Source organism: Vipera berus, assembly GCF_964194415.1.
Source record: "Vipera berus genome assembly, chromosome: Z".
NCBI classification, from domain to species: Eukaryota; Metazoa; Chordata; class Lepidosauria; order Squamata; family Viperidae; genus Vipera; species Vipera berus.
The window spans coordinates 81,261,623-81,333,711 of NC_138205.1; the positions used below are offsets into that span (position 1 = coordinate 81,261,623).

Sequence of the window (72,089 nt, forward strand, 5' to 3'; positions counted from 1 at the left end):
TCTGTAATGGCAACAATATCATATCTGCCCTCATTTGCCTGAATTTCTAATTCACCCTGTTTTTTGCTCATGTTCTGTGCATTGGTGTATAGACATTTGAGTCCTTTATGACTGATCCTGTGTTTACTTTCTACACAACCTGTGTGGTGCCTGAGTTCCCCTAGTTGTGTGGCACTCGCTATTAAAAGCTTGATTTTGCTTGACAGCAAGGTTGATATTCTTGTCCACACATACATTTACGTTACATGCACTGATAACCCTATAATTTTTAGATTGCCGGGGACAGGGATGTTCTGTATCAATTAACTCACTGTCCCCATTGTTTAGTTTAAATATTTCTCCAGAAAATCTGTGAATTTATTGCCAAGTAACTCAGTTCCTTTCTTGGATGGATGCAAACCATCTCTTTTGTACACTTTTTCATTGGACCAGCTGCAGTCATGGTGACTAACATAACCAAAGCCTCCTTTAGCCATGTATTGAATTCTGCTATACGTTGGCCTTGAATCACAATCTCTACACTCCCCCCAAGAAAGCTTTGAATTAATTTAAAATATATGGTGCCATGGGGAGAGGGGAGGAATCACATTTTAAAGGTGACGTAACAAATTACCAATTGGTCATTTACAAAAGAACAATTCATTCAATGTGTCCATTTATTTTAAGATTGCAAGAGTATTCCTATTTCCTCTTGGTAACAATGATAATGGGTTCACTAAAAACATGTGGTATGCTAAGTCTGTTTGCTTTGACTTGTAAACAGTGGTGTTAATTAAACCATTTCTACGTATCTTTTTAAAAAGTACTGCATATATGAAAGAAAAGATAATGTACAATGTAACCAGAACAAATACAAATCAAGGGAAGCAGAAAATGAAATACTTTAATAAAGAAAATAATTCTTTCAATAAATTGAACCTTGATTGGTGGCATTCCGTCACATCAGAAACAAATTGATATGCAGTTATAATATAAAACTATATATCCATAAAAGTAAAACATTTTTAGCTATAGTCCATGTCCAACAAATGCAAATTCTTCATATATCAAATTAAATTCCAAATTACTTATTGTTCAATCTTTCATATTTTTTTTATTTCTATTTCCAACCCCAATAATGAATTTATCAATACTTGAACAAAAAGATACCACAATGGAGCACCCCCCCCCCGAAACATCTCATTTGTACCATACTTCTCTTCCAACAAATTGAGGCTGAGATTCAGCCCTTATTAAATATCCTCAGATAACCAAAACACTAAACAAAGAATTTTTTTATGAACAAAAGTTATTTAACATTCTGTAACACTAACCCAATCATTTGACTAAATTGATAATTTAAGGACCACTTATGTGAGCATGTTGGATGAATCTCCCCTCTTCTCTCTAAGTTCTAGGAGTAAATTGGCACAAGTTCCAAGTGAGCCAGTAGCAAAACAGGGATGGTTCCTGGCTTCAAAATGGCAAGTTAACTGGTGATCAAACCCTAACCCTGCCCCTTTTAGTACAGTTAACACTGCCTATCTCACTTAGGGCACATAAAAAAGCTTTACCCATGACTTTGAAGCCAGTGACTTTGGATAACTTTGTACAAATTTGCTCTTCAGCACAACCTTTGTGAAATGTAATTCTTCTCAAAACTCCCCATACCCTTAAAAGGGTGGTAGCGCAAAATCAGGTCTAAACCTTAACAACTAATACCTGCAATAGGTCGTGGAGAAATCCATCTTGCCATTTTCCTTTGCACCAGTCAAAAGCATCATAGTTGGCATCAAAGGCAAGACTGGCTGAAGGCAATTTGCTATGTCCCACTAAGAGAAGGGGATTCACTGAAGGATTTAATTCTGTAGCAACCGCAGCATCCAAATATCTTCCTCCCAGCAAAAACAAAAAATATGGGGCAAACATTTGAGGGAGAAGTAAGGGAAAAAGCAGGCAGTAGATTTTTTTTTCAGATGAGCTGCAAATTCCTTTAGTTCTGATCCTCCAGTTTCAGTGTCCTTTAAGGCAGGGGTCCCCAACCCCTGGTCCATGGACCAGCACCAGTCCGTGGCGTACCAGCAACTGATCCGTACAAACAAGTGAAGCCCCATCCGCAGGATGCAGGCAGCACATGAAACCACACGCTTTTCCCCAGTCTGTGGAAAAGCCTTTCTCCCCAGAACCGGTCCCTGGTGCCTAAAAGATTGGGGACCGCTGCTTTAAGGGTTGTCTTCTGAACCAGGTTTCTGCTGATGTATCTCCAAGCCTGCTCCCAACAAAATGTTGTTAGGGTAGAACAGGTTAATTACTAAGCAAAATCCTCCTTTCAAACATCAGTCTCAAGACATGCACACAGGGCCCATCTCTTTGTTCAAGTTTTAGGTCCATTTTGCCCAGGCTTCTGGCATTGCTCTGAGCACTGCCAAAACTATACTTTTTCCTGGCATGACAAATACCATCAAATCTGGAAAACGTTTCTCAGAAGCCAATGAGTCTCTTTTCATTTTCAAAGACTTTGGCCTCTTCTTGACTTATTGGGTTTCCGTTTAAGCTGTTGAAAATGGAAGAGACAAAAAATGGTTTTAAAAACCAGCTGTTTCTGCAGCTGTATCAGTAAGTGTGTTTCCTTTTTTTTCTCCTTAAGCTTCCTTTCTAGCTCTTTCCATTGCCTGTTTCTTCTAGAATAAGCCTGTTTGGATTGGAGGATGTGGAAACACTTCAGAGCACTAACAGCCCTTCAAACATTCCCCAAGCTTAGCCATTGCCAGGGGGATACTGACACTAATGTTTGATCAATTCTTGTGTTTTGAGAAAAATATTAAGGTTCCTCCTCTTCTTCAGCAAGAATTTGCTTTAATTATTGTGAGGTGAGCTCAATTTAACAGAAATGAAATTGGATCTTTTCTGCTTCCATCAGATTTTTATACAGTTAATTGGGGTGGAATTAATTAAGCAACATTAACTAAGTTAATGTAAATCACCATCTAGGGAACTTCTCTCTGTGTGTGTCCTTGTTAACAGGGACAGCAAATCTGTAATCTTCCAGACGCTGATAGCTTACAGCTGTCAGCGTCCTTCACTGTGGGCTAAAAATCTGTAGGATCATCAATTGCATAAAGCATGAAAATGATAAGGAAACAGAAGTATAGGCATCACCTAGGTCAGGGGTAGGCAACCTCGGCTCTTTTATGACTCGTGGACTTCAACTCCCAGAATTCCTGACTCAGGAATTCTGGGAGTTGAAGTCCACGAGTCATAAAAGAGCCGAGGTTGCCTACCCCTGACCTAGGTATATTTACTTTAGCTCAGGGGTGTCAAACTCAATTTCACTGAGGGCCGCATCAGCATTGCGGTTGCCCTCAGGGGGCCGGGTGGATATGGCCAGGGTGGGCGTGGCATACTGGGTGGGCGTGGCTAGAGTGCATATGGCCTACTGGGTGGGCATGGCCAGCTCTACATCGTTCGCATCAAGGGTGCCTATGGGGGCCTGGGCAGGAGTGGGACAGATCTGAGGGTCTCTGGCAGAAGGAGGGTCTCTGGGCCAGGGCCAAGGCAGTGGGGGCCGTTCCCTCACTGTTTCCAGGATGGCTTCGTGGGCCGCATGAAACCATTTCGTGGGCCGGATCCGGCCCCCGGGCCTTGTGTTTGACATGTCTGCTTTAGCTAAAGCACTGAGTCAGAGTATGTTTATATAACTGCCTACAGAAAACACCTACAGGCATGTTTAGTTTATACCTATGATGATCCAAATAAGATAGTCCTTGACTTATGTCCACAATTGAGCCCAAGACCTTTGTTGCTAAGAGAGAGTTAAGTGAGTTTTGCTCCATTTACAACCACTTGTTAAGTGATTCACTGCAGCTGTTAAGTTAGCAACATGGCTATAAAGTGAATCTGGCTCCCCATTAGCTTTATTTGTCATAAGATTGCTAAAGGTGATCACATGACCCTGAGACACTGCAACTGTCATAAATACGAGTCAGTTGCCAATGTCTGAATTTCAATCACATGACCATGGAGATTCTGCAATAGTCGTATATGTGAAAAACACTCATAAGGCACTTTTTTCAGTGTAACTTTGAAAGGTCACTAAATGAACTATTGTTAAGTCGAGGACTATGTGTATTGCTAAATGATTAACTCCTGGCAGGTTTAAGCAATTGGATCAGTGATGAAGGTTTCTGGGAGTTGTAGTTTGCTCCAACAAGAGGCCAAGGGCATCCCCACTCTTGTTTTCCCTCTCTGAGGAGAAATATTCAATTTAGGGGGGGTTCCACAAAGGGCAGGGAGCTGAAGGCTCACTGGTGGGTGTTATTCCTCAGATCTTACCAGATTTCTTTGAGAGTTGTATTATCCTGGAGAGCATCAGCTAAACTCTTGGCTCCTTGAACTGTAATCTGATTCTGGATAAGCCTGGGGGATAGGGGAGGGGAGGAGGAGGGAGAAAACAGGCTGAAGACAAATATTTTGCACTGATCAAATTCTAATGCCTACTTTGTAGCATCCTGCCTGTCATGCACTTGGCCAGAGCTTGGTGCGTCTGATGCAGAAAATCAACCCTCTTCTTAACAAATGAAGCTGGTGGCTAGCCAGGAATTAATGGTTTCTGATTTCCATCTGCATGGCTGGCCTGTTTGGAATCAGACAATCTTGCCATAGATGTGGAGCCAAGAGGCTCCAAGCCTCTTCAATTTAAAGTGTAAGAGCTTCTTTCAAGGTTACTGAGCTTAATTGTACTATTAACTCTACGACTCCTCTGTGATCAGAGCACAGCAGCTGTCTGGGGGGATTATGCCGGCTGATTCCACACAACTGCTTGACAAGGCCATTCCCTGGCCACATTGTGCTAGCTGGGAACCACTTCAGTGAATGCCTCCAAAGACTTGCTCTGGAGAGTTGTCAACTGGGATGACTGTACTAGGAGACTGTTTTCCCTTCTTGCCTCATTTGTGTCTCATCTGACTACTTGCTGCTTGCACCTTTTCTAATGTGAAGCTCAAAAGAATCTGAAAGGGTAAGAGAAGAAGGGCTTTAAAACAAAAATGTGGTGGGAATAAACATATCTTCTCCCAGACTGATTTTCAGGGCTGAGTTGAATGACTATGACCCACAATGTACCTATTTTGAACTCTTGAGTCAGGAGTAACAGCACTCACTAGAAATAGATGAGTCTCTCCCCCCCCCCCGCCCCCATTTGTATGTGCCAGGAAAAAACAGTGAAGCATAATTCTTCTCATCTGATCAGCAAAGATGAAATTCTTGAGGGACACCAGGCTAAATTCTAACCTGATATAGGCAAACATCTTCTTTAGTCATTGGAAAAACCATTGGAACATAATGGTTGACAACTGGCCTGCTTTGCTAAGTGATTTGATTGCAGAGATTCTGCTCAGCTAATTGTGAACTTGTTACTGGAGGGAAAAGAGACTGTGATAGCTAGTTTCTTAGCTTGGTTAGACAATGATGCTTAGAATTTTATATATACAGGTAATCCTTGACTTACAACTATAATTGGAACCAGAATCTTGGTTTATTGTGCGAAGCGGTTGTTAAATGAGATGCCCACATGACTGCTTTTCTCAACAACTGTGATCCTGCCTCTCCCAGTTGCAGTCATTAAGCAACTCTGCAAGTTAAGTGGGCAAAGCAAAGGAACTACCTGTGAAAGAGAGCAGGCAGCTCCTCTATGTGCAGAAGGGAACTCCTGCAGTGGAGGGCAGGAATGGAACTCAGACTTTTGGGATCTGAGCTTAGCTTCTGCAGCCTGATGAAGGACCTCACCTCATCACCACCACCGTGCAGCGAGAGGAAATTCTTTAGCTGGCTACAACAGTCCGCACTCTTCCCTGCTGGCTTCTGGGAAAGCTGGCAGAGAAATTACAGACAGCAATTGCATGATTGTGGAGCTTTAAGCAACCAGTGAAAAACAAATGGACGATGTATTAGAACTGAAAGTAAAACACCCTTTCCAAGCAATCATAACTTCAAACAATTGTTGAAGGACTGGTTGTAAGTCAAGGACTATCTGTATGCCTATGAATACACACAGCCTAATAGTGATGAAGCATCACTGGGTAAATGCTGCTTTTCAGACACAAAGAAATAAAAAGTGGGACAGTCCAAGCAAAGAAGAAATTCTTGGGTGCCGAACAATCTTTAGAGTACATTTTCTGAACAGCAACCTAGTTGCCTGTTTGCATAGCTTTATAAAGTTGGTTGTTGTTGTTAGCTGCGAAGTCGTGTCCGACCCATCGCGACCCTATGGACAATATTCCTCCAGGCCTTCCTGTCCTCTACCATCTTCTGGAGTCCATTTAAGCTCACGCCTACTGCTTCAGTGACTCCATCCAGCCACCTCATTCTCTGTCGTCCCCTTCTTCTATTGCCCTCAATCTTTCCCAGCATGAGGCTCTTCTCCAGTGAGTCCTTCCTTCTCATTAGGTGGCCAAAGTATTTGAGTTTTAGCTTCAGGATCTGGCCTTCTAAAGAGCAGTCAGGGTTGATCTCCTCTAGGACTGACCGGTTTGATCGCCTTGCAGTCCAAGGGACTCGCAGGAGTCTTCTCCAGCACCATAGTTCAAAGGCCTCAATTCTTTGGCGCTCAGCCTTTCTGATGGTCCAACTTTCACTGCCATGCATTGCAACTGGGAAGACCATAGCCTTGACTATACGCACTTTTGTTGGCAGGGTGATGTCTCTGCTTTTTAGTGTGCTGTCTAGATTTGCCATGGCTTTCCTCCCCAGGAGCAAGCGTCTTTTAATTTCTTGGCTACAGTCCCCATCTGCAGTGATCTTGGAGCCCAGGAAAATAAAATCTGTCACTACCTCCATTTCTTCCCTATCTATTTGCCAGGAATTGAGAGGGCCAGATGCCATGATCTTGGTTTTCTTAATGTTAAGTTTCAACCCAAGTTTTGCACTCTCCTTCTTCACCCGCAACAAGAGGCTCTTTAGTTCTTCTTCACTTTCTGCCATTAGAGTGGTATCATCTGCGTATCTTAGGTTGTTGATATTTCTTCCGGCAATCTTAATTCCAACTTTTGATTCATCTAGCCCTGCCTTTCTCATGATGTGCTCTGCATATAAGTTAAATAGGCAGGGCGACAGTATACAGCCTTGCCGGACTCCTTTCCCAATTTTGAACCAATCAGTGGTTCCGTGTCCAGTTCTCACTGTTGCTTCTTGACCCGCATATAGGTTTCTCAAGAGACAAATAAGATGGTCTGGTACTCCCATTTCTTTAAGAACTTGCCACAGTTTGTTATGATCCACACAATCAAAGGCTTTAGCATAGTCAATGAAGCAGAAGTAGATGTTTTTCTGGAACTCCCTAGCTTTCTCCATGATCCAGCGTATGTTGGCAATTTGATCTCTAGTTCCTCTGCCTCTTCGAAATCCTGCCTGTACTTCTGGTAGTTCTCGATCCACATACTGCTGAAGTCTAGCTTGTAGGATTTTAAGCATGACTTTACTAGCATGAGAAATGAGTGCAATGGTGCGATAGTTTGAACATTCTTTGGCACTGCCTTTCTTTGGAATTGGAATGTAAACTGATCTTTTCCAATCCTGTGGCCACTGTTGAGTTTTCCAAATTTGCTGGCAAATTGAGTGTAGCACTTTTACTGCACTTTCTTTTAAGATTTTGAATAGCTCAGCTGGAATACTGTCACCTCCACTAGCTTTGTTGTTGCTCAGCTTTTCTAAGGCCCACTTCACTTCACATTCTAGGATGTCTGGCTCGAGGTCAGTGACCACCTCATTGTGATTATCAGGGACGTTAAGCTCATTCTTGTATAGTTCTTCTGTATAATTTTGCCACCTCTTCTTAATCTCTTCTGCCTCTGTTAGGTCCCTGCCATTTTGGTCCTTTATCATGCCCATTTTTGCATTAAACGTTCCCTTCATCTCTCCAATTTTCTTGAAAAGATCTCTGGTCCTCCCTATTCTATTGTTTTCTTCTATTTCTTTGCACTGTTCATTTAAGAAGGCATTCTTATCTCTTCTAGCTATTCTCTGGAATTCTGCATTCAATTGGGCATATCTATGTTTTTCTCCCTTGCCTTTCGCTTCCCTCCTTTCCTCAGCTATTTGAAAGCTTCCTCAGACAGCCATTTTGCTTTCTTGCATTTCTTTTTCTTTGGGATGGTTTTGGTTGCTACCTGTTGTACAATGTCGCGAACCTCTGTCCATAGTTCTTCAGGCACTCTGTCTATCAGATCTAATTCCTTAAATCTATTTGTCACCTCTACTGTATATTCAACAGGGATATGATTTAATTCATACCTGAGTGGCCTAGTGCTTTTCCCTACTTTCTTCAGTTTAAGCCTAAACTTTGCAAGGAGAAGCTCATGGTCTGAGCCACAGTCAGCTCCTGGTCTTGTTTTTACTGACTGTATAGAGCTTCTCCATCTTTGGCTGCAGAGCATATAGTCAATCTGATTTCTGTGTTGACCGTCTGGTGATGTCCATGTGTAGAGCCGTCTCTTGGGTTGTTGGAAAAGAGTGTTTGCTATGACCATCGTATTCTCTTGACAAAATTCTATCAGCCTGTGCCCTGCTTCATTTTGTACTCCAAGGCCAAACTTGCCTGTTATTCCGGTTATCTTTTGGCTTCCTACTTTAGCATTCCAATCCCCCATGATGATAAGGACATCATTTTTTGGTGTTAGTTCTATAAGGTGCTGTAGGGCTTCATAGAACTGGTCAATTTCATCCTCTTCAGCACTGGTGGTTGGGGCATAGACTTGGACTACTGTGATATTGAATGGTTTGCCTTGGATTCGAACTGAGATCATTCTGTCATTTTGAGGATTGTATCCCAGTATTGCTTTTCCTACTCTTTTATTGACTATGAAGGCTACTCCATTTCTTCTGAGGGATTCTTGCCCGCAGTAGTATACCTGATGGTCATCTGAATTAAATTCACCCATTCCTGTCCATTTTAGTTCGCTGATACCTAAGATGTCGATGTTCAGTCTTGTCATCTCTTGTTTGACCACGTCCAGCTTTCCTTGATTCATGGATCTTACATTCCAGGTTCCTATGGAGAAAAAATCTTTACAGCATCGGACTTTCCTTTCACCACCAGACACATCCACAGCTGAGCGTCCTTTTGGCTTTGGCCCAGTCGCTTCATTCTTTCTGGCGCTACTAGTACTAGCCATCTGCTCTTCCCCAGTAGCATATTGGACGCCTTCCGACCTGAGGGGCTCATCTTCCAGCGTCATATCGTTTTGCCTTTTGGTACTGTCCATAGGGTTTTCATGGCAAAGATACTGGAGTGGGTTGCCATTTCCTTCTCCAGTGGATCACGTTTTGTCAGAACTCTCGGCTATGACCTGTCCGTCTTGGGTGGCCCTGCACGGCATAGCTCATAGCTTCATTGAATTACGCAAGCCCCTTCGCCACGACAAGGCAGTAATCCATGAAGTTGGTTAGGATACAATAAACTGGAGCATCTTTTCTAGCAGAGACAAAATTCTTCTTGTTTAGGTTCTGTCCAGCTTTAACATCCATGTGGCTTTCTAGATGTGTTGGATTTCAATATCCATGATTCTAACCCTCTACTCTGTCAGAAGTCTATGAAAGATGATCTTGAAGAAAAGCTATACTGGGCTATGTTTTAAAAGTAAGTTGACCCTGTAGTTTGTCTTTGCAGCAGCTGAGAACCTTGTCTGTTCCAGTCATATATGTATGCCATGCTCATCCTCCATTTGTGGCCAGATTAATGATCGTGAGGTGCAGGGCTTTGCAGGGGTTATCTTCTCAATGGGATTCTTTCTTACAACACACCTTTAAAAAAATTACATCCTATTTTTGATATTTTAAATGTTGCTGGGTGGGACAATTTTAAGAAGCAGGTGGATCTTCTTCATAAGGCAGGAACCTCCCAAAGTTTTTTTTTCATTGGCTAGACTGAGACACATTGTTCCCTGCCTCTTCCCCTTGAGGTCCACATTCTCCAGTTACCTGAAGTCCCTGGCATCTTGTGTAGAGCTTTGCCATGTAGTTTCTCCCTAGCAGGTTCCAGATTTAATGGCCAAATGAGGAGGTTGCCCTGGCCATATATAGATATGCAGAAGGTCTACCTGTGAGTTGGGATTCTGGATTGTCCAGGTTTTTATACTGGAGGAATTCTGTTGAACCATATTTTTATGCATGTCAGGCACTTTTTCTCGGGGTGGGTGGGTGGGATTTAGTGTGTGTGTGTGTGGGGGGGGAAATGGTTGGAGCATATTAAAGCAGGACAGCTTTCTGTAACATTGCCATATAACACTACAAAATACTACATTGAGTCCGCTTTGTTCTTTGTTTTCTTCATCATTCTTTTTACTTATCCTTTTACTTATCCCTTAAGAGGTGAATCATCTTGATTGAGTGCACTGGCAGAAAGGCAGTACACCTAGATGTAGCTTAATCTAAATTCAGTCATAGGTCCAGCAGACCAAGTGAACCCAGAAATTCTGTTTTATCTTTTCCTGCCCTGCCTTTGGTCATACTGGTGAGAAAGTCACAGAGTTGCTGACTTAAGGCATCTGGGAAACTGAATTATGCCATAACAAACAAAGGATGAGCAGGCAGCCTTTTTCCCCCAATTATTGCTTATGGCCTTGTACAAATCTTTTAATGACTGTTTTTACTGGAACTTGTTTGCCTGGTGTTTGTCTTTTGTTCTGCTTCTTGTTTTTGTAAACAGCCTTGAGGATTGGGTTGAATTAAAAAGCAGACTAGAAATGAAAAAGCAAGCAAAGGGACAGATGTAAAGAAGAAATAACATCTAGGTTACTGAAATTTATTAACCCTGGTGGCCAGTCTGATTTGTAGAAACACCTAATGGTTTGAGTCAACTAGCTCAGAGCCCAAAGGTACTTCAGCCTACAGAACAACAGCTGTTTTATCAGGCAGGAGAAAAGAAGAGAATAAAGAGGAAGCAATGCAGTAGCTCCAGTCTGCTGAGGAATCAACTCAATCAGACTCTCCCCCTTCTTGAACTGGACATTACTTAAGAACTGGAATTAAACTTTTAGAACTGGTGCATAGTTTGGAGAATGTTTCATCTTGCCCCGTCATCCCTTCGTCTTTTCATATGATTTCTTTCAGAGTTAAATGTGTGAAGGAGTGTAGAGCTGGTCATGCGGGTAGGGACAGAGCGAGCCAGCAGTTAAAGCAAAGGGGGGGGGGGGTTGGGTTTACGAAAAGATTATTAAGTCCTGAGAAAGTATGAGAAAGAAACTCAATAGTATAAAATGGGACAGACAGAAACTTGGATGAAGGAAAGAATTGATGAGAGACAGACTCGAGGTCTACAATATTTCAAGTCTATGGGCTGCTCCCAGTGGTGGGATTCAAATATGTGAACAACCGGTTCTCTGTGTGGATGTCACTTCCGGAAGTCTGGGCCTGGGCAACAAAAAATTAGCTACCGGTTCAGCCGAAGTGATGCGAACCGGCTGAATCCCACCACTGGCTGCTCCTCTCTGGCATCAGACTTCCAAACTATCAGTTTACAATAGTCATAAGAAGAATTACTCCTTTGGTAACGTAATCATATGTAAAGTGGTAACACTAATTTATCCCTGGCTTTTAAGAAGATGATGTCAACATGTCTAGCCACCATTTCGGCTGATTATCTAAACCTGGTATCTTATGAGTGCAGAGATAGGCAAGCTGGTGCCTGCCAGGCTCGGTTCTCTGCTCCACCTGATTTTAATTTAAATATAGACAGATGGATAAATAGGAAGCTGTCACACTTCAAAGCAAAGGGCAGCTTATAGTGTCCTATTTATAAGAATGCTTCTTATGCTGGTAATGTGCTCATCTATCCTGAAGGAAGACCAAATGAGCTGGGATGGTGAGAAGCCTAGAAGCCCCAGCACCTCTTTGTCACCACGATGATGCCAAAATGATGAAGCATTATGTCATAATTCAAGCTTCACCTATCTGTAAAAAGGTAAAGGTAAAGGTTCCCCCGCACATGTGTGCTAGTCGTTTCCGACTCTAGGGGCCGGTGCTCATCTCCGTTTCAAAGCCGAAGAGCCAGCGCTTGTCCGAGGACGTCTCCGTGGTCATGTGGCCGGCATGACTAGACGCCAAAGGCGCACAGAACGCTGTTACCTTCCCACCGTAGTGGTCCCTATTTTTCTACTTGCATTTTTTACGTGCTTTCGAACTGCTAGGTTGGCAGAAGCTGGGACGAGTAACAGGTGCTAACTCTGCTACGCGGCACTCGGGATTTGACCCGCCAAACTGCCGACCTTCTGATCGACAAGCTCAGCGTCCTAACCCACTGAGCCACCGCGTCACCTATCTGTACACATGTACAAAGAGCAAGTAAGGGATAGAACTTGATTTGTGATCATTTCTGCTACTCGCCCCTGTCTCCCTTCCCACTGGTTGAGGTCTGTCATTAGAAATAAGGATGGAGAGCCAGCTCAGCTATTTTGCTAGGAAAGTGCTTGGTGATTGCTCATGTGCCTTTTGTGAACATGTATGCTTCTCTGAAGGGGCCATTTTGTGACATGCTTCCGGCATTCCAAATGGGGTGGGCATCCAGAAAGGTTACTTAACACCTGTGTTAACAAGTAACAGTCTTAAAGACCATCAAATGGTCTTCCCTATTTTGCTTCTGCTGAAATGAGGATATTACTGTTTGGTGTTGTTTTTCTGTGTTTGTCATATGTTGTTTTTTATTGATTTTCTCATTTGTAACATGCCCTGATATCCACTGGGATAGTGTGGACTGCAAATAATAAATACAGAAATATGTAACATTAAATGGATCTTTCAGTCAAAATAATTTAAATAACCAACTATGGATCTTCCTACAGAATTTTTAATAGTGCTTAAAATATGGGTTTATTGCCCCCAGCCATGACTAAGAATGTGTCCTTCATAAACCAGTGTAACTCACCACAGATGGCCCAATCTCTTGTTAACCTTTACCATTTCAGCAAAACTCTCAGCTGCTTCATCATCCAACTCATTTTTTGTTAGCCTAGTCAAGAACACAAAACAAAAGGGTTTCAGTCATGTGAATGAATGATAGTTGAGCAGTTAAATACATTGTCATTCTTGTCTTAGTTGCTAATTTTGATGCCATATTATCAAAAATCTTGGCAAGCCAAAATGGATTTAAAGAAAACTCTTTTCAGTCCAATCTGTCTGCCTGCCAAGCACTATGCAATTTCTATTGTGCATAACTGCCTTTGGGGGCATAACTAGATGACACAGTTTCATTTTGTTCACTGTTTGGTTGAGAAAGTAAGAGGTCACTCAGACCAGAGAGCCAACCTACTCCCTCCTTATTCAAAGTCATTTCTATGTGTCCTGAAAACTTTTTGTTTTTGTCCCTGTTATTATACACAGCTATGTAAATCACTCAAAGAAGATTTGGGAAATGCCTGGGGTAAAAATGGGAATGAAGGGGTGTGAGAACTTCCAGGAAACATCAGCAAGTCCAGTTAGCTTTCCCTCAATTACCCTATAGATATATTCCAATGATCAGATGAGGACCCAGATTGTTGGGGGCAATTAAGCTGACTTTGTAATAATGCCGTTTGGGGTGTGTGTGAAAGCCCTAATAAGCAGGCATATACATAGAATGAAGGCTATTGCTAAGCTTGTAAGCCGCCCTGAGTCTTCGGAGAAGGGCGGGATATAAATGGAATTAAAATAAAAAATAAATAAAATGTGGCATTTCCAGGAAAATATTTTCCCCCCAGTAATTCCAGAAAAGCATTACAAATACAGTGTAACTCAGGGACTTATTACCTGTCCTAAGCTATGATCCTATTTCTGTCTATAGACCAGAAAAAAAGGAAGAAAGTGTCTAAATGCAGGGATCCCCTTCAATTATTCATGGGGTGTGAATACTGAGAACATATAAGACTAATAGCAAAAAAAATATGCACTGTATTTTCACTTCAAAAACAATGCTCCCTTGAAGTTCTAGCCAGTTGACCATCCTGACCTACAACAGGTCACTCTCTTCTGCCTCTCATGATTCTGCTCTTGCTTTCATTTCTGATGTACTCTCAACATGTTATTATTGACACATTATTCAGATGAATCAGAAACAGTATCTAGGTACCTGCCTACAGTTTCTAATGACTGCAGCTGCACCAAGGAAAAATATATTCTGCCTCAGCTCTATTCATTTCTTGTTCATATTGTTCAAGTGCTGTAGCCATTGTTCCCTAGAGTCTTGCACCAGATTCTGGCACCACTTAGGATATCTTTAAATGCCATCTGCCCCTTTTGTTAGTGCTAGGACTGGCTGTTCTAGAGATAACTGTTGTTTATTGTACTGGTCACAATCAGCTATGCATTGTTAGAACTCCAGCAGAATAAAGGAGCGGAATGGTCTGGTTTTTATTTATTTACTAAGGCATATCAGACTTAAGTGTTTCATACTTCTGCTGCCCAGATGAGAAGAGTATCATAAGCAGAACTAATGTGCCAACCTCATCCTTTCCAAACAGGTCAGAGTATAACTACCAATAATCTCAGACAACTCCGACTTCAAGAATTCCAATCCTATCACGATTCTATAATCCAACACCAACTATAATTTTCCGATACATACAGCATCTCAAGAATATATGCAGTACAGTATGATATAGTAGAAGATAGTACATCAGATTGTTTCTGCAACCCATCAACAAAGGTTAACAGTTCTTATATAGAAGCAAGCAAGAAATCCTTATATATCATAACGCCCTCAGTTTGCTGTTGATTGTATTGGCTCAGGACTGATCTGAGTGAAATAAAAAAAAATCTAGCAATTGGAAATTGTTCTCTTTCAGTCTGGGTGCACAACTGAAATCATTTGGCGTAATAAAAAGAATCAATTGTTTTAAGATATTTTATACTAACTGCTTCAATGACACTTTTTGGAGAGGATGCTTCTTTTTGCGCCAAGTTCCTTGTTGCTAGGAATGGATTTTTTTTTTAAGGAAAGAACCCTATTTCCTTTATTGTCATTTTTAAAGCTGCCACCAACTTTTACTTCAGGCAAATTTGCTTGTTTTGACAAACCTGAGTAAGTACAGTTTCTTTCTCAGCTGCCAGTTTCTTCCTCTTTTTTAGTACAATGATATTTTTTCTCTTCTTGATTCCAGGTTTGTGAAGAAAGGTTTTTTATTACAAGATCTGGGAATACAGGCTCAACTCTTTCAGTACCCACTATTCTACTCTCTTCAAACTGGGAAAACCTAGCTTATCCCTTTCAAACGACCACATTAACATGTAATTCTAACTTAGAGTGCCTGCACTGTGTGTGACAACAGAAGGTCTGAAACCAGAACCTCCTATTTCATGGCCACTTTGGGATAGGGATTAAGGTGCTGGCCTACAAACCAGAAGACCGTGAGTTCTAGACCTGCCTCAGGGGATGAAAGCCATCTGAAAGGATGATTTGGGGCTAGTGACTCTAGGGTTGTTGTTGTGGGGAAAAAGAGGAGGAGGAAAGGATATTAGGTATATGTTCGCTGTCTTGAGTTACATGTAAAAATAATAAAGGCATGATTTAAAAGTCTAATAAATACAAAACAAATGACTGTACTGAACTACATAAAAGCCTATATAAAAGGAGGTACATTCTGTTTCAAATCTTCTATCCCAATTGTTCGTAGATGTTATCATCCAAGTAGCCCTGTTTCCATTCTCAAGAGACTATAATAACAAAATAGGATCTATAAAACTATAAAAATGTGGCCTGCATATCCTTTTTCATCTTGTGATTTATCTTTTAGATTGGCCAACATTCCTAGCTAGTGTGCCCAGAACTGGGGTACTGTTGTGATCTCATCTCCCTATGATGCTTTGGTCCACAGTTCCCCTTTCCTCTCCTTTGTTGACAGTGAAAGTAAATTGGGCAGTTTACTCTTTCCATATGAATGCCTCCAAACTCAGTCCTTTTGATAGCAGCTTTAAAACATGCTTTAGGGATACAGTCAGTACTACTGTTTGAATGAATTGTGTCTTTTTTTTCTGATAACAACCAGTAAGCAGATGTCAGCAAAGCTTAGATATTGCTTAATCCAAAAATGAGCATAATTGCAGTCTTCTATGTGATTTAGATGACAAATAAAGTAGGGTTCCAAATCATACCAGCAACTGGACTTGCATCAAACAGTCAGGGTACAGTTTCAGGTCACCTGTTTGAATTTGTGGAGATGGACAGAGATGGTGGCAATCTGGGACATGGCCTTTCCAAGCTTGAAATTATCAAGATGTCCAGGTTAACACATAATTGGGGCAGGTTTACACATTATCAGTCACTATCTTTCAAGCTATCCCCTTCTCAAACTGCCAAAGTTTCATAGGTTGTTCAGAGTTAGCCTGTACATCAATCCAGCTTAGTGGGACCTTAGCTTTTCTGGAATCAAACATGCCAGAAAGACATTTGACAATGCTGTGATTTTTAACCTCCCTCCCCAGAAGATTAGGATGCTGTGAAGCAGATTTCTTCCCCCATTTTTGCAGAAAGAGCATGTTCAAGACTCTGTAAAGTTCATCCCCATCTCCTCCAAATTCCTTACCAAAATATATTTACACCATTGTTGTGTTTCATCGCTTCTGCGAGGCTTTTACCTCCTTCTGTGGTGATGCCGTTAAAGGCAAGACTGTGAAGGAAATGATGGAGAAAGAGTTTTAAAAATCCAGAAAGTAGTACCATCCAAAGAGCAATAACTATTTTGATTAGGTTTTAAATCATACTTTTAACAATCTAATTAACTGTAAAATTCTGCAGATGCTATCTTAGGGAGTTACAGGTATCTTAATACAGAAGAAGAAACTGGAAAGATTTCCTAAGTTCTATTTGTACTGCAAATGGATCCTGGTAACCATCAATTAGTTGTTGGCAGAACACATAATTAGCTGTAGACAGCTAACTAAAGAAAGTCTCTCACATTTTCACAATATTTTGAGCATAGCATCTCAAGCTGCATTAATGAAGAAATTCATGACTGCAAGGCAAGCACAGGAGCAAAGTGAAAGGGCAAGCTGTTTGGAAAATATGAAAAGGAATATAGCTCCCAAGTCCCTCAACTTATGTCTTCTAAGCAGTCCAGGAACTATATTCATAAATTCATTTTCTATGCACTTGATGCGAGTTCAAAGAGAGGTCAGTGGGCCTGCTGCCTTCAGGGGCTGCAATGACAAATTCAGGGAAAATGTTTTGTTCTGATTTTCTCCCAAGTTTGGAGCAGTGTTTTCTTTTAAGTCACCTGGCTGGGAAATTCTGGGAGTTGAAGTTCACACATCTTCAAGAAAAAACACTAATTTAGAATCTCTAGGGCTAGGTTGCAGTTAGAAGCAGGAATAAAGGTCTGATAAAGCTATCACAAGATTGTTGCCCTTGAGACAAATAAATAAATCTAATCAAACCTTTCTCTAAAAAAAATAACAATCAGGAAGATGAGAAATCAAAACTGCTTACTAGTGCAGGGGTGTCAAACTCAATTTCATTGAGGGCCGCATCAGCATTGCAGTTGCCCTCAGGGGGCCGGGTGGGTATGGCCAGGGTGGGCGTGGCCTACCGGGTGGGCGTGTCTAGAGTGCATATGGCTTACTGGGTGGGCGTGGCCAGCTCTACATCGTTCGCATCAAGGGTGCCTATGGGGGCCTGGGCAGGAGTGGGACAGATCTGAGGGTCTCTGGTGGAAGGAGGGTCTCAGGGCCAGGGCCCAGGCAGTGGAGGCCCTTCCCTCACTGTTTCCAGGATGGCTTTGCGGGCCGCATGAAACCACTTCGCGGGCCGGATCCGGGCCTTGTGTTTGGCATATCTGTACTAGTGTCATTACGCAGCTGACTAGGAAACCAAAAGACATTAAGTTCTCAGACTAGAAGTTCCATTGTCACTGATAGTAGCTACTGGTCTTGGGAAAATAAGTGCCCTAATGAAATTCATTACCCAATTCCTCATGTCATACTTTTTATAGCCACTACAAACCACCCTAAGAGCTTTGGAAAAATAAAAACCTTTGAATAGCTAGCTGTTTGTGAAAAAACAGACTAAAAACAAACAAATTAGATTAACTATGTGACAAATACACAACAGTCTACCAATGTTTACTGACTTAACATTTACCCCAAATCACATCTGTTTTCTTCCTGAAAACCAAGCACAAAAACTTTTTTTAGGGGGAATTCCCAAGCTTAGAAATAATCAAGATTGTGGAAACAACAATTGAGGGTAGCCTTCCTTCTGGAACATTTTCTTTCCTTCCATAAATATTTGTATGCTGTTTACTCATTGGGCTCTAGGTGGTTTGCACTACACAAAGATCTTTCAAATATTCATAAAATTGAAATAGAACAATTCACTAAAACAGAGTTGTTGGCTCTTATTAGTAAAAAGAATGCTACCATTACTAGATAAAAAAAACTTTCTGCCAATATGTTGTCCAAGAGAGCAGCATCTTTACCATTTTTTTCTGGAGGAAATAAGGGGAGGGTCGTATTGGCTCAGGGCACAAGCGCTTCCAGAAGGACCCTGAACTCTCCTCTGGTTTCTAATCCAAAAATTTCTCTTGGGATGGGCATCTAGAGCATTGCTCCCCCTGCTGGGCTGTACAGGGAGCAAAGATTATTACCTCAAGACCATTCTGAAGGAAATAAGGGGGAAAAATGGATATTTCTTCAGGTCAGGTCAAAGAACTTTTGTCTAAAATTTATCCATTTTTTCACACACACACATAGATACACACACATATACACATACACAACCCACATATATCGGTTGCCAGTTGAACATGCGTGAAGTAGAAATCAATAAGAGTTCTTTCTTCAACAGAGCCCTTGGGCAAAAGTATTTTTATTGGAACCTAGGGGGAAATGTCTTTGCTTACAGAATGTACACCATCATTAATAAGATCATGACTCTTTCTAAAGGTATCTGGTGAGTGACATGACTGAGTACATTCTCACGGCCTAGATTCAGTAATTTTCCTCTCAAGCTGTTTTACAAACTAGCTGGGAATTCTGGAAGTTGTAGTTTCAAAACATCTATAGGGGACAGGACTGCAGAAGGTGACATGAAAAAACAGGCCTGTCCCAATTACTGGGATTTATACTTAGTAAGGAATGGAAGCAATGATAGTTTATTACGTTCTATTGGAGTGACACATTGGGTGTGTCCTAGGATAATCAGATCTGGGCTGCAAAAAGATCTGGATAACGATGATGACAGCAAATATGGTATCTGTGCTGTCATCTAATGGTTAGCTTACTCAATAAGTATTCAAATTGGATGTCATGATCTGTTGCCCTACCTACCTCTGCCACCTTAGAAAAATGCATAGGTTCCTCTGGGGGGATGTTCCTTGGCCTTCAATGAGACCAATTTTATTTTTATATTTTTCCATATGAAAGCCCTCCTGCCGTGAGTGCATTTATGCCACTGAACTTACATGTCTGCCTTTTAAAAAATATGTGCATAGCTACTGTCATTTATCTGAAAGAAATCCAGTAAAGCCTGCCATCTTGTGGAGGAATTAGAAATGCCTACATTTCTTCTTTAAACCAGCAGATGGAATACTATATTTTAAGTCTCCTTGCTAAATTTTGAGAACCAATCCATATTTTTATTGGGTTTTTGTATAGTCCAATGTAGACTGACAATATCATTTTCTAACTGTCACACTGTAAAACATCACTTATATTTGAGGTTTTAAATGGTCGATGCTCTACTTTATTCTTTAAAATTCATTGCCAAATGTTTATCAGCTCCTCTAGACCAGTGCCCCCCCACCTGTGAGACGTGGCCCACTACCATGGCTCACACTCATGCTAGCACCGCCCCAAGCATCCCATTGGTGCTAGCACCCTGTCCCAAGCATCCCAACAACACTAGCACTGCCCGACCCCTAGCGTCCCACCGGCACTAGTGCTGCCCTGAGCATCCTGCCAGCACTAGTGCTGCCCATTTGCAGCACTAGCACCCACACAGCCCCATTTGCATGTGTGCATGCGCTTGTATGGTCATATGCATGTGTGCATGCGCTCACGACAGCTGTTTGTGTGTGCACATGCATTCAAGTGCAGCCCATTTGTGCACATACACATGGGGCTCACTTTTGAGCATGCACGCAGACCATTTGTGCACATGCACGTACCGATGCCTGCCTCCCTTTCCAGGCTGCCAAAATCAAAAAGGTTGGAGACCTCTGCTCTAGACTTCCACAGGTGTACTTATATGTGGGGGGGGGGAATCCCAGAGTGTGATTGTATAATCCATGTTTTGGGCTATCATATCTAGGTTGCAAAAACCTAGACAATTACTTGATGGCAGAAAAGAGATTTTCTGTTGGTAGAAGGATATTTGAGCAACTTTGAGAAATTTTATTTTTTAGCTTTGATATGCCCGTTTAATTTTTCACATGTTTTCTATATCAAAATGGCAGGAAATTCTAATAGCAATTTTGAGTGATCATGATTAGAGTAGAATCCAAGGCCTGCAGAAAGGTGACCCAACTGTCCGAAAAGGTATTTCTCCAAAGAATATTTGGTTGTTCTACCAATATTTGAATTTCTTCCAATACTATAACTATGTAAGTAAGGCTCTGGTGAAGGCATTGTCGGGAATTTAAAGAATGGCTTTGTAATGCTCTGGAGGATAGGATGAAGAAGAAAAGAGAGGTGACATCGACAGTGACACCAGTATATTGAGATTCTGCACAAAAGGCTCATGCTGGTTTTGCAATGCACATCGAACAATTCTGAAATCTAGCGGGCCTTTGGGAGGACATGTGGCATGAATATCAGTCTACTCATAAATATTTTACCTGATATTGGTTAAGGTGGGGTGATTTTTCAGTGCCTCTGCAAAAGCCTTTGCTCCTTCATCCCCAATCGTGTTACCCCACATTCTGCCAAAGACAAAAGACCAGGTACATTAAAGAACATTACCATCATGGGCTTTTAAAAATATTTTTTAAAAATTCTGCCTTTATTATTTTTTATAAATAATTAAATCCAGCAAGCATACTCAATGCTCCTATCCCTATTTTCCCCCCACAATAGCAAGTCCTTAAGATAAATTAAGCTGAGGCAGAGTGATTGGCCCAAAGTCACCCAGCTGGCTTTCATGCCTAAGGCAGGACTAGAACTCACATCTCCTAGTTTCTAACTTTACACATTATAATAATAAGCCATCAGAATCATACTAGTTGAGAATTCAGGATGTTGGAGTGCTCATACAGGGAAAATGCTTAGGATGGGGGTAGTTGGTTGAGGCATAGCATAATATATGAACTAGGTCAACTGTGGCTTTTTCAATAATTATAGGTTAGATAGAGGTAGTCCTTCACTTACAACCATTTTTTTAATGATGGCTTGAATTAATGACAATCTCTGAAAAAGTCAGTTACAGCTTAAATTTGAACTCGTGTCTGTTGCCTCATCCCTGCAATCATGTGATCATATTTTGGGTACTTACCAACTGGTTTACAATCTGTTGCAATACCCTGTGATCATGATTTGCAATGTTTTTTGCTGGTTTCTGACAAAAACAGTTGCTTAGCTGGATTTGCACTAACAACTGCATGGCTTGAATTATAACCACGATAACTTATGAGTGTCACAAAAATGGCAGTAAAATCAGATTCAGTCACAAGATGACTCATCTTATGATGGCAATGACCTACAGTGGAAATTCTGGTCCCAAATTGTGGTCATAAATCAAGGAATACCTGTACCTGATGTCCTAAGGGTACTTTTTCAAGACGCAACTGGACTTTGCTTTTCTTTGAAGACATTTTGCTTCTCGTCGAAGAAGCTTCTTTAGCTCTGACTGGATGGTGGGGAATGGAAGGATTAATATTCCTTGCAAACAGCTGGTCATTTGCATTCTTTTAGAGAGTTGTTGAGGCCACCTGGAAGTTTATGTGTCCTCAAGGTCACCTGAGTGGTATAAATGGGTGTGGAGCCTTCCTGGAATTGCAAAAAGGATTGTGTTGTAGACTGGAGATTGTTCAACAGAGAGGGAGGGATACAAAATCAGTTGCCTCTTGAAAAAGCACCTTTGGGACAATCATGACCTGGATGACTTAGAGCAGGGCTTTTCAACCTTTTCACCCATTGTACCACTTTTAGGATATGGCAACATCCAAGTACCACCAGTCGCCTAGTAAGGTGTCAACTTGATGACCAAAAAAAAAAAAAAAGGAAAAAAGTGATGAAGTACAGATAGTCCTCAACTTACAACAGTTCACTTAGTGACTATTTGAATTTACAGTGGCACTGAAAAAAGTGCCTCTCAAGCCACAGCCAAGCAAGACACCTGTCTGCCTGCCCGGTAGTGCTCTTCCTCCTGTCCGAGGTTTTCATTGTTGTGAGCATTTCTGTTGAGGATTGGCAGTGGGGGTGGGGTGGGGGGTGTTTGGTTTTTATTCCCCCCCCATCTGCTGGATGATTGCAGCAGGTTTGGGTCACTTCACATGACCCTGGGACACTGTGACCGTCATAAATATGAATCAGTTACCAAGCATCTGAATGTAAATCACAAGACTCTGGGGATGATGCAACATTCCAGCTGATCAGCGCTTCTTCTGGGCTCAGAAATGCCAGGATCAGCGCCGAGCTCCAGATGGAGCCTCACACTGATCCTGGCACTTCCGCTCAGCCCTGAGAGCCCTGCAGCTCCAGCCACTCTCGCTCAGGCTTGTGCGGTGCTGCCAGCGGTTCAGTTCATTCCCCTCCCCCGCTACCACTCTTCTAGGATGGTTGCGTACCACCTGGCAGGTGCCAATGTACCACAGGTGGTACCTCTACCACTGGTTAAAAAGCCCTGACTTAAATCTTCATAGACACTGTACATCTGGTTTACATTATATGGAACAGAATGAATTTTAAAAAATCTAAAAGTACATATTTGCAAGTACATATTTTTATATGTTGGATTTCTTTCCTAGTTTTTCTCTGGAAGTTCAAGACTAAAGTCTCGTCTCCCCTTGTTTTATCCCTGCAACATTAACCTGTGAGAGAAAAACTTGCCCAAAGTCAGCTAGTGAGCTCTGTCAACTAACCCTTATATAATTCCAATTAAATTAAAAATTAGTTAAATTTTCATTGTTAACTGCCCTATTTTCTATAACTATATTTAAATGCATGAAAAATAGCTTTGGCTGAAAAGCTAATATAGTAGCAAAACATGTTGAACAACCTTTTAAGTACAGATTGCTTTATTCACATTTAATTTGGATATTTTTTTAGATACATCAACAAACCAATTCCTGAGAGATTCCCCCATCTATGCAAATTTCTCTTTGAGCATATTAATTGACTATGGATATTTATAATTTGTACTTCTTAAGATTGCAAAAGTATATTTAAATGTAAAAAGTTTTTCAATCAAGTTCAGTTCTTAGTGATTCTGTGTGTACACACACCCATAGTTTTCTTGGCAAAAATACAAAAATAGTTTGCCACCCTTCTTCTGAGATGGTTTTTTTTTTTGGACTTCCCAATTTAGCTCGCAAGCCTGAGATTCTATTTGGATATTAGCTTTGGGGAATTTTCATCAAATTTATTTAGGGGTTGCTGCCCATATAGTTCCCAATGATGCAGAATTTAATTTACTTTTGTTTCTGTGTAGTTTGTTTCCTGTTTCTTTTTAATTTCGTTTATATATTATCTTTTACGTCCGGTGGATAAGTTAATAACTAAATTTAGGTATCTTTTTTAAAGTTCTAAAAGACAGGAGACAAAGGAAGTTAACAATGGGATTAGAAAGGAGGGTTAATAAAGCTAGACTTCTTAGCAACATAAGTATTAAAATGAAGCTACAGATGGTCCTTGTTTAATGACTACTTGTTCAGCGATGATTCAAACTTCTGATGGTGCTGAATGAGTGGCAGTTATGATCACACCTCATACCTATGGTCATTGCAGTCTCCCAGAGTCATGATCGCTATTTGCCACCTTCCCTCACAAGCAAACCCAATGGGGAAGTCAGCTGGAAGTAGGAAGTCACAGTCATGTGAAGTCCTCGTTTAGCGACCCATGTGGTCCTTGCTTAAAGACCACAACTGGACTCCTGGAAGTGTCGTCACTAAGCAGCAAGGTCACATAGCCATGACCATATCTCTTAATGGCAAAGCTTCTGGTTCCAACTAGCATCATTAAATGAGGACGACCTGTACTGGTTTCTGACCAGAACATTTTTTTTAAAAATGCCATACTCACCCAATTTCATACATAGTTTTACTTTTCTTGATGGCATGAGCAAGATTTTTCCCTCCCTCGCTTGTTATTTTGTTTGCTCCTATCCTGCAAAGAAATTATTTTCCTGGAAATCAAATCAACCAACATTTTTGTTTCAATGCTGTTTTAGATACCTAACATTGTGTTGGGAAAAACTGGCCCTTTCAACATGACTCAGTTAGCCTTATGCCCCATTCCTACACCAGCATATAATTTGATAATCTCAGTTCCAATCCTTATCCTTCCTTTATTACCTGTATTCTGGCTCGCTGCTCCATGGTGGTTTTCCTGCTTTCAGATGTGTAGGTGTTTTAAGCCATCTGGCTTTGTTGCCCCACTCCTTTCTAACTGACATCAACTTTCAAATATCTGTCAATTATATCTTTGCTGTGACTGGCAGAGAAACATCCAGCAAGAGAAGATATGCCTAAACCAGCTTAGGCTGTTTTTGCTACTTTGCAGTTATGATTAATCACAGTTTCACATTTGTCACATTCTAAGTAGTAGCTGAAGGGACGTGGTGGCTCAGTGGGTTAGGACGCTGAGCTTGTCAATCAGGTGGTCGGCAGTTTGGCAGGTCGAATCCCGAGTGCCGCGTAACAGAGTGAGCGCCTGTTACTCGTCCCAGCTTCTGCCAACCTAGCAGTTCGAAAGCACGTAAAAAGGCAAGTAGAAAAATAGGGACCACTATGGTGGGAAGGTAACAGCGTTCCGTGCGCCTTTGGCGTCTAATCATGCCGGCCACATGACCACGGAGACGTCCTTGGACAAACGCTGGCTCTTCGGCTTTGAAACGGAGATGAGCACCGGCCCCTAGAGTTGGAAACGACTAGCACGCACGTGCGGGGGAACCTTTACCTTTAAGTAGTAGCTAATTTTTAAAAAGTGGAAACTTCCAACATTCTTCAGAGAAAAAGCCAGCACACTAGTCTGTTCTGATATCATTCAACCAAGATTTAGCATTGCATCTAAATAGAACGACTTGCCTTTTACTAGTACAATATGCTTTTAGTTCATACTGCGTACTATTTCTGCTCTTTTATGAATTTTTGAAAGTAGAATGCTTACAGTAATTTATATCAATAGGTAGACTTCTCAGTGAACTAATTCAAGCTTCAGCAGCTCTTTTAATATCCATCCATTCATATGGATCAAATGCAAGATTTTTTTTTCTATTTCTGAAACTGTAGATATTCTGAACTTATGTCATATGACCTATTTTTTAAAATATATATTGAAAGCTGTATTGTTGCAACTATTCTGCTGTATTGTTCTAACAAGAAATATTACTTCATAAATTTTACTATTCATAAAATATAGTTCAAATACTATACAATTAGCTTTCTTAAATTATCCCTATGGAAATTTTTTAAAAAATCATCAACATTTTGGAATGAAAAGTAGATAAGCATCTCTGAACCATTCTTTTTTTTTGAGGGGGAGGGGAGTGGGAAATCTCCCTGGAACTATGATTAATGAATAATTTAGGACTGGAATACTAAGAATTTTTACCTTGGCCATTCATTCATGGGCTTTTACCAACATAAAAACCCATGAAGGAATAGACAAAGGCTGCTTTATCAACTGATTGAAGACTTTTAAATGGGCTTATCATCTATTTTTAATTGATTCATTAAAGCTAAACAGATATTGTACATTACACAAACCATATGCAAATCGAATCTTGGAGGCTTTTTTTTGAAGGATGTGTAAATTAATTTGTAATTTAATTACAAATTAAATTGTAATGTAATGGGTACGAGAAATTGCTTATCCTTCTAAAATAAGACAATTAAAATATTGAACAAGGCCTTTCATTCTTTGCACTAATGTGCTTATATGGAAACAGTTTCTAAAGCTGATGAATCCTAGCCAAAACCAATCTTAAAATAATTTTGGGAAATATTCATATGGGAAGAATATTGTTAAATAAGATACAGGTAGTCTTTGACTTAGAACCATAATGGAGCCTGCTCGTTACAAGTCACAAGTTGTGGTAATTAAGTGAGGTACCCATGTGATTGCCTTGCTTACTAACCCCAGTCTCTGCTCACCCTGTTGTAGTCACTAAGTAACCAGGCAGGTGGTTAAGTGGAGCATAAGGCTCCTTAGGAGTGGGGAGACCCTGGGAGATTCAGTGCAGGCCCAGGCTTGTATTGCAGCACCTCTCTAGCTCAAAGGTGGCCATGGCCTCTACCATTCAGAGGTACCCTGTGCTCTGCTTCCTGCCATACTGGGTCTCCACAGGCTTTGGGCCTGCTTCCTACCCTCTGGGTACCAGTCCCTCCTCCCAACCCCATTCATGTCACAGATTGACCGTATACCTTTTTGGGAAGAAGCCTCTCAGTCACATGGCCTTCCTACATAATGGTCCCATAGGAAATGACTCCCATTTTGGAACCACCCACAATGAATGATACACCCCTCAGCTTTGTAGTGCCATCCCAGAAGTGGGCACCATTTCGGAGGGGGATACATATGGAGTCACTATAGTATCCCTGCAGTAGTTCATAAGGGTGCTAAGTGGCTGAATTTTGTTCACATGACTGCAGAGGCACTGTAGAGGCTATTGACTTTGGACAAAGGATGTAAGTCCCTTCATTCAGTGCCACTGTAACTGAATAGTTGCTGAACAATCAATCATAAGTCAAAGATTACTTGTATATTGAGTGGCTGATTCTGCCATTTACAAAGCCTTGTCAATTCATGACATTCAAAGAGTGGGGCTGCTACAGAAGTCTGCAGGGATACTATTGGTTACTCACATTTACATAATACAATATACTTCACTGATTAGCCAATTGATCAAACATGAGCATCAGCCACAATAAAGTACAATGAGTACAGTGCAGTGATATAAAATGTATACAAATTTATATAAATAATCCTCAAATGTAGGATGACATAAGATAATTGTGCAGCTTGGATTTAAAAGATCCAAAGCCACTCCTTGGTGTCCATCATTTTTTGGGGGGCCTTCTCATGCCAGAAATATCAGCAATTAATGTAAAAAGATTTTTCCCACTAAAGTTGCCAAGGAGTTATACTTACATGCTGGTGGCTCAACACTGGTTGTTGAACATTTCCATTGTCATCCAAATCCTCTCTGGCCAGTGATCTTGGAATAAGAATTACCCTTCAACTTCTACCAGATGTCAGATAAATTTTGATTAACTGGACTCCAATGTGATAATTTAATCTCAGATGAACCCAATGATAACTGCAAGGCTAATAATAGTCAAGCTAAGACCCTCAACATCTTAGGATTTTCAAGACAGAGCATGGATGTTCTCATAAAATGGCTCCTATAGGAAGATTCACCATTTCCTATAACTTTTACCACGATGGGTCTAATCAGAAAAGACTCATTTAACCAAAATTGTTCCCCTTCACTGATCTCCTCACTCCACCCAAATACTTATTATCCATCCCAACAAATGTTTTCTAGAATAGCAGATACTATTCTAAACAAAAGACTGGTATCTACCTACCTACCTACCTACCCTATACACATACATACAGTTGCAAGAAAAAGTATGTGAACCCTTTGGGATTACGTGGAGTTTTGCATGAATTGGCCATAAAATGCGCTCTAAACGTCATGTAAGTCACAACAATAGAAAAACACAGTCTGCTTAAAATAATACTACACAAACATTAGCTGTTGTCATGTTTTAATTGAACATAACATGTAAACATTCACAGTGCAGGGTGGAAAAAGTATGTAAACCCCTAGCCTAATGACTTCTCCAAGAGCTAATTGGAGCCAGGAGTGAGCCAACCTTGTGATGATATTGGATGTGTTGCTGACAGCTGTCCTGCCCTTTAAAAACATACACCTGTTTTGGGTTTACTGGTCTCAAGAAGCACTGTCTGATGTGAACCATGCCTCGCAGAAAAGAGCTCTCAGAAGACCTACGATCAAGAATTGTTGACTTGCATGAAGCTGGAAAGGGTTACAAAAGTATCTCCAAAAGCCTTGATGTTCATGTGTCCACGGTAAGACAGACTGTCTACAAATGGAGAAAGTTTAGTACTGTTGCTACTCTCCCTAGGCGTGGTCGTCCTGTAAAAATGACTGCAAGAGCACAGTGCATAATGCTTAATGAGGTAAAGAAGAATCCTAGAGTGTCAGCTAAAGACCTACAGAAATCTCTGGCACATGCTAACATTTTTGTTGACACATCTACAATAAGGAAAACATTCAACAAGAATGGAGTACATGGGAGGACACCACGGAGGAAGCCATTGCTGTCCAAATAAAATATTGCAGCACGTTTGAAGTTTGCAAAAGAGCACCTGGATGTTCCACAGCACTACTGGCAAAATATACTGTGGACAGATGAAACCAAAATTGAGTTGTTTGGGAAAAACACACAACACTATGTGTGGAGAAAAAAGGAACAGCACACCAACATCAAAACCTCATCCCCACTGTAAAACATGGCAGAGGGAGCATCATGGTTTGGGGCTGCTTTGCTGCCTCAGGTCCTGGACGGATTGTTGTCATTGATGGGAAAATGAATTCCAGAGTTTATCAGGACATTTTGCAGGAAAACGTACGACCATCTGTCCGCCAACTGAAGCTCCGTAGAGGATGGGTGATGCAACAGGACAATGACCCAAAGCATACAAGTAATTCAACGAAACAATGGCTTCAACAGAACAGAATACGCCTTCTGGAATGGCCCAGTCAGAGTCCTGACCTCAACCCGATTGAAATGCTGTGGCATGACCTTAAGAGAGCGATTCACACCAGACATCCCAAGAATATTGCTACACTGAAACAGTTTTGTGAAGAGGAGTGGTCCAAAATTACTCCAGATCGTTGTGCAGGTCTGATCTGCAACTACAGGACATGTTTGGTTGAGGTTATTGCTGCCAAAGGAGGGTCAACCAGTTATTAAGTCCAAAGGTTCACATACTTTTTCCACCCTGCACTGTGAATGTTTCCATCTTATGTTCAATTAAAACATGACAACGGCTAATGTTTGTATAGTATTATTTTAAGCAGACTGTGTTTTTCTATTGTTGTGACTTATATGACATTTAGAGCGCATTTTATGGCCAATTCATGCAAAACTCCATGTAATCCCAAAGGGTTCACATACTTTTTCTTGCAACTGTACATACATAAATATACATGTACACACATTACACTACAAGCCACTAAACCAAACAGAGGAAATAAGTGAACTTTTTGCTAATCAGTTATCTTCTATCAAGAAGACTGCAGCGTGCCATTTCTCATTTATTTCTCATTGCTAATTGAGAGACAAAATCACAAAACTGAGTCTCACTTATTTTGGCCTTGTCATGTGAGAGAATTCACTGGAGAAAGCAATTATTTTGGAAGTAGTAGTGTTAAAAGGAAACCAGGCTGCCAAACAACACAGTGGCTGGATACCCATCAAAGGTGACACTAGCTAGAGGTTAGAACAACTCACAGGAGCAATGCAAGATTGGAAGATGTAGAGAAACCTGGTCCATAGAATTGTCAAGAGTCAGACATGATTGAATGGATAACATCATCATCATCATCAATTAAAAGAATCTAAATATTTATTTTTAAAGTCAGATGGGGTGAGGCAGCAGGAGGGTTGCAAGGCTAATATTTATCGGCATATTGGTGTTCATGAGAATCTCACTGGGTAACTCAAAAGTACTTTTTTGCTATACAAGCAGTCACCCCTGCCTATTCTTCTCCCACTCCATCATGGCAGCTGCTGGTAGAGTAATGCAAACGAGATTCACCATGTAAGGGACTCTGGATACTGCACAGTTGTATTGCTCCAAAGCTCAGAGATACTTAACTTTTGTATCCAGCAACATGGAAAAATATTGGAGTGATTTAAGAGGCAGAGTTCATTTTTGAAGGCTTAATCACTTGACGGCTAGGATGGTATAGGGATGGGAGAAATACTTACTTAACATAGATGAGGCTTGGACATTCCTCAATGAGTTTTGCCACATATTTTGCTCCAATATCAGTAATCTGGTTGTTATATAAGCTTTGGAAGGAATAATAGCAGTTAGGATATTAACTAATAAAGTTAATTATATCAAGTATATATTTTCAAAAAAGTACAAATACAGTTTCCCAATTATAAGCTAATTGAGACATAAGCTTATTTACTGTGCACAAGAATCAATAAAAATTAAAGAAGCAGTTCCATAAAGTTTCAGACCTCTTTTGTTATGGATTGTTGCTCATTCAGTAGCTTTGATGCATAAACAGGTAATCCCCGAGTTACAGGCGTTCACTTAACGCTTGTTCAAAGTTACGTGATGAGCGCCCCCTAGTACTTACGAGCAAGTCCTGAAGTTACGAATATTACAGCACCATGGCAGTTGTTTGCCCTTATGAGCAACCACAGTGGCTCTGCAACATTCACTCTAGTTATTCCTTCCCTCCCCACCCCTGCCCTGGGTCTCCCTAGGCACCAGGCCTTCAATACTCACCCTGTGAAGATCGAGATCCTTCGCTTTCTTGGCTACTCCAGGCTTTCAGTGCGTTCGCAGAGAATGGAGGCCTAAAGTAATGCAACATCACGCAAGATCAGTGGGGTGAGATCTCACACTACTGATCTCGCATGATCTCATGGTACTTTAGGCCTCCGTTCTCTGCAACAGAGAACGGAACTGAAGCTGGGGGAAGCTTCCACGTGCCTCTGGAGGCTGGATCGGGGCTTTGGAGGCCTTTTCCAGGCTGCTGCAGCCTGGATCTAAGGCTGGGGGAGGCTTCTGCGCCCCTCTGGAGATGTTTTCCAGGCCGCTGCTGCCCAGATTTGAGGCCAGGGAATGCTTTTGTGACCCCCCCTGCGGCCCGATCCAGGCTCCATAGGCCTTTTTCAGGCCACTGCTGCCCGGTTTGAGGCCATGGAACGCTTCTGCAGCCCTCAAGCAGCCCAATCAGGCCTGGAAAAGGCCTCTGGAGCCCAGATCAGGCCACGGGTGCACGGAAGTGTTCCTGGGCCTCAAATCCAGGTGGCAGCAGCCTGGAAAAGGCCTCTTGAGCTGTGATCGGACTGTGGGGGGGTTGTGGAAGAGTTCCACGGCCTCAAATCCGGGCGGCAGCAGGAACCGCGGCAGAGAGGAAATGGATCTTTTCCAGGTGAGTCCGGCGCGGCAGGAAGGGAGGAGGAAGCATGCGGTATCTTAGTGGGTCGAGGAGGCCTTTGGGGCCTGTTCAAGCACTAGGCCCTCCATGGCCTTTCCCACCCTGAGATACCTCATGTTCACTTAATGAGCCGCGTGCGTTTTAATGAGCAAGGGAATGATCTTGTACCTCGAATGAGATTTACTCTATGAGTTTTCAAGTTACAAGTGGAATAGGCAGGCTCCATTCCACTCGTAACTCGAGGACTACCTGTACTGCTTTTTGGATTGATGTTAGAATAAAACCCATTAAATTTAAGGCAATTTTTTCTAAGTGGACAAGTATAGGTTTGCCCCATTAAAACAGAAATTACCAGATAGGTGGTACATAGGTGTCAAACAATCGCATCACATGACATATCGTGATGTTTCATGATGTTTTTTGCCTTAGCGGAGCCAGGGGAGTGTAGCTTGCGTATGACGCATCCGGCCTGTGGGCTGCCAGTTTGACACCTCCGTTTTAAAACATTTCCTCTTAAGACAATTGTATTTACTTCTTTGACCAAGGAAAATCACTACACACACACACAGTATCAGCAACTTCATTATCACCACCAACTCCACTGGCAGGGCAAGCTATAATATATAAACAGGGACCAAATCTCACACACACTAGCAGTGATAATGTTACCTAGTTGAGTAATGAAATAGCTGCAAGCAAATAACTAAGCTCAGAGAGGACCAAAGTTTCCAGTTAAATCCTGAGCTACATATATTCTTTTTTATCAGTTTGATATGCTGGATGATGTTTGTGGACACTGAAATTCAACCTCTGCAAATAAAAGTCGAATGGGTCTATTAGCATGTAGTGAATCGGGCACTGCACCTTCACCGCACCTCAGCCTAGTTTTGCAAGTGCTCTTCAATTCATCTATTCAATAACCTTCCAATTGTTATTCTGTTACTTCATATGCTGCACTAAATATAAAAATACTAAAGGTAGAATATAAATAAATGTGTGTTGATAGCAATCAAGTAATGGATCAAATGATCTGGTAATAATCTAGAAATATGTGAGTCATTACTCAGTCTTTCACATTATTCCCCTTGATAATTGGAACAGGCCCTTCACATAATGAGCATCTGAGCTCATCCTTTGTACATACCCCAAATAAGACACAATTTTGAATTTGGAGAGTTCCTCGTAAAGCACTCTCACACCTTGATCTGTGATTTGGTTCACACTCACCCTGAAATAAAAGGAAGACATGTGATAAAGTAGTTGGTTCACAGCACCATATAAGGGGGTGGGTTGAAGTATGATCCTTTTAATTTGAAGAGGCACCAGCAGATTTAGCTTTTTTTGCAATACCATTAATCAGTGTTTGAATACAGAACAAAATGGCCTCTTTTCTCTTAAACTAACTGAAGCAGTTTATTCATAAATAAGTAAACCAATCTCTAAAAGAAGCTATTATAATTCCTACAAGTAATATTTTAAGAAATCCTAGAGTCACTCAAAGGACAATTTTACCAGCACTGTGTAGATTGGAAGGGGGGGAAAAAAGGAAGGATAAAGAGATTAGCTTCAAATGCTTCTCTTCTATGTCAAACTTACCCATGATATTTACTCATGATATTTGGAAACAAGTCTGCTCCCCGATTCTTTCAAGGAGAAGTAGCTTCTTTCCTTATATCAGTTCCTATTAAATCATTGTGTTACTGTACCTGAGTACTGCCAGATGGCTAAAGCAAGGTTCCAGTTGCTTAATCCCATAATCATTGATGTTGTTATTGTCCAGATCAAGGGCCAAGCGTTTCTGGAAATGATGCATAACAAAGGCAATGGCACTACAGTCAGCAGAGTAGGCATTGCAGTAAGTCAGCTTGATGTAATTAGCACGCATGCATTTGGCAACTCCTTTACCAACTTTCTCACTCTGAGTTTCATAGATGCATCTCAGCATCCAAATAAAGTTTGGCATTACTTGCACCTGTTTGTATTCTTTCAGCCTTGCCCGAGAGAGACCCTTTAGATGAGACTTCATGCTTTCAAAAAAATAGGCCAGAAGAATCCTCCGTTTCTTCTTGACTGTGCTCAGAGGAATCAGATGCCTCAAGAGTTTCTGCCTTGCCTTGGAAAGCAAGCCACACAAGAAGAGATTAGTAAAATGAAAATGTTCTTTATTTCGGAAAGGATCTCCTCCTGTTGGGCGGTAATGTTTTGACCAGGAAAGAGGCAAGCATGAAGACAGAGTAGTGTCTTGCATGGAGCATTCAGCAAAGAACTGCAGCAAATCCCTGGCCCCCACTTTCTCATCTGTTATCAGATAAAAAGCTGCAAAAAATGACTGCAAAGTCAAGTGCAGGAATTCATAGGAAGATTGGTCTACATTATCTTCATAATTAGGAACTGCCCTGAGAAATCCTAAATGTAAATCCTGCTCAAGGAGGTTGCTGAGGACTTCCTCTTGCTCAAAGACAAAAAGAGATTTCTGCATCCCCACGTAGGCTATTTTACTCAGTGCAAACAATTTCTCTTTATTGGACTTGTACGTTTCTTCTTGGCTTCTGTTGTTCTTCTTTAGCAAATTTGTCTTCTGAATGCGATTCAGGTGGACTTCAGTCATGAGCAAGAAAATGTCCGTAAGAGTGACAGTAAAGTCTGGGAGCTCATGGCTATCAAACGCAGAGTGGAAATGTTCAAAACATTTGAAGATAATCCAGCAAAACAATGGCACCGAACACAAACTGCTTAGATTTGGGTTAGCTTCCAGTTGATTCAGAACTAAAGTTTGACATCCTTCATCTTTGAAGAACATTTTAGTATAGTCTTTCAGGTTACTATTGGAAAACCCTCGGAGATGTACTTTCTTCCGAACAATGTTTTTATCAATTTCTGTCCCTGTCCTGGCTGTCAGAATTTTTCTAGATCCCTTCAAAAGTTTTCCACTGAGGAGGCCCACCAGAAGAGCAAGTGGGTGAATAGATTCAGTGGGAGAGCAGATTTCAGGAGTACTGCTGAGATCAAAATCAGAGTGAATTTCATCAAAACCATCAAATGTAAACAAGACAGTATGAGGGAATTTTACAATGAAGTCAAAAACCTCCTCTTGATCCTGATCTGGGAAACAGTTATACTTGAAGAGAAGATCCTTTAAACAAAAGGCTTCTTCTTGCTTAAAGCAGCTGAACATTCGGCATCGGAAACGGAAGAAGAATTTGGCCCCTATGTCAAAGGCATTCTTGGACCAGAGATTTTGCATCTTTTGCAGTAACATGGACTTTCCAATCCCAGCATCCCCAAAGACATATATGGTCTCTCCATTTTCATTGATCAGCCCAAAACTGTCAGTAAGTAGATCTTCTAAGGCATGCACATTACTAAGTTTCTCATTTTTGTGACTGAGAAACTCCATAACGTTGGCAGAATATATTTCTTCAAGCAACATGTCCTCCTTTTGGGCATATGACATGACGAACTTTGTTTCTCGACCCAATTCATCCTTAAGTTTCTGCTGGTATCTGCTGACTAAAGATAAAGCTGAATATTATTAAATGAAAATTTAATGCAGTTCATCTAACAGAAAGATTACTAGGAGCCAAACTGTATTCTACTCTTTCATGTTTCTCTGGAACATGTGAGAATTTTCAAAGCAGTTATGTAATCTTTTAAGGGACTGGCACTCAAAAAATAATAGTAAAAAACACACACACACTCATAAATACCAAGTATTTAGATCATAAACTTCTCTTTACACACATAGACTTCCTCCACATAAGTAAATTGCTGTAAATGTGTGCCAGGAAATTGAGGTTACCCCCCTGCAAACATACAAAGTGTAATTTCACATGCATGACACTGTCACTCATTACATCTCCTAAATGCACATTAATTTTTATTGCCCTCTTTTTAAAGAGTTTATAAACTGTTTTTGGAAAGCTATATTGCATATGTGCATTTGTGTACATACATATTATTGTATTTGTATTCATACACAGATTGATTGATTGCAATATTTAGATTTGCTTTTAGTAGCATTCAATTTTATTCCAACATTCTAAAGTTTTATCTTTGGTTAACAATTCTTTTGATGATATTTTATGTAGGTGTATTAGGTTTAAACATCATTTTCCATAGGCTAGCATATTTCCACCTTGCAAATTGCCACAGGATTACTTTACTCTGAACCCAATTGCAATAATAAATATTAAAATAATGATTATATAAAATTATATACATCTTTCACTTACCTTGCCCAGTGGGCTGTCTCCCAAATGTGATGGTTATAATGCCTATCATTTTGTTTTGTGTCAAGTAGTCATAAGGAATTCAATACAGGCACTCCTCAATTTGCAATAATTTGTTTAGTAACTGTTTGAAGTTACAATGGCACTGAAAAAAGTGACTAATGACCATTTTTTTACACCTACAACCATTGTAGTAATCCATTAGTAATGTGATTAAAATTCGGATGCTTGGAAACTGGTTCATATTTATGACAGTTACATTGTTAAGTGAATCATGAAGTTGCTAAGTCAATCTTCTTCCCCCATTGACTTTGCTTATCTGAAACCAGCTGGAAAAGTTACAAGCAGTGATCACAAGATCCCAGGAAAGTACAACTGTCATAAATATATGCCAGTTGCCAAGTGCCAGTATTTGATCATGTGTCCATGGGGAGGTTTTAACAGTTGTAAATGTGAAAACCAGTCATAAGTCATTTTTATCAGCGCGGTTGCAGTTTGAAACAGTCACTAAACAAATGGTTTTAAGTTGAGGACTACCTGTCTATCCTACCTTTTTAACTAGTTTTGGTTTTATCCGGCTATTTTCTATATTATTACCACTACCACCATCATCATCACGCTTTGGTTTCCACATTGAAAAAGCTAATTTTAAAAATTAAAAGAAAAAGAGCAACTGGAACTTCTCACCTGGGTCAGTATTTTCCACAGCTTTGCTACAAATGACTTCTGATGGGTGGAAGCCAATCTCCTCCAACCAGGGATGTAAGTCATAATAAGCATCACCAGCTTGTTGCAGGACATACAGGCAATACTCTGCAACTTCCTCACCTTTACTCTGGGCTAGATCCAGAATTTTACGGACCTTAAGAAAAGATCAGATAAAGTCTCAAGCATATTTAGGCTAGATAAAACTATTCACTGGATCACCATCATACATGGTACAATTGCTTGATGCTACAAATGGCTATAACAGTAAAGAAATTTAAATTCATTCTACATAAATGTTAATATAATTACAATTAATTAAATTACAATTAGTGTGCTTGCTCCCTGCATATTTAGCAATCTCCTAACATCCAATATAATTCGGTGATAAGTTTTGGAGAATTCCAGAAGTTACACTAAGGCAAGCAAGACAGGAAATACAAGTGGCATACCTCAATTTCTGGAGGAATCCTATTTTATTACACACACACACACACACACACACACACACACACATAATGGGACATGAGAATCTTTATAGAAACTTCCACGGAATATGACTGAAAACGTTTCTAGAATTAAAGGAAGCTTCCATATTACATTTGAAGAAATCTCCATTTCAGATGCCTACACAAGTGCAGAATTCAGGAAAGGGAGAAGCTGGCAACCAGGCCAGTCTGCTTATTTCTATATATTTTATGTCCTTAAGCAACTAACAATACAAAGAGCTACGTAAAATAAAATAAAAATTCAGGAACATTAATAGGAAAAAGAAAAAGACCACTATCAAGTTAGCCAACTTTGGTAATATAAGTGCATTTTCACAAAAACAAAAGTAATCAGAAGCCAGGAAAATCTATAATGAAGGACTCCTGTGTATCAGTTTCTTGATAGACAACAGCAAAAGTTTTGAAGCTTCAGATGCTGCTTAACTGGTTCATCAAGCAGATCAGCCAGAACCTTCTGGAAACTAATAATTATTAACTACAGAAACAGCTCAAAGATTATCAGACTCTGAAGAAATTAATTCTTAAGAGGTAGGGAAAAGCATTTAAAAGGACACTTTTATCCAGAAGTTCATTTTTTCTCTTTTGTTGTTTGAATAACTATAGATATTCTCTTTCCATCCAGATTTTTTGTTTATTGGAATGCTGAGTGAAGGGAAAAATTATTCATGTGTATGATGATGCAAGAAACTACACACTCTCTTTGTCTATAAAATTGTTTCCAAAACAAGTCAAGATTATAAGGAAAAGGAATTTTAGCTTTGGATCCTCTCTATATGAACAACAGCAATTTATGTTAAGCTAGTAGCATACAAACATATATACTGTTAGTCCATCAAGTTAAGGAAATGCCTTCTATCAAACATGCTGAGACAGGAATAAAAAAATAAAGATTAGGTAGAATTCCTTTTATCTATTGCCAGCACTAATCCCTAATTTTCCCTGTACACCGCCCTGAGTCCTTCGGGAGAAGGGCGGTATAAAAATTTAATAAATATAAATATTTTAATAAATATATAATTTGGTGGAAGACAAATGAAAAATTCAGTTCTAGTTCCTCCAGCCAGCCTTTTTCACTTGCCCATATGAATAATTGTGAGTAAAGACAGTTTATAGAGTATCCTAAGCCATGATTTATTACTAAACCACCCTGGTTTATTGATTAAACTACCCTTAAGCCAAAGACTGAAATAAAATATATACTGTACCTTGTCTGCTTGTGTACGATACTGTACAGCAATCTCTGCATCTTCTACGGAGAAATAGTCATTCTTAATCAAGTTGTCAATCAAACACTGGGTGTTGCGGATTCGATTGACTAGCAATTCTCTGTGGACTTTCAGTAAGTTTACAAAGGATAGTGAATCTCCTCCCGCTGTAGCTTTGTGTATAATTTTTGTTTTACCAGCTAGTTGCTCTGCCATTATGATAATAAGAGGCTGTGCTTTCCAAACTCATACTTGGGCAGCTGCATACGTGAAGGGCCGATTTCAACAAGACAGACAATCAATGCCTCACCTTGGTGAATCTGCAAAGATAAGAGTGTATTATAACATTCAGCTTTTTAAAACCTGGCAGTGCTAGGTGGTTATGGTTGTTATACAACCAAAACTAAAAAGAAACATTTGGACGTATCTAACAGACATATTGGCTAATATATTTTGCAAGAATGTTCTAAACTTCATCATTATCTTAGCTCCAAATTCCTATGAAAAAAGGGCTTGGCACATCTCCTGCAGGATAAATAGGGAGCTGGTTTCATTCACTGCTAAATCATGATCTGTTGAACAAGTAAGGCCTAGGTTCATATACAAAGTTAGGCAATAAAGTATAGCTTACAAGCCATAACACTGAAGATTTAAGTAGGCGCAGAGACTGGGGAGGCGGGAAGATAACATCCAACTTACTGTATACGTTGTTTGTATTGGCTGTGGCTTTAACACCTACCGGTATTACCCATTTACTTATTTTCATTTCACTAAATTTATTATAGCCAACTCCAGCAGGACACCTAATGATTTAGACATTAGACATCTCTCTTTCTCCCCCTCCCTCTCTTATAAATTTATAGTTACTTTCTTTACTTTGTCTTGCTGCTTTATTTTGCTTACTTTCCATCTATATAAAGTTTAACTGGCATGTGCTTAGAGCTTTATTGCTTTTACTTGAGCTTGCTTTTAGGTGTTGTTTTAGTCTTGTACCATATTGGAGGTAGGGACGCGGTGGCTCAGTGGGTTAGGACGCTGAGCTTGTCGATCAGAAGGTCGGCAGTTTGGCGGGTCGAATCCCGAGTGCCGCGTAGCAGAGTGAGCGCCTGTTACTCGTCCCAGCTTCTGCCAACCTAGCAGTTCGAAAGCACGTAAAAATGCAAGTAGAAAAATAGGGACCACTCCGGTGGGAAGGTAACAGCGTTCCGTGCGCCTTTGGCGTCTAGTCATGCCGGCCACATGACCACGGAGACGTCCTCGGACAAGCGCTGGCTCTTCGGCTTTGAAACGGAGATGAGCACCGGCCCCTAGAGTCGGAAACGACTAGCACGCATGTGCGGGGGAACCTTTACCTTTACCTTTATATTGGAGGTCCCTGGCTGTAAATAAAATTGCAATTTCTGATATTATAGACGAAGGTTAGAGAATCAACGGTCATCTTGCTAGAGCTATGTCCTCCTCTAAAACATTTCTGCTGAAATCAATTCTGATTTGTCCCACTGTTTTCATTGGTATCACTACCCCAATTATGATTAAATCTAGATTCAGCTATCTGGAAACAAATTATTCATACTTATTTGGAAATAAGTCTACTACTGATAACATTGTACAATGGCTAATTTAAACTATAATTAATTTACCAAATAAGCCATAATGGCTGGGTTCACATGTAGGGCTTAATATGTTTCACTGAGACATAGACATGTTTTTTTTAAACCACAGTGGCTGAACTGATAGAACATGGTAGGCCAAAACCAAAAAAAAGTTCCAGTTGTTTTACATTGGTTTACTCTTTAAGGGACAGAAATTTTAAATACTCACATTTCAGTTTTTATGAGCATAGGACAAGTGGAACTACTTTAATTTTATAACATCTTTCACACCAGCTGCCTGCAATTAGTGCATGTTCGAGTCCCACCAGGCTCAAGGTTGACTCAGCCTTCCATCCTTCCGAGGTAGGTAAAATGAGGACCCAGATTGTTGGGGGCAATTAAGCTGACTTTGTAATAATGCCACTGGGGTGTGTGTGTGTGTGTGAAAGCCCTAATAAGCAGGCATATACATAGAATGAAGGCTACTGCTAAGCTTGTAAGCCGCCCTGAGTGTTCGGAGAAGGGCGGGATATAAATGGAATTAAAATAAAATAAATAAATACTTCTTGTCAGAAAAAGATTCTGGTCATTTTAGAAAAATATATCAGTTTCTTGATATACTCACACCCTGCTTCCACTTAGCTAGCCTTTTTTCAGAACAGAGGAGGAAGAAAAAAAAGGGGGAACAAACGCAACTGTTGTGACAATAACCATGTTGCATTTATACAGAGAGGAGTTCATTCAAGCAACATCTCCCACTATATACATATTAGTAAATCAACATCTCCCACTATATACATATTAGTAAATGAGTGAGAAGTCTAAGGGGGAAAAAAATCCTGAGAATAGAGATTACAATGGGCACATTCAAAGTATTTAATTATTTAATCACAGGTAGTTCTTGACCTCCAACCAGTCACTTAGCAACCTTTTGACATTAGGATGGTTTTCCCTGGGGTTACTTACAATCTGGATTCAAAATTCCAATGGTTGCCCTCCCTCAGTCACATGATCACACTTACGGATGACTGTGGTGCCTTGCAGTCACACAGTCAGCCACGGCCACATGATCATGATTTTCAGTGCTCCCTGCTAGCTTCCCACAAGCAAAGTTTTTGAGGAAGCCAGTAGAAAGTTGCTCTCACTGCTTTTTTGGCCTCCCGTGGTCATTCATGATCTAGTTATTGAACTGCAGTCTTCTTTTCCCTATTTTATTTTTATAGCAAATATGTGACATAGGAAGAGTTGAAAGACGGTGCCTGCTCCAAGTACAGCTTTAGAATAAGTATCTGAATCACTGAATGTATTACATCTAGTTAACAATCTGATTACTAAAGTCTACTGCAGACATGTCAAACACAAGGCCCGGGGGCCGGATCCGGCCCGCAAAGTGGTTTCATGTGGCCCGTGAAGCCATCCTGGAAACAGTGAGGAAACGGCCCCCACTGCCTTGGCCCTGGCCCAGAGACCCTCCTTCTGCCAGAGACCCCCAGATCTGTCCCACTCCTGCCCAGGCCCCCATAGGCACCCTTGATGCCAATGATGTAGAGCTGGCCATGCCCACCCAGTAGGCCATACGCACTCTAGCCACACCCACCCAGTAGGCCACACCCACCCTGGCCATACCCACCCGGCCCCTTGAGGGCAACTGCAAAGCTTATGCGGCCCTCGATGAAACTGAGTTTGACACCCCTGGTCTACTGGCTCTCCTAGGTCACGGGTCGGCAACCCGCGGCTCCGGAGCCGCATGCGGCTCTTTGAGCCGTCTCTTGCGGCTCCCAGCCGCCCGGTGCGCGCGCACCTCTTCGAACGGGCAGTGGTGCGCGCGCACCTCTCCAAATGGAGAGTGGCACCGCCCGTTTGGAGAGGTGCGTGCGCACCTCCCCGAATGGGCGGAGGTGCGCGCGCACCTCCCCAAACCTTTGGAGAGGTGCGCGCGTACCTCCACGCGAACGGGCCGCGGCGTCGTTCTTTGAGGAAGCTGCCACGGCCCGTCTGCAAAGCTGCCGAAAGCGGCAGCTTTGCAGATGGGCCACGGCAGCTTCCTGAAAGAGCGACGCCGCGGCCCGTTCCAAGAGGTGCGCGCGCACCTCCCCGAATGGGCGGAGCTGCGCGCGCACCTCCCCAAACCTTTGGAGAGGTGCGCGCGTACCTCCGCGCGAACGGGCCGCGGCGTCGTTCTTTGAGGAAGCTGCCACGGCCCGTCTGCAAAGCTGCCGAAAGCGGCAGATTTGCAGATGGGCCACGGCAGCTTCCTGAAAGAGCGACGCCGCGGCCCGTTCCGAGAGGTGCGCGCGCACCTCCCCGAATGGGCGGAGCTGCGCGCGCACCTCCCCAAACCTTTGGAGAGGTGCGCGCGTACCTCCGCGCGAACGGGCCGCGGCGTCGTTCTTTGAGGAAGCTGCCACGGCCCGTCTGCAAAGCTGCCGAAAGCGGCAGATTTGCAGATGGGCCACGGCAGCTTCCTGAAAGAGCGACGCCGCGGCCCGTTCCGAGAGGTGCGCGCGCACCTCCCCGAATGGGCGGAGCTGCGCGCGCACCTCCCCAAACCTTTGGAGAGGTGCGTGCGTACCTCCGCGCGAACGGGCCGCGGCGTCGCTCTTTCAGGAAGCTGCCGTGGCCCATCTGCAAAGCGGCAGCTTTGCAGACGGGCCGTCGCCGTCGGGCAACCGGGAACCGGTTCCATCTGACTTTTTTAAAAAAATGGTGACTGCGTGCGTCCGCGCATGCGCAAAACATTTTTTGCGCGTGCGCGTGCATGGACACACGCATGCGGCTCCCAGTTTTTTTAATTTGTGATGGAACCGGTTCCCGGTGGCTCTTTTACTTTTTTAGGTTGCCGACCCCTGTCCTAGGTTAATTCTTCCACTTGTTGTGTGGGGGAAAGCCCTCCAGTTAGAAAAGCTCTAATGAACTGCTACATGTTAAAATGTAACATTAAGAAAAAGTTTACAAATTCAGACTGCTAAACAAATCATAGGCTCCTAACTTTTAGAAACTCAGTATTTTCATTCCATTATTAAAACTGGGGGCTTCCATCCTTTAGGCAATTCAAATATAAGCTTGCTAAAAACAAGATATCCATCATCTTTGAACTGGCATCCATCATATACCAAGCTATGCCAGCTGGAAATCCTGAGAATTGTCATTCTTATATCTACATAGCAACAACAGAAGGAAAGTTGTTTCAATTCTCATTCAATATTGTTTTTCCATTGCTGATATTTTTACACAAAGAGAAAGATGGATAAGAAGAAAATAAAGTATTTTTTTAATTATAGGACCAGTTTTCTTGGAAATCTTTTCTACACTGAAAGCTCTCGAATAAAATTATTTAGCAGTGAGAATCACTTGTGTGAACTGAGTCTTTGGGATGAGCTGTATTTTTTCAATACAGACACAGTGCTTCTCACAGTTGATGCTCAAGAAAATTAAATCAGTTAAGACCAATTTGGGTTTCCTCTTAACTCAGAGCTTTAAACCCATTCCATGTACATCCTAGCCAATAAGAAACTCTACTTAGCCTTTTGCTCAACTTTTATTCTTGCTGAATTGCTTAACCATAATTTATAGCTTAAAGACATTTATTCTAGAACAGAGGTCCCACACCTTTTGGGCACCATGGAAAGGTTTTCCACAGACCAGAGCGTGTGTGGTTTTGTGTGCTGCCTGCATCCCATGAATGGGGCTTTGCTTGTTTGTGTGGACCAGTTGCTGGCATGCCACGGCCCAGTACCAGTTGAGGGCCCGGCGGTTGGGGAACCGTTCTAGAAAACAGGCAGCTGACAGAAAGATAAAAGCTAACACCTGTGATTGCTGTTGTGGTGCTGAAATCATTGTTAGCTGAGAGAGACAGTGATTAGTCCAAACTCAGTCTGACAACCATGACTAAATAGAGTTTCATTCTGGGTCTGTCTTGTCCAATTGTCTAACTACTAGACTAACCTACGGCATGTCTTGAATTTCCTCTCCAATTGGCCTCAGTTAACACAAGCAATGGCAGGGGATTGTTTCTCAAGTATCTGCTAAGTACTACGTTGCCTATCCCTAAAGTACATTAGGTTAGTAGTTCTGCAGTCTTCTGCTATAGTCTCTCTGCCTTGTCCCCTTGTTAAGTCTTCAGCTTGCACTTAGCTCCTTCAGCACAACTGTGTCATACCTTGCAGCAACAATAGCTTGTAATTTTGAGTCACTTGGTAGATCATCAACCACCACCTGTCAAGTCACCCATAAAATTCATGCAACTTTCCATGGTTGTGTGGCTATGATCCTGTGCTAAGAATTAAAGTTAAAATCTGGTTCTGCCACTGGAATTATACTCCTAGACTCTAGAGAGTTCCCTTCTATTTCCTTGATGCCTTATAGCAGTGATGGCGAATCTTTTAGAGGCAGAGTGCCCAAACTGCAACCCAGTTGCAGTTGTATTGTCGGGTGCGGGGTGGGTGTGGTCCATTGGGTGGGTGTGGTCCATTGGGTGGGCGTGACCCATTGGGTGGCCATGGTTGCGGTGGTCATGGCAGACTGGGTGGGCGTGACCGGGGTGGGCAGGGCCACCTTGATGTTGCTTGTGGGGAGGGATGCCTGTGGGGGCCAGGCAGTGTTGGGGGAGATCCAGGGGGTCTCTGAAGGGTGGAATGGTGGGTAGGAGTCTCATCCTGCAGGGAGAGGCAAGGTGAAGCAGGGGTGCCATTGCCGCAGGGCAAGGTGAGGCGAGGCAGGGGCCAGGGCAGCTGCTGCCTGACACCCTCAGCTCCAGCATACAGCAAGCGCATGGGGGCCAACTGTGTCCATCAGCAGCCACAGCCTGCTTTCCCCTCGGTTTCGGCACGATGTGGCTGTTTGCCGCCTTGCGTGTCGCACCCAATGCAGCTGCCATGGGACCACGGAAAAAGCCAAGTGGAGGTAAGGAACTGGAATGCGCCGGTGCCCTTCTCCTTCTCAATCTGCTGCCGCTGCCTTGTGCAAAAAAACAAAGGAAGGTTTTTTGGGGAAAAAAGGTTAGTCAATTCCAACTTGGCGATTTTTCACGAGAAGTTGGAATTGATTGACCTTTTTCCCCCAAAAAAACACTTCATTTGTTTCCTTTCACATGGCAGCGGATCACAAAAGAGAAATGGCACAGGACTGGGAGTCAGGTAAGGAAAGAAAAGCAGTTTCTGGTGGGAGCGATGATTTCTTTCCTTACCTGCCTCACTTGTTCCGAGGCTGCTTTCCGCTCAACCGCATTGCTCTTGCCAATGGCCTGACCGCCCACTTCAGCGCCCTCCCTCCCCAAGCCTCCAATGCTCCACCTGCTGCTTTGGTCAACCTGCGGCCCCCACCTCAACACCCTGCCCACCACTACCCAGCACGGCCGCCCTGGGGCTTCAGGATCTGGCCTGGCATGGGAAGAGCATGCGCCCCACCCTCCCGCCACCATGCAGGGTAAGGTTGCTGCACCCCTGCCTGCCCAGATGCCCTCATCTCCCCCAAGCGTTTTTTACTAATCTGCCTTTCAGCTGCATTCTGTTTCTCCGTTTGCTTCTCAGCCTTCGCCATGAGTTTGTGGGACTATGGATAAAAAAAAAAAGTTCCATCACTTTCTAACTTCTTGTGAGATCTCGTGAGAATTTAGAAAGTCTGATGAAACTTTTTTTTTTTACCGATAGTCACACAAACACGCGGCGAGGGCTGAGAAGCGAAGAGAGAATCGGAATGCAGCTGAAAGGCAGATTAGTAAAAAAACCACTTGGGGGAGGCGAGGGCATCTGGGCAATGGCGCACTCAGCAACCTTACCCTGTGTGACTTTGGCAGGTGTTTGGCAGGGGGAGGGAAGCAACTGGTCTACCACCATGCTAGTGCTGCCGCATTGCTTCTCTACCCCATGCACAGGCCCCGCCCCACCCCTTGCATGGAGCGCCCTGCTCCTGCCGCTCCGCTCCACCCCCATGCGGCACCTTCTTTCCAGCTCCGATGTGTCACTTCCTCTGCCGCTGTGTGGGACTAAAAATAAAGTTCAATCAATCAATTCCAACTTTGCAAGATCTCCCCCCCCCCCGCAAGAAGTTGAAATTGATTGATTGATGGAACTTTTTTTTTGCACATGGTGACAGAGGCCTAAAGTGAAAAGGTTTTATAAAGCCCAGCTTAAGGCCTAGGACTGGGGAGATGGCACGCGTGCTCACAGAGAGGGCTCTGCGTACCACCTGTGGCACGCATGCCATAGGTTTGCCACCACAGCCTTATAGAATTTGACTTATTATCAGCAATAAGTCCACCACTGCTTCACAATGCTGGCTTCCGATCACATATCTTGCTACCGCCTGCATCTGACAATAGTTTCAGCCCAACACATTTTCAGAGCTCTCATTTAGAGAAGGCTGGCACATGTTTTTAAGTATCATTTTTATCTACACCCCACATTTTGATCAAAACAGGCAAGATTTTAAAGCACTGCAGTTTGTTAGCATCTGATGTCAGGTGAAACTTAGCCAATATTATGCAAACCTGACTTAAATAAACTGTGGCTCTCTGAGAAAAGGAAATAGCTCACCACTGATTTGGGGAAAGGCTGTTTCCCCTCTCCTTTTTATTATCAGCTGCTCTCAGAAAAAGCTTCTCAAGAATTTTCTCTTGGGTCTTCATTGCCTCCTGCTCATGTTCACTGATAGCTGAAATTGACATTACCCCCCCCCCCACACACACACACACTAATATCTTCTATTCCCTGTTTCCATGAAGGGTTCATTCACATTTCTTTCCTGCCAGGCGTTCCAAAGTAGGAATCGCACTTTCGCTTTTAACAGCCTCCCTTTTACAACTAACTACCCAAGAGACAGAACAGATGCCTTCACTGTCAGACTCTGAGACCATCAACAATTTCGTCGTTTTGAACTTTTAAGGCACATACATTAACTCGCGCGCTTCTCCAGTGCCAGTTACCAATTCGAACGGCAACTTTCTTCCCAAGACGCTCAGAACTATTCGAGGATCTGTAGGAAAGGGCTTAAGCCGTGCCGAAAAGAGCACCGACCTCTCCTTTTCCGAGTTGCATTTGGGCTGTTTGCAAGATGCTTAACGCTGCCCTCGTCGCCTCGCCTCGCCTCGCCCAACGAGGGTGGAAGCAAGGCAACTACAATGAAGCGAAAGTCATTTGAGCCCTACTCACGCTTCTTTGCCAGGCCTCAGGTCCAACTTCCTAGCGTCCCCGCAACCCCAGGGACCTCCTTTCCTGTTTACCCGTCTGATTTCACACGTTCTGTACACTTCCACCAACCTCGGGACGCACTTCAAGCGTACCTGCATGTGGATAGGCAGGGCTGGCGAAGGAAAAAGTAGCAGAGGCGGGGCCCATCAATCGGGCTTCCTGCGGGCGCGGCGGGAACTTGAGCGTCAAAGGAGGAGCGGGGGATTCCACGCCCTGCCTTTCCTCTTTCCAAACTCCCGCCCCTGAGATCAGTGCCAGGACAGCCCGCCGAGTCTTCCCAACTGGCGTGGGTCAGCCTCGCCAGGCCCACCGCGGGACTAGAAGGAAGTCGGTAGAGGTCCTCGCACCCGAAATTTTATGGATTTCATTTCATAGTATATAGTTCTTGTTCTTAAGACCAGCAACGTTGCCTAAAAACAAGTAGCCTATTTCTCTCTTATCAAATATAAACCTTACCTGTAGGTCATACGATCACAATATGTAGCTACCCTACAGGATTTCTTAGCGCAATTAATACTTAGCCCTAGGTTTCATGAAAGCTCACATTAACAGCCTCTTACAAGATCAAAAGTATTTTCCTTTCTTTCCTTTTGCAAAACTAGGGTGGGGCCCCTTCTGAGACAAAAGCCATGTCCTCCCTCCTGTGGGCTGAGACATTTTTTACAAACCACTGCCTAGTCTGGGGTTCTCCCTCCTGTCCCAATGTCAGTCAGAATATCATTATAAGGCTGTTCTTTGAACGCTTCCACTACTAAGTTTTAAAATAAAACTGTTTTGAAAGGCTCACTGGTCAAGGTGAAGGGGTGAGAATTAGTTAATCCTTTTGTTTACAAAGATCCATGTTGTTGGACACTCATACAATATGCTGCACAAGACTTCCCGCATCTATAAAAAAAGATAGTTTTATCTTATTAGGTACTGCAGCTGTATTAAATATCTTTTTTATAGTTTCTTCTAAGAATTCTAAACCCTAGAATTATTGTCCAACATAGGGACATCTCTAATATGAAAATGGAATTTCATGGAATTATAAATAGTATATATATATTTTACAAGGCAAGAAACAATTCCCAGTTCAGTAATATATATTTAATGCAGAAAAAGTTTGATTTTAAAAGATTGTTTAAAAAGATTGATTACTGGAGAACTGGGATAATAACAGTCCATCACAGCAAAGTTAACATACATTTGGTCCCTGCTTAACCACCCTAATTGGGTTCTTAAGATTGGGATGGCATTTCCATTGCTAAGTAAATGAAACATCATTTGGCAGCTAAGCTTTGCAATGGGAGATAGGCAAGTGGAGTGGGTTGAAGCTCACGCTGTAATCATAAATATGGGTGGGCTGCCTAATGCCCAAATTTTAATCACATGATTATAGGAATGCTGCAACGGCCATAACTAGCATTTGTTCAGTGCTGTTGTAACTTTGAATGGTTGCTCAACTAGCAATTGTTAAACAAGGGCTACTTGTAATATCCAAGATTGCCTGTAATATCCTTTCAACAGTTGGATTGAACCGGTGCTGAAACTTTCAGATTAAAGTACAATTTGGAAACCATTCCCAATCTCAATTTATTGCAGAATACAGAAACACAAAAGCTTAAAGGAAAACAATGGATTTTATATTAGTGAATTAATAATCAAGGATCATCTTACACCTTATGGTATATATGATACCCCCTAGTCATTTTGACTTTAAATATATTTAGGTTATGGTAATAAGAAATAGACACACAAGATGCCAAGACAGTAAAAGCAAGTTATACTAAAATTGATCTTCATTATTTTGTTTCCCTGATGCACTGAGAGCAGCTTTAATTTCTTCAAAAACTGGTACAGGTCCTGCATAGTTGTTAGTCTCTATAGAATTTAATTTCTTTTGATAATCCATTGGCAATTCATTCTGTTTTGCACCCAAACAGATGACCTATAAGAACAAAAATAGAAAGGTTCCATCATTAGATTTCTATTACTTACACAAATAAATAGAAGAAGGATGAAGAAATATATTATAGCTGCTTCAAACAAACCTCACTTGAAGATTAAACAGTGAGCAAGAGACAGCTGGCTGCATTCATTATCTCCATCAAGAAGTCAATCTAAACCATTCTTGGTATTGGTGTAGGTAGGTTGAGTAACAGAGATACAAAAGCACTTGCAATTCATTCCACAGAATCCAATGAATTCCAAATTAAAGAAGTATTATAAAAATAATAAAAATAACTCCAATTTTATGAGATAGCCACATCGGCATCTCGGGATATTCAGGATATCCCATCTCTTTCTATGGGGGGTGAGTTATTACCCCCCGTAGATAGGGCTCACAACTTGGGAGTCCTCCTAGATTCACAGCTTTCTTTAGAAGACCATATAGTAGCTGTGACTAGGGGGGCCTTCGCCCAGGTTCGCCTGGTGCGCCAGTTGCGGCCCTATTTAGACCGGGATGCCTTATGTACGGTCACTCATGCGCTCGTGACCTCTCGTTTAGACTACTGCAACGCTCTCTACATGGGGCTGCCCTTGAAGACCACTCAGAGGCTCCAACTGGTACAGAATGCAGCTGCGAGAGTTGTGCTGGGAGTTTCCCGATACTCCCATGTTACACCTCTGCTCCGTGAGCTGCATTGGCTTCCAGTTGTCTTCCGGGTGAGATTCAAGGTGCTGGTATTGACCTACAAAGCCCTACATGGCATGGGTCCGGAATACCTTGGGCAGCACCTACGGCCATCATCAACTTCCCTCCGCCCAGTACGCTCCCACAGAGAGGGCCTCCTCAGGGTGCCACCGGTCAAAGAATGCCGACTGGTGGCCCCCAGGGGGAGGGCGTTCTCTGTGGGCACGCCAGATTTATGGAACCGTCTTCCGGTTGAGCTCCGGATGGCGCCCGACCTGCGCTCCTTCTGGCGCGATCTAAAGACTTATCTCTTCGAACAAGCTGGCCTGGCCTGATGGGATGGGGTTGGGTTTTACTACTTTTAATGTGTTTTAACCTATTGTAAGAGTTGTGGGCATTTTGTTTAATCTCTTTTAATTTTTGTATTTTGTCTTTTAACATGTACTGCCCTGTTCACCACCCTGAGTCCTTCGGGAGAAGGGCAGGATACAAATAAAATTAATAATAATAATAATTTACTGTCATTACAATCACCTGTTTTCTAAAAGGTTAAGGTAGTGTAAGCGAGGATCACTATTAGCAAGAATCTGATGAGGCAGCACTTTCATCAAATGATGAGTGGCCCATGTGTAAGACAGAGTTTAATGATAGATTCCACAAGGACCATGCCAGGGGACCTCTAGGCAAACCTTGAGTGTGGCATTCATTAACTGCCTTCACACAGATGTTTGGCAACAACACTGTAATATATCTTAGGCCTTTTTTAAAAAAGCTTTGTCTGATCTTAAAAGAGGGCAGGGTTTAGATGGGGAGGGACTTGTGTAAATCAAAATTTAGGTATATACTTTGGAAAAAAATTCAGAAATATCAGCTTGGCAAGGGAACGCTTGCTGACCTTGAGTAACATAAATAATTTCTATTTTATATATTTTACAGTTCAGTAGCTGAATGATGGGGAAAAGGACAGAAATTGTAGTTATATACTGGAATGTAAAAGAATGTTTCTGTTGGTCCAATATTATGGGAAGCACATATAATGAAGAGGAATAGACTCGTGCGTGTTTCAGGATAAGAGAACAGCCTGTTAGTATCATGTGAAAAGATTCAAAATGCAAGGATCAGGGCATAACTGTCTTGGCATGAAACTAATCTGTAATTACCATATTGGAGTTTGCAATTAGTTGCCAGCAGGACTATTCCAGACATGCAGTAACATTATTAAATTTCATAGCAGGTTATACAAGTTCAACTGTTTACACTAGAACACACACATATAAATATTGGCAGAAACGTTTGGACATAGCCTCTTTGTCACCATTCCTCTGGGTAAAAGAAAACAGGAATAGAGAAAAGAGATAAAAGATTGGTAGATTTTTTTTCATCTTTTGCTTTGCAGATTAGAATCCAGAAAGACCTACCTTTCCATTCCCCATGGACAAGAGTGTTAAGTGTAGGCTGGAAGGAATTACAGGGTCAGCTTACTTGAAAATATAGAGTTCTCAACCATCCCATTCATTTTCTTACTACCACACATATACAGGTAATCCTCGACTTACGATCACAATCGAGCCTAAAATTTCTGCTAAGCAAAACCTTTGTTTAGTGAATTTTATCCCATTTTATGACCTTTCTTGCCACAGTTGTTAAGAGAATCACTGCAGTTGTTAAGTTAAGGGTTGTTAAGTGAATTTGTCTTCCCCATTGATTTTGCTTGTCAGAAGGTCGCAAAAGGTGATCAATGATCCCAGGACACTGCAACGGTCATAAATATGAGTCAGTTGCCAAGTATCTGAATTTTTTTCACACGACCTTGGGGATGCTGCAATGAAAAATAGTCATGTCACTTTTTTCAGTGCTGTTTTAACTTTGAACAGTCACTAAATGAACTGTTGTAAGTCGAGGACTACCTATATTCAATCCTGCAACCAATTCTACATCAAAATCCTTTACAGTCCAAACATCTTATCAGCTATGTGCTGGACAAAAATATGAATGTAAGATGGAGATTGCAATCTAAGATGGCTCTGCAATGGATTCAAGTCAATAGGATTATTAAAATCCTGGGGGATCAGTAAAAAGCACAAAGCTTCAGAAAATCCCTCCTTTACAGCCATGGCTACAATAATGGAAAGCAGTTTTTGAAAATCCATTAACCCAACATGATGGAAGATGCATGTTGACTCCATATGTCTGACCAGTTCTTGCCAGTTTTCAGGAACGAAAAATAAGAAGTTTGGCTAGACCACTGTACCAAGCAGTAAAGCCCAGTGTAAAATGCAAACAGAAACACCTTATTTCAATGCAGCAAATCTTTTGTAGATATGTACCAACGAGAGAAAAAGAGAGAAAGACAGGGGATTAAGAGAACCCATAGTAAACATGGAGTAGCCTTTTATAATTTATTCTGAGTAAAAGTCCTATACAAAAAAGAAACTGAGTTATGGTGCCAAAGGAAACTATTGCAAAGCTTTATTGCTTGCAATAAAATTTATTATTAATCAATATGTACATATAATTATTAATCTACCCTTGATAATAATGTCATAAATCAAATATACTCACATATTAGTTAACTGCAACAGTATTCAAATTAGTTTAATCTTTTACATGAAACTAACTACTTTTTTTTAGGTTCCTTCTATTACATTTATATTATGCACGTTGTTCTAGAATAGATGATGAACTGCTGGAGGAAAATGAGTCCTTAGTCCATAGAATTGCAAAAGGCAATACAGTACCCTCTTATATTGTGGAGAAGGAAGATCTTCGACATAGTCATTCATCTGATAACTACGACATTTAACTATTTTCCCATCCCGAGTCCGAACTGTTACTTCAATTGGAATATAAATGCCATTTTCTACTCCTTCTTGTCTGAAATGGAAAAAGAAATGCCATGCCAAGTAAATAACTAAGAGCAAACATATATCCCCTGGAAACAGCTATTTATTCAGTAAAGTATTACATAACACTTCTTTGTAAGTGACTTAAAAGATTTCTCAATCATTCTTGAAACAATAGGCAAACAATGCCCAATTTTGGATAGTTAAGGCTGCATCCAGAAAATAGCTATCTCAGCTTCTCAATGAAAACTTAGTACTAAAGGTAAAGGTTCCCCCGCACATGCATGCTAGTCGTTTCCGACTCTAGGGGCCGGTGCTCATCTCCGTTTCAAAGCCGAAGAGCCAGCGCTTGTCCGAGGATGTCTCCGTGGTCATGTGGCCAGCATGACTAGATGCCAAAGGCGCATGAAACGCTGTTACTTTCCCACCGTAGTGGTCCCTATTTTTCTACTTGCCTTTTTACGTGCTTTCGAACTGCTAGGTTGGCAGAAGCTAGGAGGAGTAACAGGCACTCACTCTGTTACGTGGCACTTGGGATTCGACCCGCCAAACTGCTGACCTTCTGATCGACAAGCTCAGCGTCCTAACCCACTGAGCCACCGCATTCCTTAAACTTAGTACTACATGTACATAAAAGAACAAAAGAAACAAAACATCTTTAATACCATTTTTTTTAGAATTGCTCCTTGGAATCCTGTGACATAATAGTCCACTAACACTAACTTTTGTTCAAATGCAGATGTGATCAGCACTATCTTTGTGTAGTCTATGTGGGTCTAAAACAGAGTTAGACCACTAGATTCTCCACAGGCACCTTGTACTACAATTCCCAGGACTTAGAAACCATGGCCAACTTCAGAAATTGTGGAAATTATACTCAAAACCAACCTGACGTTTTCTTCTAGAAGCTTGAAAAGTTTAATATAACCCAATTCCAGTTAAGATGAAAGTTCACATAAGTTAATTTCAATATGTCACAAGGCAGTATGAACAATACCAACTTGAGTAAAGGACAGCAATATTTTCTCCTTTCATTTTCTGTTATTTGTGGTCCAGCCAAGCATACATCTTAGCATGCTTTCAAAATGAATTAAACAGAGTTAGGGCTAGAACTAGAAAGATCTACATGCACTTCTATCGCTATCCTTACCTCTGCCACAGAAGCTCATCAGATGACAATTTCTCAACTCCACTGACATTACAGTACTAGTTGTGCAGATAAAATTGGGTATCATCTGGAAATCTGGGAGGGATGGTGGGATATAAATAAACCAAGCCCTAGATTTTTTTTTCAAAATATGTGGCAAGCACTGGAAGTCCATTTCGAAGTTCAATTATACTGGTCAAATTGTAATAAGCATTTGACTTTGATACCAATATAGGTAGTCCTCAACTTACAACAATTGAGCCCAAAATTTCTGTTAATAAGTGAAACATTTGTTAAAGCAATTTTGTCCCATTTTATGACTTTTCTTGCCACAGTTGTTAAGTGAATCATTGCAGTTTTTAAGTAAGCAACATGGTTGTTACGTGAATTTGGCTTTCCCACTGACTTTGCTTCTTAGAAGGTCACAAAAGGGGATCACATGTCCCTGAGATACCCTGAGTCATAAATATGAGTCAGTTCCCAAGCATCTGAATTTTGATCACATGGCTATGGGGATGCTGCAATGGTCATAAGCCACTTTTTCACTTCTAATGGTCACTACATGAACTGTTGTAAGTTGAGGACTATCTATACTGGGAACCTCTGTAATTAGAGGGTTTTTTTTAGCTTGGACAATTCTTGAGAGGTATACAACAAACATTCAGAATAAAATCTTAACAATATAAACTGTGCATACGTTGATAGGCAGTGGAAGAACTCTTATGTAACGCACCTATCCAGAGAACATAAGTCACTAGTATTCATTTTCCATATTATCCCCCATACTTCTTCACCAGGGCTATAGACAATAGTAGCTGTACCTCCTTTCCACTGAAGACTTTGTCTCCCTTGATGAGAGCTAAAAGCAAGTTTATAATCCTGTGGATTAAAACAGGAAGGTCACTCATCTCCAGTTTTAAGTTTCTTGTTTTTCTATAATGTAGTGAATGAAACAACATTTAGAAAGACAAAAGAAGCAGACAGGAAAAATTGTTTCTTAGACTTAGGACACATACCGAATTAAAATTCCATCTATAGAAAAATTTAATTAGAAATGAGATCATAAAGGGAAAAAAAGTCACAATGAGCCATATTTCCGTAGTTAGAAATTGATCTGAAATCTATTTGGAATGCTTGCAACAAAAAAACATAATTGGGCAACTAACTGGCTTTCAAACATTAAGGGTAAACATTGTTAAACCTTTTTTCTTCCTGTAAAAATAATCACAGAAACAAACTCAACAGAGGCAGAGGTGAATATTCAATATACATCCCTTACATTATATAGTTACAACTTTAAATATTAATTTCTTACTGATATTGGTTTCTAGGACAAAAAGGAGTCAAAGACAGTACAAACCAGTAGTTGTGCTATGGTAAGAAAAACCACAGAAGGGTTTCTTAACATTATTCTTTCCCGCAACAAGTTACTACCATAGGCAAAATAGAAGAAATCTTCACTTTCGTAGTTTTGCTGTTCCAAATCCCCACCTGGTCCAGTACGATTGTTAAAGGCTTCCATCTTTTGAAATTGAACCAAAGAAAGCATTAATTAGACATTTACTCTATACAAATTAATTAATCATAGAAACAGCATGGAATATCATAGAATTCTCTTACATTTAAACCTGTAAATAATACATTTATTTTCTCCACCATTCTACAGTATAGCTGTTTATAAAGCCTATAATCTTTAGTCTGAGAACTATGAGATAGTGTCAGCCCTCTAAAGTATAACAAATGTGGAAATCAAAGACATTCAAGCTCATACTAATTTTGTTGTAAGGCTATAATAACATAATCTTGAAAATCTGAAAGCACCTCGCTCCATCCCTTTATCTTAATAAGAACAAAGCAGCATGTCTGACACTCTTTTTCAAAATTACATTTCTGCTCTGACTCGGATTTTTTAATCTGATCAATATCTTGACTATGGCTTTTTATCTTAATCCTCAAGGTTATTTCTTTTGCCCATTGCAAACATAATGGTCCTACACTTATTTAGAGAGACTTCCAGGAACAAGCTTTTATCCCATCTGTAAGCACCACATCTTTCCATCCCTCCAGAGAAAAAATTATATTTCTTGCTCCTGTATTTTCCCTTTTGGAAAAGTTAACTCAGAGTGGATCTTTGAAAGAACTCCCACTTGTGAGCACAGTTTCCAGATTTATTTATTCCAAGTGTTTCTCCAAAACAAAAAGCACAGGAAAATCAAGTAATCTTTGGAGCAAGCACATCTAAGTGGCTAGCACAGGGGTGTCAAACTGGTGCCCCACCCCAGGCCAGAAAAGTCACATAACCTATCGAGTTTGACATCTGTGGGCTAGCATATGCAAGCAGTTGTGTCACAGCATGTTTGTGATGCAAAATAATAGTGACACTAGCTCTGATAAATAGTGCTTCAATACACTCTCAGTGGGGAATGTCTTCAACAGCGGCACACAAGGATGCATCACTTCAAGATACTCCAGACACCTGAAGCAATTCCTCCTTAATAGCTATATGACATCTGTGAATGGAAACCAAGGATTTACCCTCACCATGACATCATTCAGGAAAGAGGGAGGAAAACAGCCCTTGACACAGATATTGCTTTCACTGGAATTGAAATTGTTTACCAGGATGCGTGCATTGGATAGTAATTCATGATTAGCTTGTAAGAAGGAAACATCACCTAGTTTTACACTGTTCAGCCATTATACACATACATCATACACGCTGTTCAGCCATCATTCACCTGTGATTTGCTCAACAATGATTTATTAAAACTAAAGAAACTACATAATGGTTTAGCATATTTTACGAACTTCAGGAAGTTTGTCTCTTCAGAAAAAAGACCTGAATGCTGCAAAATATAACCAATCCCTAAAGAAGATGTAAGCATACAATACCAAACAAATCCGTTTATATCCTGGCAATGAGCTACAGCTCTTTAAAAGTAGCACACATTTTTTACTACTGAAGTATAACTATATCTCATCCTAGAATATGTGGTCAGTTTATTATTTTGTGATATTCTACTGTCATGTTTCAAAGTGAAATTTAGCCCAACAAAGAATGAATTCTTTTTGGCTATGCATTTCTAAACCCAGTAACCGATTCATATCAAAGTGCTAGTTCAGCTAGCAAAACTGCTAATATGACAAAAGCACATCCAGAAACATTCCTACAGGCTGCACAATAAAACTACAATGTAAACAAGAGTTATCTAAAAGGCAGACAGGAAGGGGAAAGCCATGCTCCTCTGGATGCTTCTAGCTGCAACTTCTAGCCAGCAAGCCTAAAGGTGAGGATGTTTGGAGGCTGTACTTCTGAAGCATCCAGAGGACCATCAGTTACCTTAAAAAGTAGAATTGTATCCGATTTCCTTAGTTGCATTTTGCCATCTTAAGGGAAAGCCAAGTAATTGTGCAGACATGTTCAAACAAGTGCTTCCATGATACTTCTCTCTTAACTAATTTCAGGCCCCTGAATGAGACAGCCTGATTGCCATATATCAAAGCAATATATTCCCCTTATTCTGGCACTGTCCAAGTGCAATTTTGGGCATATAAAATCTGTTAGGACTTATTGTGCATTACCTTGGAGAGAAGCCACTTGACTGCTTTGGCCTGAAAGAGAGGTAATAGAGATAGCGCAAAGGTTAGTAAAAGGGATAACCCATTTGCTGCAAGTGTAATGTTCTGTTGAGGCTGAGTGGCTGTAATATAGAAGTGCAGAAAAGCCATTAATTCATTTAACCATCTTTCCCTATTTTTTGTCACCTTTCAGATTCAAGAGGATGAGAGACCAAGTTGCTAAAATATTCCTTCCTTTTTAAAGAAGACCCACACTGGATTAGCCCATTCCTCACAGTGAGAACTGAAATTAAGATATCCCTGTCGTGCTTTATTTCCGGCCCTTGCAGATTTCAATATTAAGCACATACTGGTCACTAATTCGGAGCAGAAGGAATTCAATTCAACTCTACGACCCTCGTCTTCTTGATTCCCGGTTCCTCACTTAACACACGTATTCCCCACCACAGATCACTTGATCCAAGAAACCGCCGGTGGAAAGCCTCCTTCGTTTCACCTGGTCGGGGCTTCCTCTGCGACACAAACACCACTAACTACCCATCAGGTCCCCAAACAACCCTGAATTCCACCTCTTTCCCGGCTCTAGATTGCTACCATCCCACTCCGTCCTCACCACTTCCTCATTCAGTTCCGGACTGAAACAAACAATCACGATGACTCTGCCCATTGGCTAAGCACACGACAGTCTCTACCCTCCACCGCCTCTTATTGGTTCCAAAGAGCTGGACCTACCTTTTTATGCTTGTTACGATGAGAGACAGGCCGTGCTGTGCTTCAAAGCATGTTTTGCTTATCTGTATTTTTAAGATAAAATTAAATAATCTTCTCCTATTCCCCCCCCACCTGATCTAAAACTACTTCGTGTGGTGGAGTGTTTGCTATTTCTAGCGTTCAATTTCCTCCCCCCTAACGATGACAATAAAAAATAGGCTTTGGGGAGGGATATATATTTCATATGACATAACATTGAGGCAAACCGTTTTTCTGAAACTGTTTAAGCTTCTATCTGCCATCGTTTCAAAGTACACATGGCTGCCTGTGAATAAGAACTCTGAAATTCTATCAGCCTGATATCTCAATAGAAGACCAGTGGGAACCGTGAAGAGCAACGACGGGGGGGGGAGGAATCTATTGTATTGATTTTAACGGCTTGCTGTCAAGAAAGCAATGTATTTTTTCCAGCATTTTGCTGAAATGCTAGACCTGATCTGAGAGATTTTCCTGATGTAATACCTTACAGTTCAACCGTTAATTTAGGAAGAATCCACCACAACTTTTATTTGAATATCATTTGTTCCTGGAACACACTAAAGGATAGCACTTACGTCTTCCTTGTCCACTTTGATAATGGGTGCAATTAGTATTGGAAATTAAAATGTGGAATGTTTTCAGCCTATATTGTAATTGTCAGCCTGAAATCTTACCTTGAGAACATTGCTTGAATTCCTGTCCATTTTTAACATTTGATTAGTATTACAACTTGAAGGGCAATATTGTGCCTTGAATGTATGTACCATGCTTGATACCTTAATAAGCAAAGAAGTTTCTATATTCTACATATGCAAAAGGCTAATTGGCAAATTAAAGGCTTATATCATTCTAGCCAATACACCAGCACTGGGCAGTGTGGTTATATAGTATTTGCAAAAAAACCAGTAACCACAAACAAGCCACCCATGCTTTTATCTAGCAAGTTGTATGAATGTAATCTGTAATACACTATTGTTAGATCATTGATCTGTTGCTATTCAAGGATTCAGCTGTGTCTCTAGCCAGACTAAGGCTTGGTGGGCCAATGTGAGACATAGATGCATATCCTAATTTAAAATTGTTCCACCTGTCTGTTTGATGCATTCCTGAAATGTTCTGCAGGGCCCATAGCACAGGCATGTAACATGATAAAGATGGACTCCCAATTGAAAAGTAAGATGGGAACATTTTATATAAGATATTAGATTATGTGCAGAATTCCATTGCTGAATGTATACAAGTATTTTAAGACTAATTGTACTAGAGAATTGCTCCAATAAGAGAGTGATTGTTAATCTGGGACCAACTGTATTTAAGTACTTCCCAGTTGACAATGAACTTTGTTACATAAGGCTTGGTTTTAAGAACAATTTATTTCTTCAAGCTGACAGTACTATAGTCACTTAAATAGTTTGAAGTCTCAATCAATTACTAAATATACGGTCTATTATATGACCATGGAGTAGTGCTTTAACTTAACACACGAATAATTAACCCATTATACAGTACTTATTGGTGTATGCTTACTAGAGATACAATAAGCCACTTAGATATGTTAGAAATAACAGAAAAATAAAGAAAATGTTTGTATGAACACTTTGACAAATTGAGAGACTATTTCTGAAGTTGACATCTTAGAATTAGGAATAGTCTTTAGGGATTATTCTGCAGGAATTCTTCAGCATAATCTGAACTTTTAGGAATTTCTGTGGATTAATTTCTTACTAATTAGATTTCAACTACGCCAAGTCTCGAGTCTGCTATGTTCTTTAGATAAGAAACACAAATATTCCCTTTTTCTCAAAGTGTGAAGTTTTGATCATTGTGCTATTTTGACTTTTTTGACACGTGACTATGAATATCCATATCATGAATGTAGAATTATAACCCTTAAAATAGCACTATTTTTCTTTGAATACAGTATGAGTGATAACTGTCTTGAAGAGATGTATTTATACACCAGAGTAGATCTATATGCAACTGAATGCGCATAGACAGCAAAGTAGGGAATATGATTGTTGAATCGGAACATCAACTTGGTCTTGAGTTTGTGTCCATTCCTATTTCTGCTGTGGGAGAGTGTTTCTATTTTGAAATAGTTCATAACCGTAAGATGTTTATGTTTTTTTCTGTCCAGACTACATATGGACCCAGATAGCTCAAAGAAACAGTGGCCAATGGCAGTGTTTCCCAACCTCATATAGCCAATGAGAGCTATAATTTTGACATATCTGAGTAGTTAAACTTGAGAAAGGCTGATTTATGAAGATGTCCAGTAGCAATTTTCAGGAAGAAATATCCAATTTAAATAATGATTAACAAAGTCTAGTAGAAAAGTGATATAACAATATAAACCATCTCCATGGTGGTATACAAGACAGCAAAAGCAAAATCACATTCATTTATATACGAACATTCATTTGTCTCCTTTTTTCCAAGTAACTAATGCAGAGGATATCTTCCTTTCGTTTTTACTATTGTAACAATCATATGAACTAAGCTGGGCTGAGAGATTCTGAATGATTCAAGGTTATTCCCCAGTTGCTAACTCATCTCTTCAGAACAATACCATCAGCAATTTTTATTTAGACAAGAATATTTGGTGTATTGTTTTCAAAAGTAATATTTGAATACATTGTTTGATACAGAAGACTTAGTCCAATCTTGGAATAGTTGCTTTATGCCACATTGGTTTTTCATATTATTATATACATCACTGCTTCTTACTATTGTCCCTGCAAAAGCTCTATTATATTTTTACCATTACAGATTGAAATAATATTTGCCACTACCAATTCCAAGTATATATTGTCACTGTACTCTTTTATTCTTGTATTCTTTTTATTTTTTATTAAAAACATGTTGGGAGAATGACATTTTTCCTAGTGCAAAATGCAGTTGATGGAAGGGGTATTTTTAATTTAAACTCATGCCCAATGGAACATGCCGCAAACACCTGTTATTTTTCTAGGCCAATATCAGTGATTATTTTATATAAACTGATATAAACTCTATATAAATTGAATCATATGGTTCAATAAGGCTCAATTCCTTCCATTTTTTTCTTAAATTTTGCTAGAAGGCTGGTAATTAGTTTTTATAACCATTAGGGGCCAGCCTGACTCTACACAGAACAACAAACTAAAGCTTGCTGTTCCCAATTAAATGTTAGCAAAGACATGTTGATAATGCATCTGAGAATATATTTACTGTTCCTTTAATTTCTGATGGCATTAGTTCAAGATCTTTGAATCCCTGTTGAATAATTTCTCTTCCCTCTCTTTTGCTTCCCTATAATTGCTTTTCCTTCCTGAAGATTAACTGGAATTCAAATGTATTGCTTAAAATATAAATTATTCAGAGATAGTCATGTATTACAAGTGAAGGAAGGAGAGAATAATTTCTTAGATTTTTAGAAACCTCTTCTGGACATGATGGGACAGATAAATATTACCAGGGAGAGGCAATCTCTTAAATAACCTGGTCTCATGCCCTGTAGGGCTTTATGTAATAACCAGGACCTTGAATTGCACCTGTAATTCAACTGAAAATCAGTATAGCTCACTGAGCAGAGTTGTAACATGTACTGATGTAGGTGTTAACATAACTACACTTGGTGCTACATTTTGCACCAACTGAACCCCCATGAAGAGCATATTACAGTACTATACAAGGAGGATGACAAGGACATGAGTGAGAATAGTGTTTCCCAATCTGGGAACAGATGCAACTGTTGTGCAATCTGAAATTATGCCAAGGCACTCCTAGTTGTAACTGTTTATGCTCTTTGAGCAGGAGTTATGAGTCTAAAAGGACTCCAGATTGTGCACAAGGGCTGTTTATGGCATACCAGGGTCAAAAATGGTAAGTTCCAGGACTTTGAACTTACTCTTTCATTACCATATTGTTCTGTTCCAGCCTACGACCGGCCCTGTTTGTGTGTCAGAGACAACCCCTTTTTTCTTTTAACAATCAATAGGCTGGAAAAAACCCAACCCAAATTTATTTACAGTTCCAAATAATAAAGTCTTTCAAACAAAAAAGTAGCACAATATTTTCTTCAACCAAAAATACATGATTCAAAACATCCAACAAGAGTCAAACAAGAGTCAAACAGATTATTAAGAATAGACCAGGTTTCTCTTTAAATGTCTCCAAACGGTTGCCTTCAGCAACCAGCACTGCCCACACCTTCCCCTTTTATTATCTGTCCCAAGGCATGGCTTCTCAATACCTTCTCCTTTCACTGAGTTGCCTCATAGATTTTCTCTGCTCTGCTCTGCTGGATTGCCTTCTGCTTCTAGTGTCTCTGAACAGATTCAGCTGTGATTCTTCTGAGTCCGACACCTCCTCCTCACACAGCTGAGCCTCATGAGGAACACGACTGGAGGGGCCAGGCTGACAGTCCTGCAGTGCATCAGAGCCTCCTTCTGACACCGAAGGCTCTCCAAACCCCTCCTCCTCCTCAGATTCCTCAGACTCAGCTGCTCGGACACAAGCTGACGCTGAATCACAACACATATCCTGCTTACACTCCCTATTTCTGCCATAGCAATTTCCAAATAATTACCATGTTTCTCCAAAAGTAAGACCCGGTCTTATTTTCTTTTGGGCTCTGAAGTAAGCATTAGGATTTACTTTTGCGGAGGGCTTAATTTTTGCCAGTACCAGTAGGCTGTGAGTGTGTGGGGCTGGAGCACGGCCTGTGCATACAGTGGAGAAGCAACACAGCAGTGAAAGCATGGTGGCAGACCAGGTACGGTACCAGGGCAGGTGGGGCACGTGCCCTTCCTGTGCCAGGCCAGCCCCTGCATGGCTATGATGGGAGCGGCGGGAACGGCACCGAGGTGGCAGGTGGAGTGCTAGAGGGAGGCAGGGTGGTGAAGCGGGTGGGTGTCCTGCCGTCAGCACCCATGCCTTTCCTTGTCTGACTCCCAGCCCTGTGCCATTTCTCCTTCGCTGCCACATGCAGGGAAACGAAGTTTGTGGGGGGGGGGGAAATGTCAATCAATTCCAACTTCGTGACAAGCTGCAGGGAACCTTGTGCATCCTTTTTGCACTGCTGTTTTTGGCGCTGCATCTGGCAAACAGTGTTTGCCTCGCTGTTTTCGGCAGTGTTTTGGGGGGAGGATCTATCCCCATTCACAGTGTGGCCGTTGTCCAATTGCCATGCCACCTCTCAGGAGGGCAGCGTTAGCTGCCAATGCAGCAGTGGGGAAGATGGAAGGCAATCCCGCCCACCAGATCAGCCTGGCAGGGGTGGGGTGGGAAACCAAGTGGCGTGAAAAGCAACGCTTGGAGTCTCCGGGAGCTGCAGGGATCTGGGCGTGCCCTTTGCAGTCTTCCTACAATATGCAGCCTCTCCCTGTAAGCAATCTAGCTTGCCCAAGGTCAGGTTGGCCATCATGGGAGGCTTGTCCCACATGTGTGGCAAAGCTGGAGGATGGGGACAGGTCACACCTCCTGCGATGGCCAACCTGACCCTGGACGACCCTGGATTGCTTCAGCTGTGAGGAGCCTGGTCTAAGGTTTCCTGAAGCTGATGGGAGCTGAACAATTTGGCCAAGCCACAAAATTGAACTCGCAGTGGTGGCAGCAGGTAAGGCAGGGGGAGGCAAGCGATCCAACCTGCTGAAAAAACTCGGTGGGACAGAGTGGGTGGGGTTAAGTAGGGATTACTTTTTGGAGTAGAGCTTATATTAGCCCAAACCCCCCAAAATAAGCTAAGTCTTATTTTATGGCTAGGTTGTATTTTTGGGGAAACATAGCAGGTAATCATTGAAATCTTATTGGGGGTAATCATATATCCTATCCCATGCTGACTCCCCTCAAGTTCTACAAAAATAGAATCCAGTTCTGCATTTAATTCTCATGATAGTTCCTAGAATGGAATTTGAAGCCTTGCTTGGATAGCTCATGTATTCTCCATGCATGTTATTCTTGTGCTCTTCCCCCTGGCAGATGTCAGGCTGTTTGACTAGTAAAGTGGTGGTTTTCATTGCCAGGGTGTTGAATTTCCCATCTGCAGGGAGCCATGACCATTGTAACTCGACATAGTAATTGCTACCTCTACATGATAGTGGTCTACTGGAGAGTTAGTGAAAGCCTCTTACTAAATCTTCCTTATTTATGGAAGATGCCAAGTAGTGTGACCATTGCCAAGAAAATCACCAGTAGGCAGTTTCATAACTGGTGGATAGCGATGGTATGCCTATCATAGAAGCTATAGAAATGATTGTGGGTTTTCTATTTTTGACATTTGTAAGAAATGTCTTGCTCTTGATGTTATTGCTTTTAGGCAATTACAATATGAGAGACTCTAACCTGCATGGAAGCCAACAGTTTAGCGTATCTGTTGGAAGACCCACTTCTTTGGCTGGGTAATAAGATGTTATACTGCCGTCACATTCCTGCTCCCACTCCTTGTATATATTTAAGTGTAAACACTGGTGTGATGAAGTAGGTGAAAATTTCTTTCTTTTTTTTAAGCTAAATATATAATTCCCCTGAAATGAAACTTCTAAACACATTAGTCCATGAAAGGTCAGCTGTGTGGTGGATTGTAGGTTAAATGGAAAATAATTGGATTAACTTGCATTCTCCCCACTTCTAATAAAATAAACTAGGCATTACTACAGTGGCGTAGCGTGGGGGGTGCAGGGGGGGCCGGCCGCACCGGGCGCAACATCTGGGGGGGCGCCCATTAAGCTCGCCGGAGGGGGACGATTCTGCTTCACCGAGGGTCGGAGGAGCGAGCGAGTGGGCGGAGCATAGAAAGCAACCGCATTCGCTGCGCCCAGCCAGAGCGGGATCCCGTCCTCTCGCGGCTGCGGATCGCCTCCTTTCTCGGGTGGGGGTGGGGAGGCTTGGCGGCGTCTCGCCTCCCTCTCTTTCTCCCGCCGCGGCTCTCCTCCGCTTGGCTCTCAACCTGCAAGCCCGGCCCCCCCGACCCAGCTCCCGCCCCCGTCTCCTTTCCCGGAGGTAAAGGTAACAACTGCAGCCGCCGCACCTGCGGCTGCTTGCTGCTCCTCCTCCTCCTCCTTCTCCTCCTCCTCCTGCCGTATTGACTCTCTGTGGCCACTCGGTTGCCCCTGCAGGAGGCGATCAGGACGCCCCCCCAACACACGTCGCCAGCAGCGAGAGTTTCCAGCCAGTCCGGCGAATCTTTGGGGCGAGGTGCCAAAGAGAAGGAGGCGGCTTGGCTTGGATAAGCAGCGTCTGGGCAGAAAATAGGTCAGGCGCCACAGCAAGTATGAACTCCTGGGGTTCAGCCTAAGCAGGCAAAGCTGCAGGGTGGGTTGGTTGGCTTTTCCGGCTTTGGAATAACCTTGGGAAGCTGAGGCATTGTAAGTTGGAAGTCATTGTTTGTTGCCTAACATGTTGGGTCACCCCACACCACATGCTAAGCCATAAACCGTGGTTGGTATCCAGGGTTTAGGACAAGATGGAGAAAACTAGCCAATTGTGGGATCATAAATCTTGATGAAGCCCATCATCGCTCCATGTGATGTATGCACTCAATCTACAAACGTAGTCCAAGCCTATTCACATCTGTTGTAAGGTCATTCTCTCGTGGGGTTTATCTTGACATCCACTAAGAGTGGAACAAACATGCCCCATTAACCATTTTCAACGCCATGTCCTCTCTTTGTCTCATCCTAAATCACAGCTGAGGCACCTTAAAGTTGCCTTGTTTCAGTTTTAAACTAGCATTTTCCCTCTTCTCCAGAGACCCTTTTTTGCCTTGAACCTAACTCAAGGGTAGGCAACCTTGGCTCTTTTAGGACTCATGGACTTCAACTCCCAGAATTCCTGAGCTAGTGGAAGAGACTCGAGTGCTAAAATCCACGGGTTAGGGGGCGCAAATTACTTGCCTTGCCCCGGGTGCTGACAACCCACGCTACGCCACTGCATTACTATAATTAAATGAACAAATAAAGGTAAAGGTAAAGGTAAATGCTGATCTGACTGCTCACTCAGATCAGCATTCAGGTTAATTCTTTTCACATTTAACAAATGTTAAAAAATGTACCTGCTTGTGCACCAAACATTTCTTCATAGATGCATAAATTTGATTTTTGTTTTAGAAACCTGCATCCTCAGAGATGTTTGCAGAGTGTGGTAAAAGATGTCACATTAAAAGAAAGAGCAAAGTCATTTCATACGGTCATCTTTACACTTTGATCTGTGGATGCCCTTTTACATTCTGCAGTTTACTTTGATAGTGACAGATTCAGTTCTGTGAATACAAAGAATACCCCACTTACCATTGCTTTAACTGCTTAGATGAAAAAGAGTGTTCTGTGCATGTTAAAGATGGGTGTGAAGCACTTATATTTTTTATTTATTAAATTTATATGAAATGAATATGCTGCCCATCTTGCTCTTGCCAATGGAGAAATGAATATAAGATATTTACGATCCCCTGAGTCAAGAGATGGATGCAAGATTGGATTGGAGGGCAAGCCAATTAAGTTTTAATCCATTGACTGCTAGTGACAATACATGATTTATTTTTAGTTCATATGCAAGAGTTTCACCTGTAAGGGCAATCTATTCTGTTTTCTACAGTATTTTTAATACACAACTTTGATTTGATTTAATTGATTTGATTTGAAAAATTGCTTTTTTAAATTATGTATCTTCTCCTAAAATATTTTTTGTATGCATTTCCCCCATAAAATATTGGTTTTTGTTGTTTTAATGTTCAGATTGCTGAAAATTTGAGAAGGGTTATAGTCCAATTTTCAATTCACATTTTAGTATGAGAAGTTCACACTAGATTATTGTGCTTCAAACCATAGACCAAAAATCCTTATAAAGCATATACTGATATCATTATAACTCTTGGGGGGTGCTAGAAGGCTGAGAAGATAAATTGTTCATATATTTCAATATAGGGAAATGATCCTGAATGTTTTTTTAATCCATTAAATAACTTTCCCTTTATATAAGGGCAGTGCTTTTTTTGTAAAAGAAAAAGGTGCCGGAACTCACACATGTCATACAGCCCGCCTTGCCCTACCCTACAAGGTTCCATCCAAAAAAGGTGCCGGAATTACGTTCTGAGCGTTCTATGAGAAAAAAAGCCCTGTATAAGGGTAAAGACTTCTAGCTTTGTTGCTTCTTGGAAGATCTTGGAAGAGCCTTGGTGGAGCAGTGGGCTAATGCCTCCTTAAGTAACACCAGCTGCCTGCAATTAGTGCAGGTTCGCATCCCACCAGGCTCAAGGTTGACTCAGCCTTCCATCCTTCTGAGGCACCGTATTTTCCGGTGTATAAGACGACTGGGCGTATAAGACGACCCCCTACATTTCCTGTTAAATTATAGGGTTTGGGCTATACTCGACGTATAAGAATACCCCTCTTCCAACGCAAACCAAATAAAAATTTAAAAACATCAGATTTGATTTTAATATGGTAATTTTAATTCAAATGCTTATGACATGCAGGTACTTAGTAGGAAAACTGTCACTTATAAACATAAGGCTGTTTGTCATCAAACATGTAAACATAAAACAGTGCAAGTGGATTAAACATAATAATAATAATAATAATAATAATAATAATAATAATAATAATAATAATAATAATAATAATAATAATAAGTTGGAAGGGACCTTGGAGGTCATCTTGTCCAACCCCCTGCTAAGGCAGGAAACCCTATACCATTTCAGACAAATGGCTGTCCAGTCTCTTCTTAAAAACTTCCAGTGTTGGAGCATTCACCACTTCTGGAGGCAGGTTGTTCCACTGGTTAATTGTTCTAACTGTCAGGAAGTTTCTCCTTAGTTCTAGGTTGCTTCTCTCCTTGACTAGTTTCCATCCGTTGCTTCTTGTCCTGCTTTCAGGTGCTTTGGAGAATAGCTTGGCTCCCTCTTCTTTGTGGCAGCCCCTGAGATATTGGATCACTGCTATCATGTCACCCCTCACCCTTCTCTTTGTTAAACTACACATACTCAATTCCAGCAACCGTTTCCTATTTTCCTAATTCACTTTTTCACTTTTCCTAATTCACTCTAAAGCTTTCCCTGCGCAGAGCCTTAAGTAACACCAGCTGCCTGCAATTAGTGCAGGTTCGCATCCCACCAGGCTCAAGGTTGAGTCAGCCTTCCATCCTTCCGAGGTAGGTAAAATGAGGACTCAGATTGTTGGGAGCAATAAGCTGACTTTGTAATAATGCTGCTTGTGGAGGGGGGGTGAAAGCTCTAATAAGCAGGCATATACATAGAATGAAGGCTATTGCTAGGCACATTGATTTGTGCTTTAAATTGTAAGCCGCCCTGAGTCTTCGGAGAAGGGCGGGATATAAATGGGATTAAAAAAAAAGACCAAATGGGAGATCCGCTCCAGGTTTTCCAGCCAGCCCGCCCAGTTCCTGAGTCAAATGTGTCCTTAGAGCTAAGCAGCTGCTCTGGCTATGGCATTCCCCACCTGCCTTTCAAGTTGCTCTTGCATTCCCCACCTGCCTACAGCTGCTCTTCAACTTTAGAAGGAAAGACGCCCAGACCCCAGCCTGTAAAAAATTACAGACTGCAGCTTCTACTCCAATTGGTCCCGCTTTCCTTGCGCAGACTAAATGGAAGATCCGCTCCAGGTTTTCCAGCCAGCCCTGTCCCTAAAGTTTCAGCACCCGGCAAGACGACCCCTGACTTTTGAGAAGATTTTCATGGGTTAAAAAGTCGTCTTATATGCCGGAAAGTACAGTAGGTAAAATGAGGACCCAGATTGTTGGGGGCAATAAGCTGACTTTGTAATAATGCCGCTTGGGGGGGCAAAAGCCCTAATAAGCAGGCATATACATAGAATGAAGGCTATTGCTAAGCACATTGATTTGTGCTTATAGTGTAAGCCACCCTGAGTCTTCGGAGAAGGGCGGGATATAAATGGGATTAAAATTAAAAAACAAATCTTGATCGAGGTTGTTCCACAAGTAATCAGTTTAGATTTCTTAAAGTGTAAAGAAGAAAAGGTATTGTCAAGATAAGAAACATTGGATAGACTTTTCTCTGTTCGAGCAAATGTGATACTTTTTTTAAAAAAGATCCTCATAGAAACGTACAAAATTGATAGCAGAGAAAGACCTAGTGGTCCATTGAGTCTGCCCTTTGAGTTTATTTGTTTTCTTTTTAATTAATCAATTTTATTTTATTATTATTTTGATTTTTTGCTTATTTTTTAATTTTTAATTAATTTAATGATGAACATATGTTTACCCCAAGCAAGTTTAAATTCAGTTACTGATGATCATCTCCACTGGATGTTGGTTCCAAACTTCCACTACTCTTTCTGTGACATCATACATTCTAACATTTTGAACTTCCCTTCCCCTGACACTTTGTTCTTGATTTTTGCTTAATATTGAATATACTGCCTTCTAGAACCTTATTTACACCCTTAATATATTTAAAGGGTTCAATCATGTCACTCCTCTCTCTTCTGTCCTCCAGGCTGCACATACTCAGTTCCTTTTCCACCATTTTCCAACTTTTAAACAAGCAACACTATTTTTAGCTAAATATTAATTGGTTCTGAATTATTTAGGAGCCTGAACAGTGAGCATCTACAAAACCTGCAGATGACCAAGCCAAATATTCCTGAATTTAATTCCCATGGGCTAAAATCCCTGTTGTTGTACCTACCCAATCACTTTTCAAAGCAAAGCAAACTGACAAATTGTGACAGGTTAAAAGAATTTATATACTTAATAGTTATTTTATAGCACACCTCACTTCTTTTGTGAATTGGGCCTGCCTGATTTCTGCCTCTGTTAGCTAACTAGATCTAGCCCTTTTTCAGTCTGGTGGTCCAAAGTTTCTAACTAAAAAACAATAGATTTAGCCATAATGCCCTCTTTTTCACTTGCATTTGGATTTTATTACTGCATGTTGACTGTATTCAGGCTCTACTGAAGGCAGTAAGATTTCAATTGTCTTTAGTCTTCCATTCCTTATTCATATAAATAGTCATATTTGAGGGCTCAGTAAAACATGGTTTGGTTCTGTCTTTTGATTCTGTTTATATGTCCAATGGAAAAAAAATTCTGGGTAGAAATAAATCGTTCAAGAGGAATGGTTTAGTAATTTCCAACCTTGACAACTTAAAGATGTGTAAACTTCAACTCCCAGAATTCCATACATTTTCAAGCTGCCAAGATTGTGAAACACTGGTTTAGTATATTTTGATTACAAACTCTGTTTGCTGCTAACCGAGGTTCTCTCTTCACATATATTTGCATTTAAATGAATAGATATTTGCAGTAGAATTCCACATATTTCTATTTAGATGTCTCATTGAGTTCAGTGGAACTTATCCTAAATTAAAGTAGAATTTTAGTTTGGTTCTCAGCTGGCAAGCTCTTTATATATACATCTGTCACTTATTTTTAAACATATTATTTTTATGGCCAGCATGAGGTTAGCAGGAACCCTTGGGAGTTGGTGAAAAAATCTTTGAAACAGGATTTCCTTCCTAAATATGGTATTATGTGAATCAGAAATCACTGTGTACAAAAGCCTGTGATGCATGCTTCAGAACAAGATGTAAAAGAAACAAATATAGAATGTTCAGCTGCTCCTAATTTTACCATGGTCTCCTGTATGCAACAAAATTACATTTTGATGTATGTCGATTGGTGTACATTCAAAGTGACAATAAAGTTATTATAAAACTTTTATTCATTAAACATGAATCTCAGTCAACTGAACATTCAAATTGACTGGCACTAATGGTTGACAAGGGTTGCTGCCAGCATCCTAGGTATCAGTCAGGTATCTCCTTAAAATGTAACATGTTCCGAGTAGCACAGTGTTTTGTAGCTTTCCTGGAGTTATTGCAGGAAGCTGCAATTTCTTGATGTATTTTGCAAAGTTTTTGGACATAATTCCCAATGTCCCGATGACAGTGGGTATCACTGTTACACGTTTCATCCATAATCACACATTTTCGATGGCCAGGTCGCAGTATTTTGTATTTTTTTCCAGTTCTTTTTCTTCGACTCTGGCATCTCCTGGTACGGCAATATCAATCAACTATATGCTTTGGTTCTCCATGACTGTGATATCTGGCATGTTGTGTTCCAAGTGGCGATCTGTCTGTATTTGGAAGTCCCACAAGATCTTCATTCTCTCATTCTTTTTCCACCCTATGTTCCCACAATGTTTCGGACACAGGCAAGTCGTATTTTTTACACAATGCCCAGTGGATTAGTTTAGCAACTCAATCATGTCTAGATTTGTAATCAATTTGCGCGATTTTGCTGCACTCATGTATTAAATGTGAAACAGTTTCAACTTTGTTGTTGCAAAGTCGGTAATTTGGGTTGTCAGTAGATTTTTGTATCTTCGTTTTCATGGCATTAGTTTGTAGTGCTTGTTCTTGAGCATCCAGTATTAAGCCTTCCATTTCTTTCTTGATGGTTCCATCTTAAGCCATGCCCATGTCAAGTTGTTATCACATTTTCCTTCAATGTTTTTCAAATAATGTCCATGCAAAGCTTTGGTTTTCCATCTATTTAATCTGTCATCCAGTCGTTTTTCCTTATATTCTGCCTTTCTTTCTGTTGTTTTTATAATGCTCTCTGTTTTTACAGCCTGCAGCAATTTTTCTGTACTTTGATTCACATAGTCATTCAAACTTTGTTTTTCTTCTTCTACAGTTTGGTGGATTTGCAGTAGCCCTCTGCCCCCTATTCTTCTTGGCAGGTACAACCTGTCAATGTCACTTCATGGATGTAGAGTGTGGTGCATTTATGCGTTTTCCGGTCTAGCTGTTCCAATTCAGCCAAAGTCCAGTTGATAATTCCAGCTGGGTAGCATATCACTGAGACTGCCCATGTATTAATGGCTTTAATTATATTTCCAGCATTCAGTTTTGATTTTAGTATTTTGCGGACTCTCTTGCATTGACTCTTTGACTTTTCCATTCAAGATGTTATCTGCTTCCAATATGCTTAGGTATTTGTAACCATCATCCTTTGCTAGTGCTTTCACAATACTTCCGTTTTCCCAGTACTATTCCTTCTGTTTTTCCCATTTTTCCTCATTGAATGGATAATATAGCACATTTTCCAAGTCAAAAGTCCATTCTGATGTCGCTGCTAAACAGTTGAACTGCGTTGAGTATTGATTCAAGTTCAGTGTGGCTTTTCGCATACATTTTTAAGTCATCCATGTTTAGTAGATGGTTTATCTTGCCATGCTGGCTTGAGATGTGGTATCCCAGTTTTGTGTTTCATAATATTATTAATGGAATTAATGCAATGTTGAACAGTAGTGGTGAAAGTGAGTCCCCTTGGAAGATTCCTCGTCTGACGTTGGTTTCACCAATGTTCTCCCCATTTGCTGTTAGAACTGTTTTCCATTTTTGCATATTTGCTTTCAAAAATGTACAGATGTTTTTGCTGATTCCAAAGTTTTC

General features: G+C 41.2%; 2 protein-coding genes across 10 annotated transcripts; both read right to left on the reverse strand.

The window, feature by feature from the left end:
- Positions 1-873: 873 nt before the first annotated feature.
- NOD1 (nucleotide binding oligomerization domain containing 1) lies at positions 874-46,896 on the reverse strand. 2 transcript variants are annotated; one of them, XM_081343294.1, is made up of 12 exons: positions 46,829-46,896; positions 37,958-38,277; positions 36,226-36,400; positions 33,016-34,819; positions 32,454-32,537; positions 30,117-30,200; positions 24,172-24,255; positions 20,772-20,855; positions 16,524-16,607; positions 12,893-12,976; positions 4,312-4,395; positions 874-2,533 (listed from the first exon to the last, which is right to left on the reverse strand). In XM_081343294.1, the coding sequence occupies exons 2-12, from the start codon at positions 38,171-38,173 to the stop codon at positions 2,461-2,463; spliced, it is 2,856 nt and encodes a 951-aa protein (XP_081199420.1). In that variant the 5' UTR covers positions 38,174-38,277; positions 46,829-46,896; the 3' UTR covers positions 874-2,460. The 2 variants fall into 2 exon arrangements, with proteins under 2 accessions (XP_081199420.1, XP_081199419.1); XM_081343293.1 differs by lacking the exon at positions 46,829-46,896 and adding an exon at positions 46,472-46,687.
- Positions 46,897-47,836: 940 nt separating this feature from the next.
- Positions 47,837-57,546, reverse strand: GGCT (gamma-glutamylcyclotransferase). 8 transcript variants are annotated; one of them, XM_081345190.1, is made up of 6 exons: positions 57,536-57,546; positions 56,926-56,955; positions 54,704-54,865; positions 54,077-54,222; positions 52,092-52,227; positions 47,837-48,666 (listed from the first exon to the last, which is right to left on the reverse strand). In XM_081345190.1, the coding sequence occupies exons 3-6, from the start codon at positions 54,863-54,865 to the stop codon at positions 48,505-48,507; spliced, it is 606 nt and encodes a 201-aa protein (XP_081201316.1). In that variant the 5' UTR covers positions 56,926-56,955; positions 57,536-57,546; the 3' UTR covers positions 47,837-48,504. The 8 variants fall into 8 exon arrangements, with proteins under 8 accessions (XP_081201316.1, XP_081201312.1, XP_081201314.1 ...); XM_081345186.1 differs by having other exon boundaries at positions 57,492-57,538; XM_081345188.1 differs by lacking the exon at positions 57,536-57,546 and adding an exon at positions 57,419-57,532.
- Positions 57,547-72,089: the final 14,543 nt, after the last annotated feature.

Excerpts from the sequence above, each read along its gene's own strand:
- GGCT (XM_081345184.1), bottom strand. The coding sequence starts at position 57,072 with ATGGCTTTTCTGCACTTCTATATTACAGCCACTCAGCCTCAACAGAAC. Across the intron at positions 54,866-56,925 it reads TCAAGTGGCTTCTCTCCAAG|ATGGAAGCCTTTAACAATCG; the intron begins GTAATGCACAAT and ends CAATTTCAAAAG. Across the intron at positions 54,223-54,703 it reads TTACCATAGCACAACTACTG|GATTATAAACTTGCTTTTAG; the intron begins GTTTGTACTGTC and ends TTTAATCCACAG.
- NOD1 (XM_081343294.1), bottom strand. The coding sequence starts at position 38,173 with ATGGCAGAGCAACTAGCTGGTAAAACAAAAATTATACACAAAGCTACA. Across the intron at positions 34,820-36,225 it reads TGTGGAAAATACTGACCCAG|TCAGCAGATACCAGCAGAAA; the intron begins GTGAGAAGTTCC and ends CTTTATCTTTAG. Across the intron at positions 12,977-16,523 it reads AATGGTGTAAATATATTTTG|GCTAACAAAAAATGAGTTGG; the intron begins GTAAGGAATTTG and ends GTTCTTGACTAG.